Below are 72089 nucleotides of genomic sequence, written 5' to 3' on the forward strand. Positions count from 1 at the left end.
TAGCTATTTGTAAGCTATTGTCAAATTGCACAGCAATAGACGCTTTACAAAAACTGAGAGAAGAAGTAATGTAGATATAGCAACAAATAAAGATCCAGTCTTGTGTAAAAAAAAAAAAATGATAATACTTTTAACTTAAAAACAAAACAAAAATGAATCCTTCAAGTGTTCCATGTTTATTTACTTCATAAATGTATTTATTTTAGATTACCTTAAATAATGAACATGTACATGTGATTAAGTGTTTGGATGTCAAACATTCACCTCTGATTAGGGGTGCACAACTTGAGATGGTACAGGAAAACAATAAAAATGTTATGTTCTGCACAGCAAAAGAAACTACCATCAGAGTGAACAGGCAACCTACAGAATGGGAGAACATTTTTGCAATCTAATCATCTGACAAAGGGCTAATATCCAGAACCTACAAAGAACTCAAACAAATTTACAAGAAAAAAACAAACAACTCCATCAAAAAGTGGGCAAAGGATATGAATAGACATTTCTCAAAAGAAGACATGCATACAGCCAACAGACACATGAAAAAATGCTCATCATCACTGGCCATCAGAGAAATGCAAATCAAAACCACAATGAGATACCATCTCACACCAGTTAGAATGGCAATCATTACAAAGTCAGGAAACAACAGGTGCTGGAGAGGATGTGGAGAAATAGGAACACTTTTACACTGTTGCTGGGATTGTAAACTAGTTCAACCATTATGGAAAACAGTATGGCGATTCCTCAAGGATCTAGAACTAGAAGTACCATATGACCCAGCCATCCCATTACTGGGGATATACCCAAAGGATTCTAAATCATGCTGCTATAAAGACACATGCACACGTATGTTTATTGCGGCACTATTCACAATAGCAAAGACTTGGAATCAACCCAAATGTCCATCAGTGACAGACTGGATTAAGAAAATGTGGCACATATACACCATAGAATACTATGCAGCCATAAAGAAAGATGAGTTTGTGTCCTTTGTAGGGACATGGATGCAGCTGGAAACCATCATTCTTAGCAAACTATCACAAGAACAGAAAACCAAACAGCGCATGTTCTCCCTCATAGGTGGGAACTGAACAATGAGATCACTTGGACTCGGGAAGGGGAACATCCTACACCGGGGCCTATCATGGGGAGGGGAGAGGGGGGAGGGATTGCATTGGGAGTTATACCTAATGTAAATGATGAGTTGATGGGTGCTGACGAGTTGATGGGTGCAGCACACCAACATGGCACAAGTATACACATGTAACAAACCTGCACGTTATGCACATGTACCCTAGAACTTAAAGTATAATAATAATAATAAATAAAAATTTAAAAAATTTTAAAAAAAAGAACAAAAAAAATTGCAAGGTTTTTATAAAGGTCGTTTTGTAGAATCTTGTTTTAAAATTAAATGTTTTCATTCAATTCAAAGATGCATATTGCAATAATATTTCAGAAATATTTACCTATATAAATAAAATTATATTCTTGAAATAAATTTGAAAATATATAACTGAGAGATTTAAACCCATGTTTTTCTCTCTCCCTTTGATTTCATTTTCAAAATTTCAGCAGTCTGCATAGATCTGTGTTAATTCTACCCATTTAGTCTATCTTACAAATATTTATTTTCTCATCACTATGTAATTTTCCTCATGTAGGTAATCTACTCATACTCCAAATGTATTTATCCAGATATTTCTTCCAAGCCCCTTGGATGCCTAAAATCTTACATGTCTCAAACTGAAAACATCGTTTTTATTTTTTTCAAACAATCAAGACCCATCAGTGTGCTGTATTCAGGAGACCCATCTCACATGCCAAGACACACACAAGCTCAAAATAAAGGGAGGAAGGAAGACCTACCAAGCAAATGAAAAACAAAAAAAAAAAGCAAGGGTTGCTATCCTAGTCTCTGATAAAACAGACTTTAAACCATCAAAGATCAAAAGAGACAAAGAAGGCCATTACATAATGGTAAAGGGATCAATTAATTGGGTAAAGGAAGAGCTAACTATCCTAAATATATATGCAGCCAATACAGGAGAACCCAGATTCATAAAACAAGTCCTTAGAGACCTACAAAGAGACTTAGACTCCCACACAATAATACTGGGAGACGTTAACACCCCACTGTCAACATTAGACAGATCAATGAGACAGAAAGTTAACAAGGATATTCAGGAATCGAATTCAGCTCTGAACCTAGCAAACTAATAGACATCTACAGAACTATCCACCCCAAATCAACAGAATATACATCCTTCTCAGCACTACATCACACTTATTCCAAAACTGACCACATAGTTGGAAGGAAAGCACTCCTCAGCAAATATAAAAGAACAGAAATTATAACAAACTGTCTCTCAGACCACAGGGCAATCAAATTAGAACTCTGGATTAAGAAGTTCACTCAAAACTGCTCAACTACATGGAAATTGAACAACCTGCTCCTGAATGACTACTGGGTACATAACAAAATGAAAGCAGAAATAAAGTTGTTCTTTGAAACCAATGACAACAAAGATACAACATACCAGAATCTCTGGGACACATTTAAAGCAGTATGTAGAGGGAAATTTATAGCACTAAATGCCCACAAGAGCAAGCAGGAAAAGATCTAAAATTGACACCCTAACATCGCAATTAAAAGAACTAGAGAAGCAAGAGCAAACACATTCAAAAGCTAGCAGAAGGCAAGAAATAACTAAGATCAGAGTAGAACTGAAGGAGATAGAGACACAAAAAAATCCTTCAAAAAATCAATTAGTCCAGGAACTGGTTTTTTGAAAAGATCAACAAAATTGACAGACCACTAGCAAGACTAATAAAGAGGAAAAGAGAGAAGAATTAAAAATATGCAATAAAAAATGATGAAGGAGATATCACCACCGATCCCACAGAAATACAAACTACCATCAGAGAATACTATAAACACCTCTACACAAATAACTAGAAAATCTAGAAGAAATGGATAAATTCCTGGACACATATACCCTCCGAAGACTAAACCAGGAAGAAGTTGAATCCCTGAATAGACCAATAACAGGTTAGGAAATTGAGGCAATAATTAATAGGCTATCAACCAAAAACGGCCAGGACCATATGGATTCACAGTCAAATTCTACCAGAGGTACAAAGAGGAGCTGGTTATATTCCTTCTGAAACTATTCCAATCAACAGAAAAAGAGGGAATCTTCCCTAACTCATTTTATGAGGCCAGCATCATCCTGATACCAAAGCCTGGCAGAGACACAACAAAAAAAGAGAATTTTAGACCAATATCCCTGATAAACATCGATGCAAAAGTCCTCAATAACATACTGGCAAACCGAATCCAGCAGCACATCAGAAAGCTTATCCACCATGATCAAGTGGGCTTCATCCCTGGGATACAAGGCTGGTTCAACATACACAAATCAATAAATATAATCCAGCATATGAACAGAACCAAAGACAAAAGCCACATGATTATCTCAATAGATGCAGAAAAGGCCTTTGACAAAATTCAGTGGCCCTTCATGCTAAAAACTCTCAATAAATTTGGTAATGATGGAACATATCTCAAAATAATAAGAGCTGTTTATGGCAAACCCACAGCCAATATCATACTTAAAGAGCAAAAACTGGAAGCATTCCCCTTGAAAACTGGCACAAGACAGGGATGCCCTCTCTCACCACTCTTATCTACATAGTGTTGGAAGTTCTGGCCAGGGCAATCAGGCAAAGAAAAAGAAATAACGGGTATTCAATTAGGAAAAGAGGAAGTCAAATTGCCCCTGTTTGCAGATGACATGATTGTATATTTAGAAAATCCCATCCTCTCAGCCCAAAATCCCCTTAAGCTGATAAGCAACTTCAGCAAAGTCTCAGGATACAAAATCAATGTGTAAAAATCACAACCATTCTTATACACCAATAACAGAAAAACAGAGAGTCAAATCATGAGTGAACTCCCATTCACAGTTGCTTCAAAGAGAATAAAACACCTAGGAATCCAACTTACAAGGTGTGTGAAGGACCTTTTCAAGGATAACTACAAACCACTGCTCAATGAAATAAAAGAGGACACAAACAAATGGAAGAACATTCCATGCTCATGGATAAGAAGAATCAATATTGTGAAAATGGTCTTACTGTCTAAGGTAATTTATAGATTCAATGCCATCCCCATTAAGTTACCAATGACTTCCTTCACAGAATTGGAAGAAACTACTTTAAAGTGCATATGGAACCAAAAAAGAGCCTGCATTGCCAAGACAATCCTAAGCCAAAAGAACAAAGCTGGAGGCATCACGCTACCTGACTTCAAACTATACTACAAGGCTACAGTAACCAAAACAGCATGGTACTGGTACCAAAACAGATATAGACCAATGGAACACAACAGAGCCCTCAGAAATAATACCGCACATCTACAGCCATCTGATCTTTGACAAACCTGACAAAAACAAGAAATGGGGAAAGGATTCCCTCTTTAATAAATGGTGCTGGGAAAATTGGCTAGCCATAAGTAGAAAGCTGAAACTGGATCCCTTCCTTGCACCTTATACAAATATTAATTCAAGATGGATTAGAGACTTAAATGTTAGACCTAAAACCATAAAAACCCTAGAAAAAAACCTAGGCAATACCATTCAGGACATAGGCATGGGCAAAGACTTCATGTCTGAAACACCAAAAGCAATGGCAGCAAAAGCCAAAATTGTCAAATGGGATCTAATGAAACCAAAGAGCTTCTGCACAGCAAAAGAAACTACCATCAGAGTGAACAGGCAACCTACAGAATGGGAGAAAATTTGTGCAATCTTCTCATCTGACAAAGGGCTAATATTCAGAACCTACAAAGAACTTAAACAAGTTTACAAGAAAATAATTAAACAACCCCATCAAAAAGTGGGCGAAGGATACACTTCTCAAAAGAAGACATTTATGCAGCCAACAGACACATGAAAATATGCCCATCATCACTGGCCATCAGAGAAATGCAAGTCAAAACCACAATGAGATACCATCTCACACCAGTTAGAATGGCGATCATTAAAAAGTCAGGAAACAACAGGTGCTGGAGAGGATGTGGAGAAATAGGAACACTTTTACACTGTTGGAGGGAGTGTAAACTAGTTTAACCATTGTGGAAGACAGTGTGTGGCAACTTTTCAAGGATCTAGAACTAGAAATACCATTTGACCCATCCATCTCATTACTGGGCATATACCCAAAGGATTATAAATCATGCTGCTATAAAGGCACATGCACATGTATGTTTATTGCGGACTATTCACAATAGCAAAGACTTGGAACCAACCCAAATGTCCATCAATGATAGACTGGATTAAGAAAATGTGGCACATATTCCCCATGGAATACTATGCAGCCATAAAAAAGGATGAGTTCATGTCCTTTGTAGGCACATGGATGAAGCTGGAAACCATTATTCTGAGAAAACTGTCACAAGGACAGAAAACCAAACACCACATGTTCTCGCTCATAGGTGGGAATTGAACGATGAGAACACTTGGACACAGGAAGGGGAACATCACAGACTGTGCCTGTTGGGGGGTCGGGGGAAGGGGGGAGGGATAGCATTTGGAGATATACCTAATGTAAATGACGAGTTAACAGGTGCAGCACAGCAATATGGCACATGTGTACATATGTAACAAACCTGCACGTTGTGCATATGTACCCTAGAGCTTATATAAAATACAAAAAAGAAAAGGACTTGCGTTTAAAAAGCAAACACTTCTATAAGAATAAATAACATTTCCCACTAAACCATGTTTTAGCAATAAAAAGTACATATATTTTTAGGAGGCTTTCTAACAAGAAGTTGTTTTTTGTTTTTGTTTTTGTTTTTTGCCTCCCTTGACTATTTCACTGTGTAGAAATATATCAAAACATCATGTTTTATTTCTTAAATATGTACAATTAAAAAGCTAAAACTAAAAAAGCTATAAATATGTGTGTTTATGAAACCACTTCAAAGATTTTTAAAAATTATCCCTCAAAGATATTTTTAAATTTGTTTGAGTTCTTTGTAGGTTCTGGATATTAGCCCTTTGTCAGATGAGTAGATTGCAAAAATTTTCTCCCATTCTGTAGGTTGCCTGTTCACTCTGATGGTAGTTTCTTTTGCTGTGCAGAAGCTTTTTAGTTTAATTAGATCCCATTTGTCAATTTTGGCTTTTGCTGCCATTGCTTTTGGTGTTTTAGACATGAAGTCTTTGCCCATGCCTATGTCCTGAATGGTACTACCTAGGTTTTCTTCTAGGGTTTTTATGGTATTAGGTCTAACAGTTAAGTCTCTAATCCATCTTGATGGGTGCTGACGAGTTGATGGGTGCAGCACAGCAACATGGCAGAAGTATACATACGTAACAAACCTGCACGTTATGCACATGTACCCTAGAACTTAAAGTATAATAATAATAAAAAATAAATAAAATAAATAAAAAAATAAAAAAATAAAAAAAATCAAAAAATAAAGATATTTTTAAGCATTTGCTTTCACCTTTCTTGTACATTTTCACTCATTATTTGGGATCAATTAAGCATTTGGCACTGAGAAATTCCAACAACTCCTAGGGGAGACAAAGATAGCTGAGTGGGAGATCAAAAAAACTAAAACAGGTTCAAAGACAATTAGCTACTAACATTGTGACCTGTGCCATCTGTCTTCCACACACACCCTCAGGCCAACCAAGGTGCTATTTTTAACCATTTTGTGAATTATACATCCCTTAATCTTGGTAAAATGACAATACTACTGTCTGAATTAAATGCTTCAAAAATACTTTGTTGACAGGCTAGTAGATCAGGTTGACTAGATGTGAATCTGAAGGGCATAAAAAAGCCATATAAAACCAACAAATGAGGAAGAGACATAAATTCTCTTGGACAAACATTTTAAAGGTCATTTCATTTACTAACATCATGTTTCCATAATTATATTAGCTAGTGAACTTTCACTTCCCACTGATGTCGTGAACCTGTCTCACTAAAAATTAAACTTCTGAGCCAAATTAATGAGTTTAATTTATTTTCTGTAATTATATTTTGACTGACTTGTTTAGTTATTTGACAACAATTCTCTAAATTTTAATTCTTCTAAATAGAAGTGTTTATATTTTTTGAATTCTGTTTTATTAAAGTCTTCTACAAGTTTTCATTTTGGAGAGTTCAGATTACAGATCTCTAACTATCAGCTCCATCTTATTTATTGAAACAATATCATGTTCTCTTAAGTGCTATAAATTTTCTTGAGTTTCTGCTTTTGTCTAAACAAATTGAAAGTACAGTAACAATTTAATTGTACATTGAAAATAACTAAGAGTATAATTAATTTTTTTATAATACATAGAAGAAAAGCTTGAGGTGATGAATACCCCATTTACCCTAATGTGATTATTATGCATCTCATGCCTGTATTAAAATATTTCATGTAACCCATATGTGTATATATATACACACACACACACACACACACAACCCTACTGTGTACCCACAAAAATTAAAAAGAAAAAGAAAACAAATTAAAAGCATACATTTTAAAGTAACTATAAGCTGGATAATTATTGTATATTTGTTTCCTTTTAAGTCAGTAATTCAGAAAGCAATTTTAAATATGTGAAAAAGAAGCTGAACCTTGAAATACTTATCAGCAATATTTACTAAATTGATACTGGCTAATATCTTGATGGGAGGATGAGTTCTGGTGTTCTCTGGCACTGTAGGATGAAGACAGTTAACTACAATTTATAGTACGCTTCCAAAAAGCTAGAAGAGAGGATTGGAAATGTTCCCAACAGAAATAAATAATAAATGTTTGAGATGTTGAATATACTAGTTAGCCTGACTTGAGCATTACACATTGTATACATATATAGAGGAGATATCACTGTTACTCTATATGCCATAAACATGTATGTACATGTCAACTAAAAATATTTTTAAAAATCATCTCATTAAAAAAAAATATGGGCCAAACTTAGTGACTTACTGTTAATGAATAGAATCTAGCCTGACCATCCTCTCTCAAAACAGGGGAAGGAGGTACCAAGGGCAAGCAGTTTGAGATAGAGAGCCTTTTCTAAGCTAATGTTGCAAATTTCATGGTGTAACTTTTACCACATTCCATTTATTCAAAGCAAGTTCCATTTATGAATGTCAAGAAACTCCAATGTAGGTGATCTGGCTGCCTGCCACAGCCAACATTCCAGGCAATGGCTAGTATTAACAACAAGACAGATAGCTGAACAAACCTTCAGATGACTGTAGTTTCCCAGTCTTTGAGCTGTCCCCAGAGAAGTTAAGAGAAACAGTGACAAGCTGTCCTGGCCAAGCTTTTCCCAAATGGCAGATTAATAAAACAAACACTGTTGTTTTAACCCATTAAATTGTGGGAGATTTTTAGCAAATGATAAAATGAAAATTTGATTTAAAAAATGACAATAGCAAATGTAACTTACACAGTAGAAATTAGTCACATTTAAAGTATGATATAATAAAGGTTGATATTAATTTATTCATAATAAAGAACGCTAATGAGAAGCAGTAGAAAATTAGAAGAGAGACAGACATAACAGCTACGGAGGAGAAAGATTTCCTAAAATTCCCTTTAATTAAAAATTCTTATTACTGGGCAAGTGTGCTTCTATAGAATTTCCCCTCAAGTTAGGAGATCAGTAAGACTGGGAAGCAAAGAGGCAAGTTTTGAAGTGCAAAAGCTGGAGAATTAACAATATTTGTTTTAACAATCAAAATCAGACATTATCTGATTTCACGGAAGTAAAATCTTAAAAAAGCTAAGCAGCATTGAGTATTTATTAATCAATCTGGCATTCAATATTCATTTTCCTTTCCTCAATGAGAAAATAAAGAGAACATTACAGAATTGTTTTTAATCATCTCAACAATAAAATAAATATAGTTTTGAATGTTAATAAATTAAACACAATTTCTCCTTCACTATACTTCAGGTTTGTCTATGCGAAGAAGTTAAGACCATTTTTATCTTTATGTTGTACCAAAATGCCTCTTCATATCATACAAAAATATTAGCTCTGACATTTTGAAATTCAGACAACTAATTTCACTATTATTTGTCTCTAACAAATTGCCTGAACATAAACTGATATTTTAGTGCTACACTTCTGAAACTTTTTCTTTGAATAGGATAAAGTATTTATTCTAAAAAATATGTATGAAGCTATAAAATATAGCTGTGCATCTTGATCTGTTTAAGCAGAGAGAGGTAATTGCAGAGAATTGTGATTTCTGAGAATGCTGGAACTGTATCAAGAAAAGATCATCCCAGGTGTTATACATAAGAATCAGGTGCCAGGTCAAGAGGATCTTCCTGTGAACTGCAAGATGATGAATTCGCTCAATTTCCAATGAGAAAAGCTTACAGCCTGGACTGACTCTTCTCCTCCCAGGATGGATAACATCTACAGATGATTGTAAAATTACAACGAGTTAATGAGTTAATAAAACATAATGTATGAAATAGTAGACTGTCAGAAGATGATGTGACCCAGATTTGATGGAAATAGGACTCAAGAGAGGGGCATTCAATGACAGTCTAAAGGTTTGAATACAGAAAAAAGGAATGGACTTTTATCTTTGCAAGCTTGACTTGCCATCATGTCATGGAGTCAGCAATGCATAAGCTGGCCATGGGCTCTTTCAAGAAACAAAAAGTAAAGATGTTTCTCTATACTGAACTTTTATTATGTATGATAATATACAACTGGTAATATGCAACATGATTGAAAAAGAGTTCTAAGTGGATTTGGTACTGGCATAAGAATAGAGAGATCAATATTTTCGAATTTAGAATCCAAAAATAGACCTGTGCATGTATGGTCAATTGATTTTTAACAAGGATAACAAAATACATGGGAAAAGAATAGTATTTTCAACAAGTGGTTCTGGGACAAGTGAATCTCCATATGCAAAAGAATAAAGTTGGAGTCCCACCAAATGCTGTATTTAAAAATTATCTCAAAATAAAAGAGCTAAATTTAAGAGCTAAAACTATAAGTTTCTTTAAAGAAAAGACAGGAATAAATGTTTGTGACTACATTTGGCAGTGGCTTCTTAGATATAACAACTCAAAATGTGGATTAACATTAGAATTTAAAACTGCTGTACTTGAAAATATACTATCAATAAAGTAAAAAGACAAGTCACTGACTAGGAGAAAATATTTGAAAACTGTATTTGTGATAGAAAATTTGTATCTAGGATATATAAAGAACACTTACCATTCAGAAAGAAAAAGATGACCCAATTAGAAAATGGGGAAAGAATGGAAATAGACATGTCTCCAAAGCAGACATACACATGGCTAAGATGCACATTAAAACATACTTAAAATTATTAGTCATTAGGGAATGCAAATCAAAACCACAGAGAGGTGCCACTTCCCACCACTAGGATGGAATCTTTCCTGGTAAAAATGTGGAGAAATTAGAACCCTCATACACTGCTAATGAAAAATGATATAGCTGCTTTGGAAAATGTACTGGCATTTCCTCTAAAAGTTAAACATAGACTTACCATATGACTCAGCAATTCCATTCATAAGTATACACCCAAAAGACATGAAAACATATGCAAACACAAAAACTTATACATAAAAGTTCATGGCAGTATTATTAATAATAGCCCCAAATGGAAACAACCTAAAGATTTATCCACTGAGGAGTGGGTAAATAAAATGTTTGATATATCCAGACAATGAAATATACTCAGCAATAAGAAGAAATTAAGTGTCGATACTTGCTACAACAGAGGACCTTGAAAACGTTAAGCTGAGTGAAAGAATCCAGTCATAAGGGGCGGAGCAAGATGGCCGAATAGGAACAGCTCCAGTCTCCAACTCCCAGCGCGAGTGACACAGAAGACCGGTGATTTCTGCATTTTCAACTGAGGTACTGGGTTCATCTCACTGGGGAGTGCCGGACGATCGGTGCTGGTCAGCTGCTGCAGCCCGACCAGCGAGAGCTGAAGCAGGGCGAGGCATTGCCTCACCTGGGAAGCGCAAGGGGGAAGGGAATCCCTTTTCCTAGCCAGGGGAACTGAGACACACAACACCTGGAAAATCGGGTAACTCCCACCCCAACACTGCGCTTTAAGCAAACAGGCACACCAGGAGATCATATCCCACACCTGGCTGGGAGGGTCCCACACCCACGGAGCCTCCCTCATAGCTAGCACAGCAGTCTGTGATCTACCCGCAAGGCAGCAGCGAGGCTGGGGGAGGGGCGCCCGCCATTGCTGAGGCTTAAGTAGGTAAACAAAGCTGCTGGGAAGCTCTAACTGGGTGGAGCTCACAGCAGCTCAAGGAAACGTGCCTGTCTCTGTAGACTCCACCTCTGGGGACAGGGCAATAACAAACGCAGCCCAAACCTCTGCAGATGCAAACGACTGTGTCTGACAGCTTTGAAGAGAGCAGTGGATCTCCCAACACGGAGGTTGAGATCTGAGAAGGGACAGACTCCCTGCTCAAGTGGGTCCCTGACCCCTGAGTAGCCTAACTGGGAGACATCCCCCACTAGGGGCAGTCTGACACCCCACACCTCACAGGGTGGAGTACACCCCTGAGAGGAAGCTTCCAAAGCAAGAATCAGACAGGTACACTCGCTGTTCAGAAATATTCTATCTTCTGCAGCCTCTGCTGCTGATACCCAGGCAAACAGGGTCTGGAGTGGACCTCAAGCAATCTCCAACAGACCTACAGCTGAGGGTCCTGACTGTTAGAAGGAAAACTATCAAACAGGAAGGACACCTACACCAAAACCCCATCAGTACATCACCATCATCAAAGACCAGAGGCAGATAAAACCACAAAGATGGGGAAAAAGCAGGGCAGAAAAGCTGGAAATTCAAAAAATAAGAGCGCATCTCCCCCGGCAAAGGAGCGCAGCTCATCGCCAGCAACGGATCAAAGCTGGACGGAGAATGACTTTGACGAGATGAGAGAAGAAGGCTTCAGTCCATCAAATTTCTCAGAGCTGAAGGAGGAATTACGTACCCAGCGCAAAGAAACTAAAAATCTTGAAAAAAAAGTGGAAGAATTGATGGCAAGAGTAATTAATGCAGAGAAGGTCCTAAACGAAATGAAAGAGATGAAAACCATGACACGAGAAATACGTGACAAATGCACAAGCTTCAGTAACCGACTCGATCAACTGGAAGAAAGAGTATCAGCGATTGAGGATCAAATGAATGAAATGAAGCGAGAAGAGAAACCAAAAGAAAAAAGAAGAAAAAGAAATGAACAAAGCCTGCAAGAAGTATGGGATTATGTAAAAAGACCAAATCTACGTCTGATTGGGGTGCCTGAAAATGAGGGGGAAAATGGAACCAAGTTGGAAAACACTCTGCAGGATATCATCCAGGAAAACTTCCCCAACCTAGTAGGGCAGGCCAACATTCAAATCCAGGAAATATAGAGAACGCCACAAAAATACTCCTCGAGAAGAGCAACTCCAAGACACATAATTGCCAGATTCACCAAAGTTGAAATGAAGGAAAAAATGTTAAGGGCAGCCAGAGAGAAAGGTCGGGTTACCCACAAAGGGAAGCCCATCAGACTAACAGCAGATCTCTCGGCAGAAACTCTCCAAGCCAGAAGAGAGTGGGAGCCAATATTCAACATTCTTAAAGAAAATAATTTTCAACCCAGAATTTCATATCCAGCCAAACTAAGTTTCATAAGTGAAGGAGAAATAAAATCCTTTACAGATAAGCAAATGCTTAGAGATTTTGTCACCACTAGGCCTGCCTTACAAGAGACCCTGAAGGGAAGCACTAAACATGGAAAGGAACAACCGGTACCAGCCACTGCAAAAACATGCCAAAATGTAAAGACCATCGAGGCTAGGAAGAAACTGCATCAACTAACGAGCAAAATAACCAGTTAATATCATAACGGCAGGATCAAGTTCACACATAACAATCTTAACCTTAAATGTAAATGGACTAAATGGTCCAATTAAAAGACACAGACTGGCAAACTGGATAAAGAGTCAAGACCCATCAGTCTGCTGTATTCAGGAGACCCATCTCACACGCAGAGACATACATAGGCTCAAAATAAAGGGATGGAGGAAGATTTACCAAGCAAATGGAGAACAAAAAAAAGTGGGGGTTGCAATACTAGTCTCTGATAAAACAGACTTTAAACCATCAAAGATCAAAAGAGACAAAGAAGGCCATTACATAACGGTAAAGGGATCAATTCAACAGGAAGAGCTAACTATCCTAAATATATATGCACCCAATACAGGAGCACCCAGATTCATAAAGCAAGTCCTTAGAGACTTACAAAGAGACTTAGACTCCCATACAATAATAATGGGAGACTTCAACACTCCACTGTCAACATGAGACAGATCAACGAGACAGAAAGTTAACAAGGATATCCAGGAATTGAACTCATCTCTGCAGCAAGCAGACCTAATAGACATCTATAGAACTCTCCACCCCAAATCAACAGAATATACATTCTTCTCAGCACCACATCGTACTTACTCCAAAATTGACCACGTAATTGGAAGTAAAGCACTCCTCAGCAAATGTACAAGAACAGAAATTATAACAAACTGTCTCTCAGACCACAGTGCAATCAAACTAGAACTCAGAACTAAGAAACTCAATCAAAACCGCTCAACTACATGGAAACTGAACAACCTGCTCCTGAATGAATACTGGGTATATAACGAAATTAAGGCAGAAATAAAGATGTTCTTTGAAACCAATGAGAACAAAGATACAACATACCAGAATCTCTGGGACACATTTAAAGCAGTGTGTAGAGGGAAATTTATAGCACTAAATGCCCACAAGAGAAAGCAGGAAAGATCTAAAATTGACACTCTAACATCACAATTAAAAGAACTAGAGAAGCAAGAGCAAACACATTCAAAAGCTAGCAGAAGGCAAGAAATAAGTAAGATCAGAGCAGAACTTAAGGAGATAGAGACACAAAAAACCCTCCAAAAAATCAATGAATCCAGGAGTTGGTTTTTGGAAAAGATCAACAAAATTGACAGACCACTAGCCAGACTAATAAAGAAGAAAAGAGAGAAGAATCAAATCGATGCAGTTAAAAATGATAAAGGGGATATCACCACCGACCCCACAGAAATACAAACTACCATCAGAGAATACTATAAACACCTCTATGCAAATAAACTAGAAAATCTAGAAGAAATGGATAATTTCCTGGACACTTACACTCTTCCAAGACTAAACCAGGAAGAAGTGGAATCCCTGAATAGACCAATAGCAGGCTCTGAAATTGAGGCAACAATTAATAGCCTACCAACCAAAAAAAGTCCAGGACCAGATGGATTCACAGCTGAATTCTACCAGAGGTACAAGGAGGAGTTGGTACCATTCCTTCTGAAACAATTCCAATCAATAGAAAAAGAGGGAATCCTCCCTAACTCATTTTATGAGGCCAACATCATCCTGATACCAAAGCCTGGCAGAGACACAACAAAAAAAGAGAATTTTAGACCAATATCCCTGATAAACATTGATGCAAAAATCCTCAATAAAATACTGGCAAACCGGATTCAGCAACACATCAAAAAGCTTATCCACCATGATCAAGTGGGCTTCATCCCTGGGATGCAAGGCTGGTTGAACATTCGCAAATCAATAAACATAATCCAGCATATAAACAGAACCAAAGACAAGAACCACATGATTATCTCAATAGATGCAGAAAAGGCTTTTGACAAAATTCAACAGCCCTTCATGCTAAAAAGGCTCAATAAATTCGGTATTGATGGAACGTACCTCAAAATAATAAGAGCTATTTATGACAAACCCACAGCCAATATCATACTGAATGGGCAAAAACTGCAAAAATTCCCTTTGAAAACTGGCACAAGACAGGGATGCCCTCTCTCACCACTCCTATTCAACATAGTGTTGGAAGTTCTGGCTAGGGCAAGTAGGCAAGAGAAAGAAATCAAGGGTATTCAGTTAGGAAAAGAAGAAGTCAAATTGTCCCTGTTTGCAGATGACATGATTGTATATTTAGAAAACCCCATTGTCTCAGCCCAAAATCTCCTTAAGCTGATAAGCAACTTCAGCAAAGTCTCAGGATACAAAATTAATGTGCAAAAATCACAAGCATTCTTATACACCAGTAACAGACAAACAGAGAGCCAAATCAGGAATGAACTTCCATTCACAATTGCTTCAAAGAGAATCAAATACCTAGGAATCCAACTTACAAGGGATGTAAAGGACCTCTTCAAGGAGAACTACAAACCACTGCTCAGTGAAATAAAAGAGGACACAAACAAATGGAAGAACATACCATGCTCATGGATAGGAAGAATCCATATCGTGAAAATGGCCATACTGCCCAAGGTAATTTATAGATTCAATGCCATCCCCATCAAGCTACCAATGAGTTTCTTCACAGAATTGGAAAAAACTGCTTTAAAGTTCATATGGAACCAAAAAAGAGCCTGCATCTCCAAGACAATCCTAAGTCAAAAGAACAAAGCTGGAGGCATCACGCTACCTGACTTCAAACTATACTACAAGGCTACAGTAACCAAAACAGCATGGTACTGGTACCAAAACAGAGATATAGACCAATGGAACAGAACAGAGTCCTCAGAAATAATACCACACATCTACAGCCATCTGATCTTTGACAAACCTGACAAAAACAAGAAATGGGGAAAGGATTCCCTATTTAATAAATGGTGCTGGGAAAATTGGCTAGCCATAAGTAGAAAGCTGAAACTGGATCCTTTCCTTACTCCTTATACGAAAATTAATTCAAGATGGATTAGAGACTTAAATGTTAGACCTAATACCATAAAAATCCTAGAAGAAAACCTAGGTAGTACCATTCAGGACATAGGCATGGGCAAAGACTTCATGTCTAAAACACCAAAAGCAATGGCAGCAAAAGCCAAAATTGACAAATGGGATCTCATTAAACTAAAGAGCGTCTGCACAGCAAAAGAAACTACCATCAGAGTGAACAGGCAACCTACAGAAGGGGAGAACATTTTTGCAATCTACTCATCTGACAAAGGGCTAATATCCAGAACCTACAAAGAACTCAAACAAATTTACAAGAAAAAAACAAACAACCCCATCAAAAAATGGGCAAAGGATATGAATAGACATTTCTCAAAAGAAGACATTCATACAGCCAACAGACACATGAAAAAATGCTCATCATCACTGGCCATCAGAGAAATGCAAATCAAAACCATAATGAGATACCATCTGACACCAGTTAGAATGGCGATCATTAAAAAGTCAGGAAACAACAGGTGCTGGAGAGGATGTGGAGAAATAGGAACACTTTTACACTGTTGGTGGGATTGTAAACTAGTTCAACCATTATGGAAAACAGTATGGCGATTCCTCAAGGATCTAGAACTAGATGTACCATACGACCCAGCCATCCCATTACTGGGTATATACCCAAAGGATTATAAATTATGCTGCTATAAAGACACATGCACACGTATGTTTATTGCAGCACTATTCACAATAGCAAAGATTGGAATCAACCCAAATGTCCATCAGTGACAGATTGGATTAAGAAAATGTGGCACATATACACCATGGAATACTACGCAGCCATCAAAAAGGATGAGTTTGTGTCCTTTGTAGGGACATGGATGCAGCTGGAAAAAACCATCATTCTTAGCAAACTATCACAAGAACAGAAAACCAAACACCGCATGTTCTCACTCATAGGTGGGAACTGAACAATGAGATCACTTGGACTCAGGAAGGGGAACATCACACACAGGGGCCTATCATGGGGAGGGGGGAGGGGGGAGGGATTGCATTGGGAGTTATACCTGATGTAAATGACGAGTTGATGGGTGCAGCACACCAACATGGCACAAGTATACATATGTAACAAACCTGCACGTTATGCACATGTACCCTACAACTTAAAGTATAATAATAATAAATAAATTTTTAAAAAAAAAACTCTAAAATAATTCTTTTGAACAGATTACCACTGAAGAATTTGTAAGTTAAATTCAATTGACTTTTCAGTAAACTTACTGCTTGAAATTCTCACATTTAAAAGTAATTTGCAACATCACTTTCTCTGACTCCTCTCATACTTTTCTTTAGCCACTGCTCAATCTCCTTGACCAAGTCTTTTGACTCTGTGAAATGTTGATACTCCCAAGGTTTTGTCAATGACTTTCTTCTTTTTCTACATCTTCTGCATCATGGATAAGTTCATTGAAATCTATGGCTTTGCCTAATAATTATAATAAAATTATTCTATGCCTACATCTCCAACCAGAGTTCTATCTCCAGCTAGAAATACCTATAATCCAATTACCTACTGAAAGTATCACACATGAGTGTTTCATTAAACTCATCATGTAAAGAAAACTGTTGGTCTGTCCCATGACTGTTTGCACTTCTCTACTGACCTGACAATTTTCTTTCTTTCTCTTTTTTTGAGATGGAGTCTTGCTCTGTTGCCCAGGCTGGAGTGCACTGGTGAGATCTCAGTGCACTGCACTCTCCGTCTCCTGGGTTTATGCCATTCTCCTGCCTCAGCCTCCCAAGTAGCTGGAACTACAGGCGTCCGCCACGACACCCAGCTAATTTTTTGTATTTTTAGTAGAGATGGAGTTTCACTGCGTTAGCCAGGATGGTCTCGATCTCCTGACCTCGTGATCTGCCCACCTTGGCCTCCCAAAGTGCTGGGATTACAGGCCTGAGCCACCGCGCCCAGCCCTGACTTGACAATTTTCTACTCCTTCCCCATGAGCATTGTAAATGCTTATTCACAATCTGTAAACTTATGACCTGAGATTTTCTCTGTCCCATAGCTTTTTAAACTCAATAATAACTAAACTGTATTAACTGTATCTCTTTTCTGCCTTTGCTTTATCTTTCCAGTGCCACTGGAAATGCAAACTTATTATTTTATGTTTATATTTCCTACTTAGACATGGCCCCTTATCTGATGGCTTTCACAGTGAAAAAGAAACCCTACCAATTACTATTGTTATTTTTTAAGTTTAAAAATATTTAGCAAAACAAATCAAAATAAAATAACGGCAAAGAAAGACCTACAGGTTTAAATATGTAAATTGAGCTTTAACCTGGATGGGTCAAACTTTCATCATAGATTGATACTAGGCCACAGATTGGTGACCAAAAAAAAAAAAAAAAAAAAAAGAGACTATAGCATGAACTACTACAAAAGCTTACTTTGTTTTTAAATCCTTTTATGTAATTATCTTCTATATGAAGGACCAGCAAACTATATGCCACCGACCAAATTCAGCTTACCAAATGGTATTTTATACAATGTTTTATTGGAGTACAATCATGCCTATTTGCTCACACATTATGTATGACTGCTTTCACCCTACAATGCAGAGTTCAATAGCTGTAATAGAGACCACCTGGCCTAACATACTTAGTTTCTTTTTTTTTTTTTTCAGATGGAGTGCTGCTCTGTCACCCAGGCTCCAATGCAGCGGTGCGATCTCAGCTCACTGCAGCCTCCGCCTCCTTGGTTCAAGCGATTCTCCTGCCTCAGCCTCCCAAATAGCTGGGATTACAGGCACGTGCCACCACACCTGGATTTTTTTTTTTTTTGTATTTTTAGTAGAGATGGGGTTTCACCATATTGGCCAGGCTGCTCTCAAACTCATAACCTCATGATTCACCTGCCTCAGCCTCCCAAACTGCTGGGATTACAGGCATGAGCCACCACACTTGGTGGTCTAACATATTTCCTATCTGGCACTTTACAGGAAAAGTTTGCCAATCTCTGCATTATACCATGACCAAAATGCCCTGATACTCAGATCTAATCTTGTGACTCCCCTGCTCAAACTTTTCCAATGAATCCCTGCAGAAAACATTGCTGGCTTCCTACGCATAGACATTATTTATTCTTTCTTGCTGTAGAAACACAAGTTTCTTTAGATATTCAGTATTCCATTACCCCATTCCATCTCAAAAAGAGAAACCATTATTCTAAACTAATCACAGTAATTACATTTGCTTTCCTAGTGACTGGCTTAGAAATGGCATATGGTATAATCCAGCCAACAAAAAGGTTACAGGAAGATTACTGCAAGTTTCCAAGTTTTCTCCCTATTTAAAAGAAACATGTGAACAAAAGCAGCCCTTCTAGCCTTTAAATATTGTCTTGAGAGAGCATGATGATTGGAGCTGTTGTTAATTAGCCTACCAAAAGTGGGATCCTGGCTGGGCACGGTAGCTTACACCTGAATTCCCAGCACTTTTGGAGGCCAAGGAGGGGATATCTACGAGGTCAGGAGTTCGAGTTTGGCCAATATAGTGAAACCCTGTCTCTACTAAAAATACAAAAAATTAGCCAGGTATGGTGGTGGGTGCCTGTAATGCCAGCTACTTGAGAGGCTGAGGCAGGAGAATTGCATGAACCCAGGAGACAGAGGTTGCAGTGAGGCGAGATCGCTCGCGCCATTGCACTCCAGCCCAGGCAACAGTGTGAGACTCCATCTCAAATCAATCAATCAATCAATCAATCAATCAATCAATCAATAAAAATGGGAGCCTATGATGTCCCTGAACCACCAAAAGAACTTTAGTTCCTATGGTTTTAGCCATTGTTAGTTAATTCATCTAGTATTTACAATCAGAAGTATTGTGAGAATTTTTCCAGGGCCTACAGAATAAGATCTACTTATTTCTATACTATCAAAAAGTGTTGCCTAAGTTTGCCTTATTTACATATTCAAGTCATTCCCAACAACTCCCATATCACGCTTTTTTCACTAGGGAACCTGAAGTGACAATAAACCCTACAAAGTTCACTAAAGTATCTTACCATTTGTACTCGCTTTTATAGATGTTTCTTTTGTAGGACATGTGATCACCTTAGATGTTCCTTTTTCCAAATCTTCAGTTTTATTAGGTGTTACTCCTGCCACACATTCAGTCTTTACAGATGTTTCTTTTTCCTCCCATGTGATCTTCCTAGGTCTTTCTTTTGCTGGCCATTCAGATTTCTCAGATGTTTCTTTTGTAGGCCTCATAATTTTCCTAGGTGTTTCTTCTGAGGACTGTTCAAACTTTCCAGATGTCGCTTTCCCCAGACATTGAATTTTGTCAGATGTTCCCTCCACCAAGGGTGCAGCCTCATCAGGTGGTCTTTCCACCAAGCTTTCAGCCATGTCAGGAGTTCTTTCCGCCAAGGGTGCAGCCTCATCAGTTGTTCCTGCAGGTGTTCCTTCTGCCAAACATGCAATCTGGTTAAATTTTCTTTCTGCTAAATATCATCCTCCTGACTCTTCACCTGGCAAACTTCTACTCATTCTGTATGCTTTCCTTAAATATTACCAAACTTTTCTTTTCTCTCTCTTTTTTTTTTTTTTTTTTTTTTTTTTTTGATGGAGTCTTGCTCTGTTACCCAGGCTAGAGTGCAGTGGCGCGATCTCAGTTCAATGCAATTCAAACAATTCTCCCACGTCAAGTGACCCTCTTACCTCAGCCTCCCAAGTAGCTGGGATTACAGGCACAGGCCACATCACCCGGCTAATTTTTCATATTTAGTAGAGATGGGTTTCACCATGTTAGTCAGGCTGGTCTCAAACTCCTGAGTTCAAGCAAACCATCTGCCTTGGCCTCCCAAAGTGCTAGGATTACAGGAGTGAGCCACTGTGACTGGACACTACTAAATTTTTTAAAGCTTTAATTCTTCACCTTGGATATAAAATGTCTGACACATGCTGAATATGGTAATGACATGACATAATAAGTAATAATTATAAGCTCTCAAAGGAGTTCTGGCACAGAGTAAGCACTAAATAAAGTAATAAATAATAAAAAAGATGACAATAACAGGAAAAAATGCTTAGTACCTTAATAAAGAAGCAAATAAAAAATGACAATGATAATAACAAGGAAGATGCTTAGTACCTTAAAGATACCTGACAGTTATTTGTTAAGTGGACAAGTGGATAAACGAAAAAAAAAAAAAAGCATTTTTAGGGAAATTCTGTTGGAAAAATACAGAAATTCAGTAGGCACAGCTCTACTGTATTATGAGCACTGTAAAGACCCAAACTATGTGTAGTCCATCTTTGTCTCCTGCAGCTTGCCAAATCTAACTTATAGAGGTCCTTTGATAAATACGTAATAAATTAAAGATGTGCTCATACAGTTCATATTGTAAAATGCATTGTGTCACATTTATATATCACAGTAGCATTTTCATTATTGTGAAAAGTTTTTGTAATTTTTTTATAACTTTTTGAGTTTAGTGTTATTTGAATATTTATAATGATAATATTTTGGCTATTAGAAACAGAGTAACTTCTTGTAACAAAATTGCTATTCACACACTAATTATCCAGCAGATAGAACAACATACCTTGTTCTAATGAAGTAAATATATCTTATTTGGTTTCAACTTAGAGGGAATGAAGTTGATAATAGTGAGACCTTGTTGGTACAAGACTATGTAACATCCTGCACTTCTCAATAAAGAATTGCTTTTCTGACTTCTGCACTCCGTAGGTGTCGTTGAAAGATAATCTCCTATTGGTACTGATGTACCCTGGCTAAGTTTTACAATTCTTGTTGACATTTGTTTATGGTGCCAGAAAAGTATTATTAAATGCCAAATTCTAAAGATAGTTACTTTTTTAGCGACACAAGTCACTATGTCACACAGTTGATCCTCGAATAAGGGTTTTCACTCTAGGAGCCCACTAATAGATTTTTCTTTTCCTTTGCCACTGCAAGATAGCAAGACAAATCTCTCCTCTGCCTTCTCCTTATCAGACTACTCAATGTGAAGGCAATAAGAATGAAGACTTTCATGTATACTAATTCACTTCCACTTAATAAATAGTGAATATATTTTTTCCTCCTTCTAGCAGTTTCTTTCCTCCAGCTCACTTTATTGTAAGAATACAGTATACAGTGCATATAAAATAGAAACTATGTGTTAATTGACTGTTTATGCTTTCAATAAGGCTCCAGGTCAAGAGTGGACTATTAGCAAAGTTTTGGTGGAGTCATAAGAAACAGATTTTCATATGAAGCAGATTTTCAGCTGCATGGAGGATCAGCACCCTAACTCTTATATTGCTCAATATTCAACTGTAATTAATTCTCATTTACTAAATGCAAACCATTTATTGTAAAAATTAAATAGAGCCCAGAAGTTCAATACCAGCCTGAGGGCAACATAAGAAGACCCTGTCTCTACAGTAAATAAATAAATAAATAAAACCATGTTTCTTCATAGGTTATTGTAGGAGTTCATCAGGTTGGTGGGAAACATTTTAAGATGACATTATAGGACATAGACACAAATCTTCTTGGAAGGCCGGAAGGTTTTGTAAAAGTCTCAAGATAGGGTTATAGCTGAAAGCAGTCTAATCTTTACCTTGAGTAAATAGCTTAAAGTGGGTACAAAGGAAAGTAGAGTAGTTTATCTAAATAGCTTGTTTACTCATGCGTTTTTTTGTTTGTTTGTTTTGTTTTTGTTTTTTTGAGACCGAGTCTCACTCTGTCGTCCAGGCTGGAGCGCAGTGGCGCGATCTCAGCTCACTGCAAGCTCCACCTCCCGGGTCCACGCCATTCTCCTGCCTCAGCTCTGGAGTAGCTGGGACTACAGGCGCCCACCACAGAGCGTGACTCATTTTTTGTACTTTTAGTAAAGACGGGGTTTCACCATATTAGCCAGGATGGTCTTGATCATCTGATCTCGTGATCCGCCCGCCTCGGCCTCCCAAGGTGCTGGGATTACAGGCGTGAGCCACCGCGCCCGGCCACTCATGCAGCTTTAAGACTCCCCTTTGATCACCCACCAGCAGGATGGCTCTCCCGGGGTGGGGCCACCAGATTAATTACCCACAGGTATGTTGACTCAAAGCCTTTGTCATTAAAACTTTGCCCACGGGGCCAGCTTGCCAGGGTTGTGGCTGCTGACTCTTTACAGCAACTTCCTTGGTGTCTGTAATTGGCTGAGAACCCTTGCTGCTCTTTCACTGAATATCGGTGTCTGGATATGCGTCTCATTTGTCACGCAGCCGGGGTCTGCAGGATAGACTCCCGCAGGTTATAATATTCAAATGTTACAGTTTTCTGTTATTAATTCCTACTTTTCGTTATTAGATGTTCGATTCTTTGTGGCTTGTAATTCAGGGCATGTAAACTAATTATAATTTGTAATAAAATTTATTTATAAATATATTAATTCATTAAATTGGATAACCTGATCATCCCCTATTACTGAGCTCATCAATCACACAAAGGGTTATACATTTTATAACAAGTTTAAGTTGTTATGACAATTGAGGAATCATGCAATATACAAAATTGTGTTATTTATACAAAAGTATTATATAGGATTTTAGGGACCATAATTAAACATTTTTTCAGATAACATTTTTTGAGATTATAAACTACCTACAACTAAATTCTTAACTAACTCTGAATAATAAACTAAAAAATTAAATCAAAGCTATATATATATATATATATGTACATACCCACATATACCCACATATATGTATATATGTAAACACATGCTATTTACACATTGCTTTTTGAATTGCTTTTTCGTGATCAACACTTCCATAATCTTATGGTAGCACCACCAAGAGTAGCTTACTATCCGAAGTCTTACCTGGATTGGTATTTTGAGGATTTTTAGATAATTTTCGTATATGTTTCAAAAGTTGTTGATGAATGCTATGTATAAAAATGTAATAAATAAAATTACTATTTTAATGCTGATATAAAAAACATTTACTAAATTTATTAAGTTCTTAGAGCATTTCAGACAATATCAGAGCTAACATCAGAACATTACTTATTCCATAGACTTTAAGTTTGTAAGCTCTATGAACTTATTAGGCTTCTAATTAAAGAAGAAATAAAGCAAGATGAAATATTCATGAATTGAGGGCTGTATAACTCAGTAAATTTAACTAGAGTTAGCTTGGCTTAATAGAAAATGTCCCTAACTCAGAAAAAGTCCTAGCGCAGTTACCAACAGGTATTTTTTCTTGAACAAGTTGCTTCTCTTAGGCTCAATGTCTTCTAAAAATGAGGATTTTAGAGCCTTATTTCACTAGGTTATCACAAAGATTTAACAATAAAACACTTTTAAAATGCTCAAAGAAATAATGAAACAATGAAATAATTTATTCTTGAACCTTATTGCTGAAGCTATTTTAAAATTCCCAATAAAACACCATGTGTTGGCCTGGTGCAGTGGCTCATGCCTGTGATGCAATCACTTTGGGATGCTGAGACAGGAGGATTGCTTGAGCCCAGAAGTTCAAGACCAGCCTGGGCAACCCAGGGAGACTCTGTCTCTACAAAAAATAAATTTAATTTTTTTTTAAAAAGTGTTTATTCATAGGTTATAATGTTCAAATGTTGCAGTTTTCTGTTATTAATTCCTGCTTTTGGTTATTAGATGTTCTATTCCTTGTGGCTTGTAATTTAGGCATCTAAGCTATTTTATAATTTGTAATGAAATTTATTTATAAATATATTAATTCATTAAATTGGATAACCTGATTATCCTCTATTACTGAGCTCATCAGTCACACCAAAGGCAGAAAACTAACAGATGTCAGCATCTGGCTTGGACTACTACTACTCTTTATCTACCTCCTTTAACCTGAATGAACAAATCTTTGTTAGAATGATGCTTAGTCACTATGTTCATTTCCAGCTGCTGTAGAAGACAAAACCCTACCTTTATTTTTTATAAGTTCCACAAAGAAGATACAAGTTGGTATTTTCTCATTTCTGAGATGCCTACTAACAACATATTGCACAGAAGATCCTATGTGTTACCATACCTCATTTCATATATCACCTTACATAAATATTTTTTGTATGAAAATCACAATTGCAATACTGGGTGCCACCCATTTTGCTTTGACTCACACCGTTTCCTTGGAGCTAGTTAGAAAGTAGTTACATGTCCTTTTGGGGACTGCAAGAAATACGCAACACTTCACAGATTTGTATGTCATCCTTGTGCAGGGACCATGCTGACCTTCTTGACATTGTTTCAATTTTAGCATATGTACCCCTGAAGTCAGCACAAATCCCTACTTTTATATGTGAAGACTATCAGTGATGGATGAGGCTTGCTCTGTTAAATCTAAACAACTTACTTGAGATAGAGTGAAGTCTATTGAATGGCTTCATGGTAATGCAGAATTTGAAAATATTTTAAAAACTCAAGGTAGAGATGCAAGTAACAAGGAAGATTTTTACTTTTAGGAAAAAAGAATCACTTGAGGGGACAACCACAAGTTAGAACCCACTACAACTTTGGAAAGATGACATGGGATTTTACAGAATAAGATGAGACCTTCCACTACCTACAAAATGGTGCTACACAGGATATAAAGGGCCAGGGATATAGATCTGGTAATAGAATAAAAATGGATCTCTAATTTCTTCCTGTAACATTATTTCAACCTGACTTACAGTTTTAAACTATCACAACTAATATTTGCTAGAGAAAATAGAAAAAAGTCACTCAAAGGATAACTTACCATGAAGGTCTAGGCCAAGTCCAGGTTAAGATGTGGGTTTCACATGAGGTTTTGAGTGGGAGGAGAAGGGTCAACTTGCTCACTATGTGTGTGGCTAAAGATAAAAGTTCTAGCTGCCAGAGCGGAGTGCTGGTACTTTGGAAACAATGGCTGAGAATATGTATGTGTATTAACTTTGTAATTAATAAAAAAAAATAATAACTTTTTTTAAAAAAAGTAAAAAAAAAAACTGTAATAACTTTGAAGTCTACATACGGATCACTATGAAAACTGAGGGATCTGTGTTAGTAAGGGCATCCTGGTCACAAAGGTCGATCATTGCCAGACTGCAGGCGCAATTTCAATGGCAACGATGCAGCAACAGAATCAATGGAAATAACAAAATGAAGAGAATGGCCATGTCCCCCCAAGTCCTTCTGACTTATACAAAATGAATATCTTCCTTGGACTTAAGGAACCCCTTAGATTCTTTTTAAAAATTCAAGTATTGAGATATGGAAGACAGCCCCCAGGGGACACTATCAGGTTTTCTGCCAAAGTGGACATTTCAAGACCCAAATAACTAATTAGAAAAATTAAAATTGTGACACTGTATTTATCCCGCGCATAGGGATTATACTTCAAATCAAGCAGTCAACATTAGGATCCCTAGGGATAAAGTTGTTGAAAGTCCTAAAATAAAGAATTCTGGACCCAATACTCCTTCTAACTAGTCTGGCTTTTTGCCTAGTTTCTGGCTGATAAAGTGAATTAAGTCACTGTCATTCAAAAACTACCTGGAACAAACTATAAAATCTCACCTAGCCTTTAAATGTAAACACTTACACAATAACTCCACAAGCAGCAGCATAATGTTCTGCAGTCATTCCACACATATCTTCAGCAAAGATGTCAACATTTTGCTGAAGAAGCATGCCAACTATCTCTGATGATCCATCACATATGGCAAGCATAAGGGCTGTGCTAAAATAACAAAGAAATAACTTATTATGAGCAGAACCAATTTAATATGTGCCTGTCAGTGTAGAATTAACCATTTACATGTACTAACAAACATAAGTATCTGGAGTGCTCAAGTGTTTATCCTTGCAAATTACCACCAAATCTAAAAGGAAGGGGCAAAAAGACTCATGTCCCATTGGGATATGGCATACTAGAATTGGCTAACATAAAGTCCTTTGAGGGGCAAGGAATTATGCTTTGTTCACTAATCTCAAAGAGGCAAATATTTAAGTGAAAAATTATCTATTTCTTCCTTAGTCTGATGTAATATTTTGTACTTCAAAATCAGCTAGAAGTTAGACAAGTGAGAGCAATCTGAAAGCTTAAAACAATATTAGGAATAATGATAGTAGTAGCAGTCATAGAAAGTTTAGTGAACAATGCTGATAACAATGTATGAAACACTGAATTAAATGCTGTTGATATTTATAATGTTACTTCAATATAATCATTCTTAAAGGACATATTACTATTCTCCTTTTCATATAGAAAATCATACTTGGTATTAAGTAATGTTTGCAAAGTCACACCTATCAAGTGTGGAAGCTATAAATTAAACTCAGTCTTGTGTGAATCAAAAGCATCTTTTCTCTTTATCACTCACCTATGGCTTATCTTAATTAACTAAAATATTAATCCAACTAAAGATGTCTTTCTTCCCTCTACCCATTCAAATTAAAAATAAAAATACCCTATGAATAAAAAAGGAAAAAATAATAATAAATTCACAGTATCTGGTGGCAGCAATTAACAGTCACATAGGGATAACCTAAAATTAATATGCTTCAAAGAAAACAACTTTATTAAAGCAAACAGTCATCCTAAAGACAAAATGATTTTATACTCCTATTTCTATTTAATATTGGTTTTTTTTCTTTGAGATAGAATCTCACTCTATTACCCAGGCTGGAGTGTGGTGGCATGATCTCAGCTCACTGCAACCTCTGCCTCCTGGGTCAAGCGATTCTCGTGTCTCAGCCCCCTGAGTAGCTGGGACTACAGGCATGTGCCACCATGCCCAGCTAATTTTTGTGTTTTTATTAGAGATGGGGTTTCACCATATTGGCTAAGCTGGTCTCAAACTCCTGGCCTCATGTGATCCAACCACCTTGGCCTCCCAAAGTGCTGGGATAACAGGCAACAGCTACCATGCCCAGCAAATATTGCATGTTTTAAAAAGTGTATAAAAAAGAGAAGTTAGAAAAATACTATAAAACTGTTAATAATTCAATATTGAATTATAAAATAAACTGAAAAGGTTCACACTTCTTAAAACTAATACAGAACCACTTTCATTAATAGAAGATGATGCAACCAAAAACATCAGATTACACATAAGAATCAGTCGATATAATAAGAGAAGATAAGTCCTACTATATACTGTTCTTTATGTTGACCAGTCCAAATAATCACTTTTCTTCTGATAATTTGTGTTTATATGTTTCACTATAATCTAATAATTTTAACTAAATGTTATTAATTTAATATTTCTGACTTGAGTGTTATTAATCTAGAACACTAGTCAAGTGTTTTTAAAAAAAAAAAAAAAGAAGTACCATACCATTTAAACTCATTAACTACATTTGCATTTGCATTTTTGGTCAGCAAAAATTCCACAATTCGCTCACTTCTTTTCATTATGGCCAGTAAAAGGGGTGTGAGGCTAGCCTGCAAAATATCAAAACAATTTACAATCATGAAATTACATATTTCTCAACTGAACTGAATACCTTACATAATATCCTATTAACTTAAACACATAAAATAGAAAGTAAATCAATAGCAGTCCCTTCTTTCTCCCTTTTCTGTGCTTTCCCATGCACTGCACCTTCCCTTGTAAACATTCAACCTCTGCATCACCACATTAACTCTGGTTATCTCCAAAAATCATTATATTGTAATGATTTTATGGTTTCCCATCTAAACCAAGAGCTTCTTGAGGGCAAGGGCTGTATCTTTTATCTCTATATCCTTAAACCCTAAGACATAGTAGTAAATAATTTGTTTTTGACTAAATGAGTAATCTAAATAATTACCTCTAGGGCAGGGTTTCTTAAACTATATTCCAGAGAATAATTACCTTACCAGAAGCAATGTACCCCAACAGATTCCACCATTATATATGTTCAAGAAATATTATAAAACTGTGAATTAAATGTCCATTATTCAATAAATGACTTGAACTTTGCCTAATACTTATTTGACAATGTATTTTTGTGGCAGAGATTAACATTTGACAAATTAGAATTTCAGGGATGCAGTTTTGTAAGCTTTCCAAGAAAAATGGAGGTTTCCTCTGGGTGATACAAACTCTTTTGATTCTCTTCTATCAATAATCCCAAGATCCCAGATGCCAATGTCAGGCACTCCTGCTCTAAATGAGTCACTAAGGAAGTGGCTCTAAATTAAAAGAGATTGGCTTCAAATGAACTTTGACTGCTTATTATTAAATGGTCCATGGGGTTTCTCCTGTTACGAGACAATAAAATTTTATCTCAGCTATTAGAAATTCAGTATAAAAGTTTATTATCAATTATAATGACAATCCTAGGATCCTAATGCATATCTATTTCTTAAAATGCAACAATCCATTTGTATTCTGGTTTCTATTGAAATTGCTACTTAATTTTTGGCAAAACATCAAAAATATGAATAAAATGGCTTATTCATGAAAGTTCTAACTCACCTATGTGGATTAGCATAATAGAAGCCCCTAAATCACTTGAATTTTAAGGGACAATTCTGAGAAGAAGGATATAATATTTTCTGCAATGCACATAACTTATTCAAATACAACCATGATTAATCTGAAAAGGCTTAAAAGCATTCTAATAAAAGATTATTATTTATGGTTTACATATAGAAAAATCATTGTTTAAAAAAATCTTCTAAATTCTAGAAGTCAACTCCAATATTAATGAATTAATGTAAGATATAAACCATATATTATAAACACCAATAAACTGCCTTGAATACCTTGAAATCTTTACCAACATATACTATGAGAGAGGAATTGATGACTGAAATATTTACAAAGGCAAAAGAGGTAAGTTGAGTAAGTGATGTAACTAGGTGGGCACAGTAGCAAACTGGAAGCATATGCTTTGTGTAAAGCTGGAACGTCTTCTTAGCACGCAAAACAGTCATATGGGCTCAAGAGACACCAGATTCAGTCCTTTAAGAAGAAATCCAGATTTCTGCATGTCTCCTAAATTTTACATGTTGACTCAATTTATGAAGGCAAATTTTGCTTTCCTGTAGTTTTACAATAATTGGAAAGAAAAAAAAACTTGGGTAGGAAAGAATATTTGAAAAAGTTTTACCTTTAACAAACTCAAATATTTATCATAAATGCACAGAAAAGCCATAGTCTCTAATAGTTCTTGTAAAAATATTAATATTTAAAGTAAAATCTTAGGTAATTAAGTTCTTTCAACTTATTTTCATTCAAGGAATGTTTGAGCTTCCAAATATAACACTTTTACATATGTTAATGTTAAAACAAATGGATTTCAAATATTTTGAAAATAACATTGGTTAACGTCTACCTTGTTTTGCACTTCGATGACTGCACCATGGGACAGCAGTTTTGCCACCATTGACAAATTCTCACTATAAACAGCATAATGGAGAGCTGTGTTGCCATACATATCTACAACATTTAGATCAGCACCAGAATCTATCAGAATATTTGCACAAGCCTCCCTCTGGCATTGTAGAGCCTGTCGGTATTTAAGCAAGAAGTAAATTATAAATTATAAGAAATCAAAATAAGTATTCCACAGGTTTCACAGACTAGTTGTGTTTCAACTAAATTCATTTTTATTCTGTGTATTGGAACCAAATCCATCTTCTACTGAAAAAAATTGACTACTATTTACCTTCATCAGAGGTGTCCTGTTTTCGCCATCAAGGACATCAAGTCGGCACTTTCTGTCTACCAGAAATGTTACTACTTCCGCATGGCCGTTGACACAGGCCCAGTGTAGAGCAGTCCTATGAGAGTGAGAGGACTTGTTGGCAAAGTTTAGTCCACTGTCTCAAAACATACAATGATTTATGTAATTGTCAACATTAAATACCAGGCTCTTTCTCTGCCTTCAAAACAAATATTTAATATTCTCCTGAAGAAAGTACAATGTTCATTCACTCTTTTTGCTCACTACATTAACGAAAGAGTGCCTGTTTGAATACAAAGAATTTGACCTTTGGATTCAGTTCAACTTGAGCTTGAATATTACTTTAAGATCTTTCACTTTCTAGCTGTCACTTAAACTTTCTGCACCTCAATTTTCTCATCAATCAAATGAAGATGAATACAGTAGTTATCTCAGGACATCACTGTGATGCCTCAATGAGAATCTACGCAAAGTATTTGGGAGAGTTCCTAGTACGTGTAACAGCTCAGTAATTGTTAGATATTATAATTATTACTACTACTTAACAAAGAAAACATTTTAAGTAAAATGGTGCAATTATGCCTACTTTGTGGTGTGTTTTAAAAGTTAGAGGTAACACAGTATTTTAAAGATTCTAAGATGCTCAATTTCTCATATTTTAACATCTCTGGCATGGAAATGCCACTTATAATTCATTATTTATTACAACTATATTTGGCAGAAATTTAAACAATCTTTTATTGGTGCATAAAATAAGGAGGCATCACACAATTCACAGTGCCTTCCAAGAAGTGGAATATGGTATATACATATATATGTATGGCAGTCCTACTCACAGGATTAACAATGAAAGAAATTTTACCTTTTAAGAGTACTACACAAAAGAAGAGTTGAAATAAAAACAACAAATTGTTAAAACAAGCTACTTCTTTAATATTTTAAAAACTTCAAGCCAAAGAAAACTTTGGATTCAAATAAATAGGCATGGCTCATTTTATTCCCTATTTAGATTTACAGAATGTATGGAAATTCATATTTAGATTTATAGAATGCATGCAAATTAGATGTTTTTGAAGATTAATATTACTATTTAGAGCTGTTATAAATTTCCAATATCATGGTTGGTAGTTATCTTTTACTAGTTTCTCACTTCAGAAGTGTTTTTGTTTGAAAGATGAGAGGAAAAGCTTCAATTGAGATTCAGCCCTAATACTCCAATTTTAAATCCCTCACTTTGCTCAGGCTGAGCAGGTAAATGTGAAATTTTTAAGGATGAAAAGGTCTTGAGAGTTAATAGAATGTATCTTCTACATAATAGGCATTCAGCTTACATGTGATGAATGGATTAAAAGAATGGATAAATACAGTTAGGATGTTCAATATCTTAAAAAATTGCTATAAATAAAGCACTTATATTTGCTATTTTATTTTTCTAATAATAAAACTACACTAAAATGATTATAGTTATTGACATATAAGTAATAAATCTATGTATAATAAAAATGTGTTTAATAAAATGTATATGTAAATCAATAAGCACAGATAAAAAGATTCTCTTCTGAAGATGCTAAAAGTTCACAGAATATACTAATGCACATAAAAAATACATAAAGTGAGAAATTATCTTTATCTGTGCAAAATACATATTGCTGCTCTTCCCAAATTTATTTCATTAATAATAAACTTTCACTAATAGCATTGTACATGTTCAATGCAGAAATCAAAAATAATAAAAAGGAAAAACATTTTATATTAAAACAAACATCCTCAAATAACAAATTTTATCATATTTTGGACATAATGTCAGATAACACAAGACCATAGTCTGTATGTATAATCAAACTGAATTTTACCCTCACTTGGTACACCAAAATCCATTTTCAAATGTTAACATACTTCTGTATATGTTTCTGCCTTGAGTGGTCACATATTATCCCATGCTGTAAACTCACTGAAATGTATTTATAAAAACCATTAAATGGAATCTTTTTAATACATTGATATTTTAAGCAGTGCTCAGAAAAGAAATTGTGATATGTTTCATTATTTTCTAAAAATATTTTAGTATAATAGAATTGATCACTAATGGGCATATACAATTTTTAAATATGGTACTTACCATGAAATTGTCTATTTGAAAAGTCATCTGAAACTTACACTTTAAAGAGTACTATGAATGTCACTGCCTTTTATCCTCACAAACTTTGTAGGTAGAAAACAGTATTTGATTCCTCTTTTAACTTAAATGTCTTCTCTAACCAGGAACACTAAATATTGTTTCCTATGTGCATAGGTCACTCACAGATCTTAAAACAGGACTTTGCCCAGTTTTAAATTAGAGGCCCAGTACTTTTTTTAGATCTACAATTTAGATAACTAATTTAAATTACCCAATTTTAAATTAGAGGATTTTCTGTTGATTTGAATGAATTCTCTATAAAACAAAGATTTTTAAATCTAATATGTATACACACATACACATACATGAGTAGTAAATATTTACAAGTATGCTGCCCTTTATTTTTTCACATATGCAGGGTAATTTAATTTTTGTTTTACTAAATTACCCTTCAGAATGCTTGCTTCTGAGCTTCTTAGAAAGGTTTTGTCAACATAAAAATGTATCTGTGTAAATAGGCATGTTTTTTCTGGTATTTTTATCTTTTTGTATATTAAAAATTTTTAATCTATATTCCATCAGGAACTTATTTTGTGCCATAAAAATCTAGTTTTCTCCAAAAAGCAGGCATTTCACTTACGAAACTAATTCTTTTCCTACTAGTATAAAGTGTGATCATTATCAAGTTCTAAATTCTTACATATATTTGGGTGTTTCTGGATTTTCTATTCTGTTGTATTCAATTACCTGTCTTTTCAGCTGTTAGCAAATAATTTGTGATTTTTTTGTTTGTTTGTTTTTTTAGACAGAGCCTCATTCTGTCGCCTAGGCTGGATTGCAATGGCAGGATCTCGGCTCACTGCAAACTCCACCTATCGGGTTCAAGTGATTCTCCCGCCTCAGCCTCCCGAGTAGCTGGAATTACAGGCAGCCAACATCAGGCCCGGCTAATTTTTGTATTTTTGTAGAGACGGTGTTTCACCGTATTGGCCAGGCTGGTCTTGAACTCCTGACCTCAGATGATCCACCCGCCTCAGCCACCCGAAGTGCTGGAATTACAGGCGTGAGCCACTGCTCCCGGCCCATCTTGTGCAAATTAATAGCACATTTTGATGTCTAGAAGGGCAGGACTTTTCTACTCCGTTACAAAATATTTAAAATGTCATCACAATAGTAAAAGCCTGTGTAATTTTAAAAATGTTAAAACGTTGATAACTTTACTTGGTTTATGTAAAACTGTTAAAGAAGTTGCATCTTGAGAAAAATGAGTCTTCTTAAATTCAAGAACATAAGCCATCTTCCCACCTCGAAGTTTCCTTCTAGGGTCCCTCAGCAAAGAACATATTTACATAGACATTCATTGATATCAAAATGGACATTGGACTTTATCCAAAGAATTTTTAGCCAAGAAGTTCATATATTATAGGAATTATTTCATTATGCACCATTTCATAGTGTGTCTAACATTATCTTTTAAAACCTGTACATTAAAAGTAAAACCCTGTATGTACTTAATTTTGTAAGTTAAATCACTCTAAAATCTTCTACACAGTGCTCTGTGAGAGGAAGTGGGAGTGAAGAAGAAAGCAACTAAAGTTTGGAGTTGATTTTAAGGTGGCCTGGGCCCTCTGCCCTGCAGGGCGCCCCCATCCCAGGCCTGGGGGTCCTGCCCAGGATGGCCGCCCCACAGCCCGCCACTCCTCCACCCACCACTCCTCCACCTGCTCCCCTCGTCCCCAGGCCCCCCAGCCCCTCATTCTGAAGGGGCGATCCTCCCACAGCCACCACCTCCTCCTGCAGCCCCGGCTCAGGCAGGGCCTGGTACCTCTTCTTCACATCTCTTTTGTTCAGGTCGATGGTTTTCTTCGTTACTGTCATACTCTCCAGCTTCTGGACTTGGCCCAGGGAGGCAGCTTTATGGATCTTCCCGAGATCCCCGAAGTGGATGATGTACGAGTCGTTCTTGGTGTAGACCAGCTCGCTGAAGGCGCTCGGGCGCTCCGGGCCCGGCACGCCCTTGCCAGCGGCAGCTGAGAGCCTCTTCATGGCGGCAGCCCCCTGCTAGAGAGAACCCGCGCCCCCCGCTCGCCCTTCCCCAGACCCTACCGCTCGCCCTCGCTTCCTGCTGGCCCTTCCCCAGCACCCACCCAGCTCCCACTTGCCCTTCTTTAGTTCCCGCACCCGTTCCAACACCAGTAAAAATTTCTGTATCGCCAAGCTCTTGGACACTCCGGCCTCCCTCGGGAGAAATTCTGAGCAGAGCCGTTAGGCAGCAGCTCATGCGCAACTCAACAGGCTGAGGAGACACGCGCCCTGGCCGCGCTCCACCGGGCACCGCGTGCAGGTGGCACCTGCCGCTGAGGCACTGCCGGGCTGGCGGGCCTCCTTGGAGCGGAAGGTGGCGGGCGCCCTGCAACACGGCCTGCTTGACGTAGCCGCCCCTGGCCCCTCCTCGACCCGCGATCCAGGAGCTAGACCCTGGTGCTGGGCACCGTGCAGCCTCCAGGGTGGCGCTGAGCGTCGATTCCCGCCTTCCTGCAACTGGGAACCGACCCCCTGACTTAGGCGCCCTGGAGGCTTCTGGCCCAAGTATCTGCCCTGCTGGTGGCGCTGACAGGGTCAGGGTTGGAGTCCCTGCTGCCGCGTGCCATGTTCAGGTGGGAGCTGCACCTGAGTCCACAGTGGAGGCTGCAGGGCTGGGCCCAGACCGCTGAGGGTCGCCGAGTGCACCCCCTTCCACCCTGGGCTCTGCTCTTCCTTGGCCGGCGCTGGAAGCTCAAGCTCGCGACCTCTGGGCCCTGTATAGCTGACACGATGAGGCTTTGCGACAGGTTCCCGCCCTCCCACAGCTGAGGTCCCACCGCCTGACTTAGGCGCAGTGGCGGTGTCCGACCCTGGGGTTCGCCGCTGCTGGTGGCACGGACAGGTACTGGGTTGCCACCGCTGCTGCCACGTTCAAATGCCAGCCGCAGCTCAGCCTAGGGCTGATCCTGATCTAGTGATCTGCCTGCCTGGGCCTTCCAAAGTGCTGGGCCTACAGGCATAAGCCACCGTGCCAGGCTGTAATGTTTATTTCTTGAGACGGAGTCTGGCTCTTGTCGCCCAGGCTACAGTGCAATGGTGCGATCTCGGCTCACTGCAACAACCTCTGCCTCCCAGGTTGAAGCGATTCTCCTGCCTCAGCCTCCTGAATAGCAGGGAATACAGGCATGTGCCACCATGCCGGCTAATTTCGTATTTTTATTTTTTAGTAGAGACGAGGTTTCTCCATGTTGGTCAGGCTGGTCTCAGGAACTTGCGACCTCAGGTGATTCGCCTGCCTCGGCCTCTGAAAATGCTGGGATTACAGGCGTGAGCAGCCGCACCTGACCGGTTACTTTGTAATTTAAGTAACATCAATGCCGGCTGGGCGCGGGGTCTCTGGCCTGTAAACCCAGCACTTTGGGAGGCCGAGCCCGGTGGATCACTTGAGGTCTAGTTCGAGACCTGTCTGGCCAACATGAAGTGAAGGCCGGTCTCTACTAAACACACAAAAATTAGCTTGTTGCTTGGTGCGGTGGCTCAAGCCTGTAATCCCAGCACTTTGGGAGGTCAAAGCGAGCAGATGGCCTGAGGTCAGGAGTTGGAGACCTGCCTGGTCAACATGGCAAAACCCTGTCTCTACTAAAAATAGCCGGGCATGGTGGTGTGCGCCTGTAATCCCAGCTACTAGGGAGGCTGAGGCAGGGAGAATCACTTGAACCTGGGAAGCAAAGTTTGCAGTGAGCTGAGATCAAGCCATTGCACTCCAGACTGGGTGACAGAGCGAGATTCTGTCTCAAAAACAAAGTCCAACTAAAAATAACAAATAAAAAATAAAAAGTCTAACAAGTTGTAGAGACTACATTTCATTAACTTACACTGTTTCCTTTGTTAGTTTACAATAAATAAAATTTAATTATTATTTATTCCAGAATAGGCTAGAAAGGTATAATGGGCTCTTTTTTCCATTGAAGATGAAAAATAGGAATGATTATCCTTGGCTGTTCAGAGGTCCTTGAAGGTCCTTGAATCTTCACAAAGCAACTCACAATATCTGTTCTTCTGACTTTTATCCCTAGTGAAATTGATTCTTACCAATTAAGCATCAGTAACATGACCAAAATAACTATAACATGATGAAGAGCTAATAACTAAAAACATATTCAAATATACATGACCACCACTAAGACCTTGATCAACAAAAGGACAAAGAAAATGAATGTGCAGTTAACACACACGTGTATATATGAGACTGTATTCTTTTCACTAGTAGTAATTAAAGAAATGCTAATATAAAAAAGAGTAAATGAACCATCCTACACTATTAAAGGGGCATAAGAAAGGAATACCGATGGTCCAGTTAATAATACTACCGAAAAAGCATACTAATATTTTTCTGGGGACATTGTAAATTAGCATAGTTCTTTCTGGAAGAAATCTGCCAATATGTTTTTTTAAATAAAAGGATTTAATTCTCTTTGATCTAGTGGCTTATGCTTTGGAATTTATTCTAAGGAAATTGTTTAAATGAACAAAAATATACATAAATGAAATTATTTGAAGCAGCATTCTTTCTAATAGGGAGAAATTAGAAATTACTTGAGTTCATCATAGAAACGTGGATAAACGATAGACTATCAACTTAGAAACATATTCTATTCTTGACCGGGTGCGGTGACTCACACCTGTAATGCCAGCACTCTGGGAAGCTGAAGCAGGTAAATCACTTGAGGTCAGGAGTTCTAGACCAGCCTGGCCAACATGATGAAATCCCATGTTTACTAAAAATATGAAAATTAGCTGGGCATGGTGGCATACACCTGTAGTCCCAGCTACTTAGTAGGCTGAGGCAGGAGAATTGCTTGAACCTGGGAGCTGGTGGTTGCACTGAGTAGAGATCGTGCCACTGCACTCTAGCCTGGGGGACAGAGCAAGACTCCTTCTCAAAAAAAAAAGAAAAAGAAAAAGGAAAGAAAAAAGAAAAGAAACGTATTGTATTGTCTTTCGGAAAGGGTAGAGGAATGGAAAAGTATTAATAATGAAAATAACCAAAAATTGGACTTATAAATTATAAACTACGTAATTCTAACTATTAATACTTGAAAATATATGCAGATCTACAATTCTTCATGGGGAATTACAAAATCCAACAGTTATGAATACCTAAACGTAAGTTTGGTAAAAATCTGATCTATGCTGATGTAGGGATATTTATAGTCTTTTTTTTTGAAACGGAGCTTGGAGCTTTTGCTCTGTTGCCTGGGCTGGAGTGCAATGGCGCGATCTTGGCTCACTGCAACCTCCAGCTCTTGGGTTCAAGTAATTCTCTTGCCTCAGCCTCCCGTGTAGCAGGGATGACAGGCACCTGCCCACATCCAGATAATTTTTTTTTTTTTTTTTTTTGAGACGTAGTCCCCCTCTGTCGCCCAGGCTAGAGTGCAGTGGCGGATCTCCGCTCACTGCAAGCTGCACCTCCTGGGTTCAGGCCATTCTCCTGCCTCAGCCTCCCGAGGAGCTGGGACTACATGCGCCTGTCATCACGCCCCGCTAATTTTTTGTATTTTTAGTAGAGACAGAGTTTCACCGTGTTAGCCAGGATGGTCTCGATCTCCTGACCTCGTGATCTGCCAGCCTCAACCTCCCCAAGTGCTAGGATTATAGGTGTGAACCACCACACTCGACCAAGGGTATTTATAGTCTTATTGATCCCAGTTCATGTGATTATTCATATGATTTTCCACTAGGGATATTCTATAATAGGCAGTATATTTACCACATTATCTTTCTAAAATCTAAATATTTTTGAATTGTAATTTCGAAGAAACTTGACTTTGAAACCTTATTTTGAAATCTGATTCTAAGGAATTCAGATAAGCTATTGGAAAATATCACAAATGACAAAAATTTTGCATTAAGATAAAATTGATAGATTTAAATCTCTTTGCAGCCGAGCGCGGTGGTTCACAACTGTAACACCAGCACTTTGGGAGGCCGAGGCAGGTGGATCACGAGGTCAAGAGATTGAGACCATCCTGGCCAACATGGTGAAACCCCGTCTCTACTAAAAATACAAAAAATTAGCCGGGCGTGGTGGCGCATGTCTGTAGTCCCTGCTCGGGAGGCTGAGGCAGGAGAATTGCTTGAACCCAAGAGGTGGAGATTGCAGCAAGCTAAGATCGCACCACTGCACTCCAGCCTGGTGACAGAGCGAGACTTCGTCTCAAAAGAAAAGAAAAAATTTAAATTCCTTTGTATATCATAAGGGTCTAATTTTTAAAAAATTGTAAAAATCTTATATGTGTATTAGTATTACTTATCTGTTCTTATCACTTCATCAATGCAAGGCATAAATAAAATTTGTTAAGTTAAAACTTTCGGTATACTTTCATTCATTTATTTACTTATTTTGAGACAGAGATTCGCTCTATCATCCAGGGCAACCTCCGACTCCCAGGCTCAAGAGATTCTCCTGCCTCAGCCTTCCAAGCAGCTGGGGCTACAGGCATGCGCCACCATGCCTGGCTAATTTTTTAAAGTCCTATATCATATAAGATCATTAGAGTTCTGGGATTACTTTTTGTTTGTTTGTTTAAGAGACAGGGTCTCACTGTATCACCCAGGCTGGGGTGCAGTGATGTGATCATAGCTCATTGTAGACTGGAACTCCTGGGAAAAGCAATTCTCCCACCTCAGCCTCCCCAGTAGCTGGGACTACAGGTGCTCGCAGCAACGCCCAGCTAGTTTTTAAATTTTCTGTAGAGAGGTCTCACTATATTGTCCAGTCTGGTTTCAAACTCCTGGCATCAAGGATCCCCCCCGCCCTTGGTTTCCCAAAGTCCTAGGATTACAGGTGTGAGCCACCATGCCAGGATAAGAACATGAGACTTCTTTTATCATATTTTTTATATCTAAGTGGAATACTATAGTATTATGTGTCAGTGTTGAATTATTTTAAAATATTATTCACTGAAACATGCTAATAATCTGGGTCAGCTTCTATCTTGACTTAGGCTTAAACATATTAGCTAACATGAAGGGCCCAAAATTAATAATGATTCCATACCATCTCTTTATTTATTTATTTATTCATTGAGACAGAGTTTTGATCTCTTGCCAAGTTTGGAGTGCAGTAGCACGATCTCGGCTCACTGCAACCTCCACCTCCTGTGTTCAAGCAATTTCTCCTGCTTTAACCTCCTCAGTAGTTAGAATTACACCCACCACCACAACCAGCTAACTTTTGTATTTTTAGTAGAGATGGAGTTTCACCATGTTGGCCAGGATGGTCTTGAACTCCTGAACTCAAGTGATCTGCCCGCCTTGGTCTCCCAAAGCGTTGTCATTATAGGCGTGAGCCACTACGCCCAGCCACCATCTCCTTTCATTAAAAATTTGAGAGCTGAAAATAATTTGAGGGCAGTTATTTTCATATAGAGTCATTTTATCAAATAGGGATTAATATTAATGACTTATTAATATTTACTTTATCTAAAATTATGTCTAACTGATTATTCTAAATTCTCTGACTTACTAATAATGTTAAACAGTAGGTTTAATACATATAATTAGGTCTGTGTGGAGGCACTATGTAAATAAAATTGTTTTTAACATTTTGTAAGGTCTGCTGCTTTACAAGTCTTATTATCTTTGCTCCATCTTTGATACCAAAATTTTAACTGTGATAATTAGGCTGGAGACATGAAATCAAGGGTATGTTTATATAATCACTCTCAAGGATCTCAAGGGTCATTTTCTGGTTACATTATGGTTATATTATGAAAATTGTAAAAGGAATCAAGTATAAATTCCAGATAAGAGCTCTTGATAAATCATATAAATCTATATAATATGGATATACTTTAAGATTTAGATCTAGATATATTCAGTAACTCTGTAATTTATCAAAAGGTTTTGGTTAAAATGTAAGACATTCCTCAATATAGAATTAGTTCTAAAAAATTTGTTGCAACGAAGAATCTTAACAACTTACCTTCTTGTTTTCTCTGAATACAGAGCAATTCAAGATAGACATAGAAGTAAAGCATAATGAAATAAACAGGTGAGCTTTGTAGCTCAGGGTGTTGTTGGCGTGGTGCTTAGCAACAGGGATTTTCCTACACTACACTCCAGTACAGGGCACTCTTACCTAGTCGGTGACATACAGAGCAGAAAGTTTATTGCTAAATTTACCGCATAGCAGAGGCAGAACAGAATTCATTTTCACTGCAGACTGGGACATCCTAAAAAGAAAAAACATGGAATGGGTGATATGAGCTACCCTAGTTTATTCCTTTCTTCCAATACCTCCAATCACCTCCTCTATTGATCTAGTGAACACAGGCACAGGAACAGTGCTCTAAACGACATTAGATGTCCTTCGATATCTTTGTCAGTCTAAATTCAAAGGAAATATTTTAACTCAAGTGAAAAGAAGACTACAAAAGAAAGATAACCCATATGGGGATAGCAGAATTTTTTGTTTTTGTTGTTGTTTTAAAATCTCTTGTTTTTGGCCACAGACACTCTGAGCTAGAAGAAAATATTTAGGAGAAAGATGAGAAATCCTTTTGTATTGAATAAGGGAATTACTTCCAGATGGCAGTGGTGTAAATCTACTATGATAACAACTATTTATATATATATATACACACCCATATGTTTATAGAAAATGTCTGGAATCTTTTTAGAGTCTAGAGTCCTTCTCAATGGCCTTAATTTGCAAACATAGCCTCAAATTATTTTATTTAATTAAAAACTGCAAGAGATTAACATTTTCTCCTCATAAGGTCCAATCTAGTATTTTTCTTTTGAATGAAGAAAAAAGTAATGCATTGTCTGTAAAAAAGTAATTCTTTGATTTAGTAGTTAGCAGTGAACAGTTGACATGGTTTGGATGTTTTATCCCCTCCAAATCTCATATTAAAATGTGACCTGTATTGTTGAATGTGGGGCCTAGTGGGAGGTATTAGGTCATGGGGGCAAATCCCTCATGAATGGTTTGGTTCCCTACCCTGGATAATGAGTGGTAAAGAGTTTACAGGAGATCTAGTTGTTTAAAAGAGTGTGGCACCTTCCCTCTCTCTCTTGCTCCCTCTCTTGCCCTATTACATGCTGGCTCCCCTTCAAATTTTGCCATGATTGTAATCTTCCTGAGGCTCTCACCACAAGCAGCTGCTGACACTGCATTGTGTGTAGAACCAAGGGCCAAATAAATCAATTTTCTTTATAAACGAGCCAGTCTTAAGTATTTGTTTTACAACATCACAAACACACTAACACACTGGTGAAAATCAACTTAAATACTTAAATACAGGTACTAATATAAATTTAAAATGCAAACTAAGAGTTGTAAAATTTTTATTTCCTCTTCAAAAATTAGCATTCTAAATTCTCTCCTTATAATTTCTTTTGCTTTATACACTTCCAACTTCCTATGCTCAAGTTTTCAGAAGACATTGAAGAACATCACATCATTAGAGAGAAGAAAAGGAAAAAATGGCTACAAAAATTAACTATACAATGTATTGAATTAATAGAGTTTTGCTGAACAATTTTTGTTAATGGAGTTTATATTTTTAGATATAAATATTTTTCCGCATGATATATTTAGACAAAATTTTTTAATATAGGATATTTGCAGCAAATGGTCCCAAGGATCCCAATTATTAAACAAAACACAAATGTAAATTGATTTCAGTATATCAAATATGCCTTAATAATTATTTTAGGTAGTATAAAAAGTACAGTTACAAGATTGAGAGGCATTTTGTCTTCTGGGAAGGCTTTAAAAACATGAAGCAACACTTCCCACCATCAAAGATTTACGTGTAAGAGATTTGTCTTCATTTTTTTTTTTTTAATTGGAGCAAACAATTTGCCCATGGGGCATCTAAACTTAGAATGAGTTTGACATCACGACACGGTTTGTATTCTCTGAGGAAAAATTAAAGGGAACTAAACAATTTTATTTTTCAAACATCAAATCACGAAACAAAATGGTCCAATTTTCTTTCGGTTCTCAGTGGTACATTTAGGTCTTCAGGGTTTAAAAAAAAAACCACACCATTTTGCATGCTTAAAAATAAAAGATTTGGTTCAAGAGTTCACCTTTGTAACATCTTTGCAATTTTTCTTTAAATCTGTAGGTTTAAAACTTTGCTAAAATAAAAAATGTTTAGTGAGAAACAAGTTCACTTGTGTTGCTTGCTGAAAGAAATTGCTAAAGGGAAGGCATTAAGATATGGAACACAATTATACAAAGTAAATACTCAATCGAACATGCCAGATGTTTCCTAAATTTAAATTGTTAAATGGCCATCATGGAAGAATCATTTTAGTTTTAAACTCTATAACAAGTAAAGTAACTTTCTTATATAGAAACATTTGTTCCTTTGTGTATGAACCAAATCAAATATCATATATAAGTTATATATAAGATATGAATCATATATAAAGTAACTTATCCAAACATATTTAAGATGAGCCTGTCAGTATTTTTTATATTATCAACATAGAACTGTTTTAAGATAAATAAATCATTTCTTCATTTTTCATCTCAATCAATATTTATAAGAGATGACATAAGTTAGATGATTCAGCTAATCTACACTGAAAGCATTGGATAAGTGAATTACAATTTTTGCTCAAATATGGAAAACATCTGACTGATTATAATCAAAATCATTAACTGTCATTTACTTTTCCTGAAAGCTCTTTCCTTAATATAAAATCTAGACATAAAGATACTAATTTATTCTCTTAAGGGCTATAAACATTTTCTCTCATTTCATTATTTTTTTAGTTGTCAATTTTGATAGTGTTCAACTAGAAGTTGAGAATAGGAAATCCACTAACATAGGTTCACAGTACTCATATATTTTTGAAACACTGAAATCAACCTGTACCCAACTCCACTCTAAAGGCTAATGTTGAAATACCTGGCTGAAAGTAATGCCAAACCAATATCTCTGAAATATAGAGAAAGTTGGCTATTATAAGTACCTTTATGATTATATTCATATTTTTATGTATATATGAGAGATAGAGCAAATATTACACAAGAAAAATAATATTTTTTTAAAAAAAAACATGCTAAGGTCGGCCGGGCATGGCTCACGCCTGTAACCCCAGCACTTTGGGAGGCCGAGGCAGGCAGATCATGAGGTCAGGAGATCGAGGCCATCCTAGCTAACACGATGAAACTCTGTCTCTACTAAAAACACAAAAAAATTATCCGGGAGTGGTGGCAGACACCTATAGTCCCAGCTACTCGGGAGACTGAGGCAGGAGAACGGCGTGAACCCAGGAGGCAGAGCTTGCAGTGAGCTGAGATCATGCCACTGCACTCCAGCCTGGGCAACAGTGCAAGACACCATCTCAAAACAAACAAACAAAACACGTTAAGGTCTATAAGGTCTACAACTTTGTCATTTCTTAACTATATGATGACCTTGGGTGGGTCACTTACTTAGTTTCTCAATAGTTTGGTTTTCTATCTTGAAAAGTAAAGAATTGTTTTCTTCATAATTATCTCATAATTGTTTTCTGAAAACGTGAAACACTGGAAACATTGCCTGGCATTGAATAAATTATTAGTTTTTACTATTAGTATAGATTCACATTTTTCCTACTTAAAATTAGATAATGACTCCTCATTTTCTGCATGATTTTATAGGATATAAATTTAGACACAAATCAAGACATATTTGAAATAACATTCTATATATTTAACCTCACCTTTATTGGATGAAACCCCACATTTCTCTATATTTGATAGTGTAGGTGACATTCACATCCTATTTTGCCTCATTATTGAACAGTGTCTTACCTACATTTTCTAGATGTCATAATTTATTTACTCTTGCCTCATTTTCATGATGGTGTACACTGCATATTTTGAGACATAGTACATTTAATTGAGTTATTTTCTTGCTCAAAAAGTAAACTAGTTCCACATCCATTGAATCTTCAGTTTAAACTTAAAATTTAAAATAAAATCTGTTCTATGGCAATGATTATAAACTGGCAAACTGATATCTCATGGGTTGAATTAAGGTTGACCTTGAAGGGCCATGTGTGTGCATGTTTACTCACCTTAAAATAAAAGAATTTTCTGTATGGATTTATTTTACTAAGATTAGTGAGCCTTTTAAATGAGTCAGGTGATTCTGATTCATCATATATGTCCCTGCTGAGTCTCTCTGTACTCACAAATTAGAGTCTGAGTGATGTAATATCATTTGAAGGTAGACTGTGATAAGTTAAAGCTGCATATTATGAACTATGAAGTAACTACCAAAATAACAAGAGTTACACATAAAACCAAATAAAGAAAAAATAGGATCATAAAAATAAACATAAAGCAGAAAAATATGCACCAGAAAAGCATATGATAAAATAGAAAAGAAATAAGATGTTATATTTAAAAACAATAATTATTTTGGAAGAGTAGATGAAATATAAATTCGAGGCTACCAATTTATTATGTGGATTTTGAGGACAGTCACTATATTCTTAAAGAAGTTCTATTAACTTTGCAAATACTTTGAGGGGTATAAAAATAGGGATATAATAAATTGTATACTAAAGACAATAAGTGATGATTAAGTACTTTAATTTATCACAGATGCTACATATTTCCCAAATCCAGTAGAAATGTAATCAATTTGTTTGACAGAATTTCAGTCTTTCTATTAACAGTCTTTCAGATCAAAATTAAAGAAAATCATATTGAACGATGTCCTTTATACAGTCTTCATGCTCATAGGCTCAATTACATGTATCTGATAAGAATTATAAATAATATGACAAAGTTATTTCAGTTAATATGTTCTGTTGATCTATTTCAATTGAGAAAAAAACACTAACCTATTTAGTTTTAGGATCTAATATATGTGAACAAATTTGGGAGGATTTCTTTAAGAAACTATATGCATTCTTTGTTTTACATTCTTTTAAGCAAACATATGACATGGACAAATATGTGCAAACACAAAATCACTGCAGTATATTAGAGTGGAAATGTAATGGCAGCATTATTTTTCAGTAAGTTATTGGGTAAAATATTTGAGTCATGCTGAGTACAAAATCTTTTGTTAAGGCTAATTAGGTTGCAGATTATAAAATGCCCTAATAGTACCAATAAATTAGACTAACCTTTCTCAAAAGGAAGTGACTAATAATATTTTGTTGCTGAGTTAAACAAAATAAATGTCTAAGAACTTAGCCAGAATGTTGAGATTTTAATTAGTTACTAGGGTGTTCAGGTTACTGTAAATCAGATTTGCCTTTCTAGATAAAGAATCCAGATTGACAGTGGCATTAACATTGTCATTAAATCTTGAATAAACACTAATTTCCCTGTGCTTGCAAGAATCTGAACTGGAAAAAGATGAAAAAAAGAAATACTATAGAGTTTTTAGTTAATTATCAAGCTTTTCCTTTGTGTTTTGTTTATCTGATATATAACCTTTCAAATTGAAGGTGATAATCGAATGAAATAGTTTTTAAAAACTGCTTGTAGGAGTCAAATGACTACTCTTGGCTTTTCTTTCTTTCTTTTTTTTCCATTTCCATTTATAATAGCCAAAAAAATTTCTTGTCACTGTTTCTAAATAACACCATGAACTCCTGCTCGCAAATTAAAATGTATTGCAATTCTCTAAATAAGAACAATCTACCCTTTCTAAAATTTCTAATTTAATGTGCTTTATTTTTAGTATACTGACCTGCCCTGCATGTATAAATTAAATGCAAGAAACATTTTATGTTTAGTAGGCTTGAAAATAAGACTATTTTTCCCTTATTTTTTCTCCTTAAAACTTATTAATTCCTTTTTATATTCTAGATCTATAAATACTAAAATATACTATCTATTAACTACTCTAATCTTCATGTCACAGTGTAGGTTCTACCCATGTAACAGATGAGGAAACCAAGGAGTACAGTTATTTACTAACCTGCACAAGGCAAGTTTCAAAATTGTCTTCGAAAATAATGATCACTTTAAAGTTTATTCTATAATGGTTTAAGATCATGGGTTAGAGAAGTAGAACAACTGTGTCTGATTACCAGTTCTAATAATATTTGTGGGTATTTGTTGAGATTTTATACACATATATGTTTGTTTTTGTGTATAAATATATATATATATAAATGTATTACACATATGGATTAACTGTTTAATATGTGTGAATTATTATATTCACTACTTGGCATTAGTGTTTAGGTTGTTTCAATTATACCCTCAAAATGTAATGACTTTTTGAGAGCCTATATCAAATTATTGGAAATACACATGTATTTTTAAAGGGATTAGGGATTCTTTGTATTTGAATATGAATTGTGAAGATTAGTATTGAAAAAGTCCTTGGTAACTTAGCAGGAGTAGCTGCAAAGGTGTTCCTTCTTTTCCTAAATCAATTATAAAGTATAAGAGTATTAAAGTCCACTTGTTTTTTATTGCTAAAGTAATATATATATTATATATTAAAATATATATGCTAAAGTAATATACATTATATTAATATTTATAAAGTTATATATATATATATATGTAGAAACTGAAGCTTTAGTTCATCTAACTATGATTCATCTGTCAGAGCCTTTCCTGTTGCGGGAAGTCAGGGACCCCAAAAGGAGGAACTGGCTGAAGCCATGGCAGAAGAACATAATTTGTGAAGATTTCATGGACATTTATTAGTTCTCCTAATTAATACTTTTATAATTTCTTACACCTGTCTTTACTGCAATCTCTGAATATAAATTGTGAAGATTTCATGAACACTTATCACTTCCCCAATCAATACTCTTGTGATTTCCTATGCCTGTCTTTACTTTAATCTCTTAATCCCATTATCTTCATAAGCAGAGGATGAATGTCGCCTCAGGACCCTGTGATGATTGTGTTAACTGCACAAATTGTTTAAACAACATGAAATCTGGGCACCTTGAAAAAAGAACAGGATAACAGTGATGTTTAGGGAACAAAGGAGATAACCTTAAAGTCTGGCTGCCTGTGAGCTGGGTGGAACAGAGCCATATTTCTCTTCTTTAAAAGGCAAATAAGAGAAATATCACTGAGTTCTTTTTCTTAGCAAGGAACATCCCTGAGAAAGAGAATGTGTTCCTAAGGGGAGGCCTCTGAAATGGCCACTTTGGGAAAGTCTGTCTTTTATGGTTGCAAATAAGGGATGAAATAAGTGCCCGTCCATCTTCTCTAGTGCTCCCAGGCCTATGAGGACGAGGAAATTCTCACCTAATAAATTTTGTTCAGACCAGTTGTCTGCTCTCAAACCCTGTCTCCTGATAAGATGTTATTAATGACAGTGCGTGCCCGAAACTTCATTAGCAATTTTAATTTCACCCTGTCCTGTGATATCACCCTGCCTCCATTTGCCTTGTGATATTTTATTACCTTGTGAAGCATGTGATGTCTGTGACCCACACCCTATTCCTACACTCCCTCCCCTTTTGAAAATCACTAATACAAACTTTCTGGTTTTGCGACTTGGGGGACATCATGGAACTTGCCAACATGTGATGTCTCTCCCGGACACCCAGCTTTAAAATTTCTCTTTTTTGTACTGTTTCCCTTTATTTCTCAGACTGGCTGACACTTAGGGAAATAGAAAAGAACCTATGTGAAATATCAGGGACTAGTGTCCCCCAATACTTTCCTGAGGAAATTTTTTTTGGTAGAGAGAGTGAGAAGACTAGGTGCACAGTGACCAGCTAAAGTGACCAGCAAAATGAATTATAAAGTATGAGTATTAAAGCCTACTTGTTTTTTATTGCTAACGTTGTATACATACACACACACACACACACACACACACACACACACACACATGAAAATGTAGAATTTGAAGCTTTGGTTCATCTAACTATGACTCCTCTATCAGAGCCTTTCCTGAGGAAATTTTTTTTTCTTTTGGTGGAGAGAGTGAAAAGACTAGGTGAACAGTGATGAGCTAAAAGGAGAATGAGGGAGTTCCAATACTGTGAGAATGGGCTTCCAGGTGGATTTCCTGAAAATAGCAAGATTCATCAGAAGCCTTTCCTTATTTTGGAATGTCATTTATTTATTATAATATTCAGTTTGTTTCTTATTCTGCTGAAGAGTCTCTAGTAATCTGTGGTTTCTACTGACCAGAAATATATATTTCAAGGAAATTGTTGATGAAATACATATAAAGTAAAATATAAACCTTTACTTTTAAAGATTGTGCTGTTTGGTGCACAAAGAATGGTGCATGTGTTTTCTGAGTGAGATGAGAAACCAGAGAACAGAAGAATCATACATTCTGACTTCATTTTGAAAAACTGACAATGGCTCCTGGATTGATCTTAGAGCTGACAAATCAGAAGCAAGAAAATCTAAAGGTCGTTGTGAAAAATATATAGTAGAGAAATGGTGGTGGTGGCAAGAACCAGTTATTGTGGCTATATTACATAAATAGTGCTAATTGAATTTCCTGTTAGATTAAATACATGGTGTAAGATAAATAGAGGAGTCGATGAAAATTCAAATATTTTGGACTATGCTAATAGGATAAAGGCTATTTGCAAATATTTTTACATGTTCATTTTTATAAAATATGGAACCCTTGAATAAAAGCAAATCTGAAGGGAGTGATCGGAGTATGAAAAGGTTAGATTGAGTTCAGATTGTGGCATATTAATTTGAGATTGTCTACCATACTGTATGTTCAAGAAAAAATGTCAAATTGTTAATTAAACGTGACTCTGGATTTTAAAATAGAGGCCATAACTGGAGATGCATTTTGTTTTTAATTTTCAGCAACTAAATGATATTTAAAGCCATGAGACAGGATTTAGGAACCAGGAGAGTGAATCTTGATAATAAATGAAGTGGCCTCAAATTCAGCTGTGGAACATTTCAAAGTTATATGGTTGGAGATTGGATGATGAGTTTCTGAATAAAGTAAGAAGGACCTGCAAGCAAGACATGAGAGAGAAAAGAAGATATGTTGTCTCTGAAATAAAGGAACAGTTTCTAGGTAAATGGTTGTGGGAAGATTCTAAGATCAGGCAGGAAGTAAATTAAAAGTTTACATTAGATTTTCAAAACGGATTTTATTTGTAACGCTGGAAGTAATAGTTTCATTTTGGTTTTTTGAAGTGTTGGAATGGAATTGGTTCAAGTGAGAATGGAATGTAATAAATCAGAGCCTGATGTCCTCATCTGTAAAATTGAACCATACTAATAACTATTTCAAGGAGTTTGTAATAATTAAGTTAGATAATCTCATAAATTTTAAAGCACATTACCAATAATAAATAATTGAAAATATTTAATCTATTAATAAATATTAATATATCAATATTTTAATTAATTAATTAATTATTAAAATATTAAATATTAATATATTAATAAATAATTGAAAATTGTGTTTAAATCTTTTTTATAATTAATAATTTTTAAAGACTTTTACCCAAATAAAAGAATTTTAAAAGAACAGTATAAAAGGATGGAAATATTACAACATCTGAGTTTTTTAAAAGTCTAGAGAATTTTTATTATTGAAATTGCCAAATAGTTTGATAGCTTATTGGAATTTTAAATGGTGTGCATAAATAATTTAAGGAAAAGAGCAAAGATTGAAGTTCATTCCTAGGCTTTTGCATAATTTCACATACTTTCAAGTTATATTATATACACAAAGTAGACTTTAGATAACTGTACTTTTATATTTAGAGTGAGACAGAATTGGAAACATTTTGTAATATATGTGTAATTGGTATAAACCTGCTTACCTGAATCAGGGTTGTCTCTGAGAGTTGTCAGAATCACAGGATTGGCAGAGGCTGTATGGCAAATGGGTATTTTTATTTGTATTTATATCAATCTTGTATTAGTCTGTTTACACACTGCTATAAAGAACTGCCAGAGACTGGTAATTTTACAACAGAAAGAAGTTTAATTGACTCACAGTTCCATAAGCATGGATGGGGAGGCCTCAGGAAATTTACAATCGTGGCAGAAGAAGCAGTCATGTCTTCCATGGCAGCAGGCAAGAGAGCGAGAATGAGAGAGAGAGAGAAAAAGAGAGAGAGCATGGGAGGAACTGTCAAACACTTATGAAACCATCAGATCTCATGAGAACTCACTCACTATCATGAGAACAGCATGCAGGAAACTGTTCCCATGATCCAATCACCTCCCACCAGGTCCTGTCCACAACAGGTAAGGATTATGGAGATTACAATTCAAGATGAAATTTGATGGGGACACAGCCAAACCATATCAAATCCCCAAAAGCTAAAGCTGCATGTGACAGTGATGTGCTATCTTTGGCCTAAAGCATTATACTAATGTTTTCCTACATATCTGAGTTTTCTTCCTGTATCGCAGATGAGAGTTATTCTTTACCTCTGTTTCTAGCTTCCATCTCAACAAGTCCATGAATGTAATAAAAAATAAGAGAAACACTTGAATTGATGTTTAGCATCTTTGACTGAAAATGAAAAACAGTTCTTGACGTAAAGAACTTTAATTGTCAGAAGTGGCTGCACCTTGGCAATGATAAGACTTTTTGTATTCACAAGAGAAACATGTTTCTCAATTTGATTTCAATCATGCAATGTATGTAATTATAAAGTAATTGAAAATAAATAGCTTCAAGGGCTCCTGTTGTTAAATAATAGATATGAGATAAGCATTTTGGACTAGACCCTTTGTAATTTCTATGACAATTTAGAAAAGTAAGAATTATTCTGAAGCAAAAATATAAAACTGGAAAAGAAGTGTCACAGTCATAATTTTCACTATGATTCTTCTAATTTCCTTCATGCATTCATTTGCATTTTTATGAAGTAGATCTCATATCAATGCATTTATTCAACAAACTATTGTTGTCATTCACTCTGTAAAATGACAAAGCCATAATGAAGAAAAATGTCATGGCCTCTTTCCAGAATAACCTCACAAGCATCATGAAAGAGAGATGTTTATATCAGACTTTACAATGAAATAATTAAGTATACCTAGTATATAGTAGATTAATGAATTAACAGTCTCAGCAAAACAGGGAGGAATCTTTAGGTCTATTTATTAATAGTAATAAAATGTATTCAATACCTGCACACATACACACATGCACACACACACACACACAAATGGAGATTTTTATAATCAGTATTTGTCTACCAGTTGATCATTCATGGTTAGTCAAATAGAAAAGTTAGTAACAACTCCTAGTATTCTAAATTGGACACCTTACTACACCAACAGAAAATGCAAGAATACAATGGACACTTGAACAACTCTAGAGTTAGGAGCACCATCCCTGGAGCAGTTGAAAAATCCCCATAAATCTTTTGATTCCCCCAAAACTTAACTACTAATAGCCTGCTGTTGACCAGAAGCTTACCAATAACATATGAAGTCAATTAGCACATATTTTGTATGACATATATATATATATTTAAAAAACTGTATTTTTAACAGTAAAGTAAGCTAAAGAAAAGAAAACATTAAAATAGTAAGGAAGAGAAAATATATGTATTTTTCATAAAGTAGAAATGGATTATCATAAAGGCCTCAATCCACGTTGTCTTCACATTGAACAGGCTAAGAGGAGAAGTTGGCCTTGCTGTCTTAGGGATAACAGAGGCTGAAGAAAATCTACTATAGTGGAGTGGTGTAGTTGAAACCCATGTTATTTAAAGATCAACTGTAATTCAACTGTAATGTACTCAGATGAAAAGCTACTTATTTCTCTTCCCCCTCTAACTTTAAGTATTTATTTAGATGGCTTTGCAGGTAAAATTTAAAGTGATGGAGTTTAAGCAACAAGTAGTTTAGTGTACTTTAGACTAAGATATTTTAAAATATACTGCTTTTTAAATTATTTCCCTCTTTGATCCAAACAAAACGTTAGCGAATAGTGAAGCAGTTTAGTCATTTATTTGTCTCTTAATAAGTAGATAATATTTAAGTTATAATATTTATGTTAGAAATATTTTTAATCCTGCTCATTGGAATAATTTGCCCTTGACATAACTTTATATACTTTTTGAGTAGCTAAACCATTAAACAGATACCTAAATATATATGGTTATTCAGTGAAAATCATCCTCAGTCCGCTCAGTACAACCATTACTCAAAATATAATCACATTATTAGTTTCTTGTCAATCTTTCCAATGGTTTTAGGCATACGGAAGCAAAGGTTTTTACAAATATTTTGCTTAAGTTACAAAACTAATATCATACTATATATATCTCAGCACCATTCTTTATTCACATTAAATATATATTGATGATTCTTCTATAAAAAGGACTTGCTCCTTTTTTTGCTAAATATTATTCCATTGTACAGGTGTGCTCTAATTTATTTGGGCGGTCTTGATCTGACACTTAAGTTATGTACAACATTTCACTATGAACAGCTCTGTGCCAACGCGTAATAACTTTAATATACAGTTGACCCTTGAACAACACAAGTTTGAACTCAACGGGCCCACTTATATGTGATTTTTTAAAATTAAAGTTACAAGTGTGACTGCCTTTCCTACCTTCCCTTCCATTTTCTCTACCTCTTCTGTCTCTGCCACTCTTGAGACAGCCAAGACTAACCCTTTTTCTTCTTCCTCCTCCTAAGTCTACTCAGCATGAAGATGACGAAGATGAAGATCACTATGGTGATCCACTTCCACTTTACCAATAGTAAGTATATTTTATGTATTTTCTCCTCCCAGGTTCATGCCATTCTCCTGCCTCAGCCTCTCAAGTAGCTGGGACTACAGGCGGCTGCCACCACGCCTGCCTAATTTTTTTGTATTTTTGTTAGAGATGGAGTTTCACCACGTTAGCCAGGATGGTCTCAATCTCCTGACCTAGAGACCCACCCACCTCGGCCTCCCAAAGTGCTGCGATTAAAGGCATGAGCCACTGCACCCGGCCTGATTTTCTTAATAACATTCTGTTCTTTAGCTTAATTTTTTTTGTTAAGAATACAGTGTATAATACAAATTACATACAAAATATATTTCAATTTACTGTTTATGTTGTTAGTAAACCTTCTGGTCAGTAGTAGGCTCTTAGTGATTGAGTGGTTTTGCTTAAGTAAACCTTATTTTACTTAACAATAACCCCAAAGCTCAAGATTAATAATACTGGCATACTATCTTAATTTTTTATTGTATTATTAGTTATTGTTATCTCTACTGTTCCTAATTTATAAATTAAGCTGTATGATAGATATGTATACATAGGAAGAAACTTAGTATACATAGGATACGTTACTACCTGCAATTCCATGCAAGAATCCCTCCTTGGGGGGATCTTGTAATAGATCCACTGAGGATAAGGGGGAACTATCATATTAATTAATAAGGCCATTCTTCTTTGCATACCTTAGATTCCAAATGCATATATTCTTTCCACTAGAGCTACAGAGCCATCAAAGTTCTTCTATTCAATCTATCTGCTGCATCCTAGATGACGAAATACAATTCTCAGAAAGTATTGGCTCCAAACTGGCGTTTTAGCTACGCAGGCCTTTTCAACAGTCCCTCAAGCTGACAGCTTCTGGATGGGTAATTATGTCATCTCATGGTCATGGGCCCACTTGCTCTTCTCCTTTGCTATAAACTAGGTCTTGGTCTAATGGAATAATAATGTGTTTTCATGCCAGTGGAACCACAACTCTGCAAGTTCACAGATAGTAATGTTTGCTGTTGCCCTACAGGTAAGAATGGTAACCCCATACTAAGAATGTATATATAGGAGGTAAACATTGAGCACACATGGATATAAACATAGAAATAATAGACACTGTAGATTACTAGGGAAAGGGGAAACGGTGGAAAGAGGGGTACATGGGTGAAAAAACTACCCCTTGGGTGCTATGCTCATTACGTGGGTCTAGTATATCATGTAACATTCCTACACATATACCTCCGTATTTAAAATAAAAGCTGAATTTGTAAAAGAAAAATTGCTGTAAATAATGCAGAGAAAATGACAGGGCTAATATTTCTGGAATCTTAGAAAAGAATTATATTAAAATTATATAAGAATAAAAATAGGAGTTATTATGTTAGTCTGTATTGTGCTTCTACAAAAAAAAAAAAAAATACCTGAAAATGGGTAACTGATAAATAAGAGAATGTTGTTTTTTTTTTCTCACAGTTCTGGGGGCTGAGAAGTTTAAGATCAAGGCATCAGCAAGTTTGGTGTCTGAAAGGGACCCCATCTCTGCTTCCAAGATGTAACCTCCAGAGGGAGGGAACACTGTTTCCCACATGGCAGAACAGAGGAGCTGAAACTCATTTCTGAATGTCCTTTTCGAAAGTTGTTTAACTCACCCATGTGGGCAGATCCCTCCTGGCCTAATCACCTCATAAAGGCCCCATTTCCCAATATCATTACACTGATGATTAAATATCAACGTTAAGTTTTGAGATAAATATTCAAACCATGGCAGTTGTCTATTTGAATTTTACCTTCAAAAACTCTGTGCACTTACATTATCATGTGGAACACCATACTTCTTTGAGTTTTGCTTCTTTCTTTCTCTCTCTCTCCCTCTCTGGATATGCCTTCTCAGTTCATCTTCATTCAGTTTATTCTGTCTGTTCTTTACAGTGTGTCTATTATTTAGAGATCAATGACAGTTCAAGTTGCTTCTTATTTGTAATGCTTTTGTATCTCATTTTCATGCCTTTAATTATTATAGATGGACTGATAATTCCCAGGTCTCTTCTGCCAGCTCAGCTATCACTAATCATAGCTGAATTTATATATACACTGCTTATGAGATATCATTCAAATCATGCTTCTCAAAAGATGACCCAAGTTCTTTTATTCTTAGTTGTTGGGGTGTGTGTGTGTGTGTCTGTGTGTGTGTGTGTGTGTGTGTGTGTACATCTTTCTATACATGGCTCTACTACAATTCACCCACACCCCAAGTCAGACACAAGTTCATTGGCATTGTCACAGGCCACAGCCAATGATGTCACAGAAACTCTTAGTGAAATTGTATACTTTTAAGGGTGTGAGCCCAGAATCTGAAGCCAGAATCATGCTTTTTTTTAAAGTAACTGCATGATCTTGGGCAATTAATGCAATCATTCTGTGCCTTAATTCCCACATCTGCCAAATTGGAATTAAAGTAGAACTCAACACAAAGGTTTTTGTGTGGGTTAAATACATTGAAATATACACAGCACCTTACACACTCTATGTGGCAGCTACTGCAGTGTTAAGAGTATTACAATTGATAACATCTACTAAAATGTTGCCTTACTGCTATTTCGCTAATTCAGAATTCTATTATTTTGAAAGTATCACCGAAAAAGCTAACTTCTCTCCTCAGTGTTGTTGTTTCATAATGCTTTCTATATATCACAGTGATTTTTCTAAAATGGGAATAGGATCAAGTTGATTCTTTAAATAAAATTATTTAATAAGTTTATACAATATTTTCTTATATGTTCATTCTTGTTCCTCCCAACTATCCGCCTTATTAGGAATTTTCTGGTTGTTTTATCTTTCTACATAAAATTTGGGCTTGACTTGACAGTGATTGTAGAAAACATATTTCTATTTTACTGTTCTTTTAAATTTACATATTAATATTGACAGAATTGTCATCATTATGATGCTGTGTCTTTATTCCAAGACATTAAATGTCTATTATTTGTTAACAACTTACTTTAAATCCTCCAATAGTATATAATTTTTCTCTTTAAAAATCATGCACATTGATTGTGAGGTCTGCTTCAAGTTTTTTGCTTTGCAAAATAGAATGTTTTCTAATTATATAGTGTATACATTACAAACGATGTATTTTTATTTTTTGTTCTCCTGTCATACTAATTTATCATCATGTTTAAAGTCATTTTCTTCAGTCTTGGCTCCTGTATGCTGAAAGTGTTGAATCGTATCATCTGTAAATGATGACAATTTTGCCTCTTTATTTCTCATGCCTTGTCAAATCTTAATAGCTAACACAAGGATATTTGCTTCTAGCTATAGTAGATGAACTTGAATATGGCAATCCCTCTTTCTAGACTAGTTAGTAAGGCTGGGTAAAATATGAAAGATAATGTGTTAGAGGGCACCTGAGAGCTACCAAGCAGCAGAGACTTGAGGATGCAAGACTCCCGAAAGAAGAGAAGCACACGAACATAAATTAGATGTTCTGTTTAGATTTTTGCTATGACGCATTTGCCAATTGAAAGGGGCAGAAGGAGGCATCTAAAAATCTTGAAAGTCAGACTATCTATTCAACAACATTTTGGGCCTGCAGTGCTAAAAAACAAATTCACATTAGACTGAAGAAAAGCATAGGGAGATGTGAATGATATAAGCTGCTGAACAAGCTGTCTCTTCAACATAATCTCCTATTAGGGCAACATTCAAATAAAATGAATATATTGAGATTATATAGAATTTTGATGCTGACTGGCCATGAATTCCAGAGGATACAATAAAAAGATTCGCTGAGTCAGAGGAATTGGAAGATAAGTCTATCTGGGTAGCCATATAAGGACAGACATGGCTGAGAACAAATCATTGTCTGTAATAGAACATGCAAATTCTTCCTTAGAATGTAGTAAAGGGACTCCTTTATTCATATGCAGTTCCTGCCACAATTCTGAATGCATAGATTCTTCTGACTTGACATAAATGCCACAGATTTGTTTTTATTTTTTTCTTTGTTTTTCTTTTTTTTTTTTTATTTATACTTTAAGTTCTAGGGTACATGTGCATAACGTGCAGGTTTGTTACATATGTATACTTGTGCCATGTTGCTGTGCTGCACCCATCAACTCGTCAGCACCCATCAACTCGTCATTTACATCAGTTATAACTCCCAATGCAATCCCTCCCCCTTCCCCCTCCCCAAAATAGGCCCCGGTGTGTGATGTTCCCCTTCCCAAGTCCAAGTGATCTCATTGTTCAATTCCCACCTATGAGTGAGAACATGCGGTGTTGGGTTTTCTGTTCTTGCGATAGTTTGCTGAGAATAATGGTTTCCAGCTGCACTCATGTCCCTACAAAGGACACAAACTCATCCTTTTTTATGGCTGCATAGTATTCCATGGTGTATATGTGCCACATTTTCTTAATCCAGTCTGTCACTGATGGACATTTGGGTTGATTCTAAGTCTTTGCTATTGTGAATAGTGCCACAATAAACATATGTGTGCATGTGTCTTTACAGCAGCATAATTTATAATCCTTTGGGTATATACCCAGTAATGGGATGGCTGGGTCATATGGTATTTCTAGTTCTAGATCCTTGAGGAATCGCCATACTGTTTTCCACAATGATTGAACTGGTTTACAATCCCACCAACAGTGTAAAAGTGTTCCTATTTCTCCACATCGTCTCCAGCACCTGTTGTTTCCTGACTTTTTAATGATTGCCATTCTAACTGCTGTGAGATGGTATCTCATTGTGGTTTTGATTTGCATTTATCTGATGGCGAGTGATGATGAGCATTTTTTCATGTGTCTGTTGGCTGTATGAATGTCTTCTTTTGAGAAATGTCTATTCATATCCTTTGACCACTTTTTGATGGAGTTTTTTTTTTTTTTTTTACTTGTAAATTTGTTTGAGTTCTTTGTAGGTTCTGGATATTAGCCCTTTGTCAGATGAGAAGATTGCAAAAATTTTCTCCCATTCTGTAGGTTGTCTGTTCACTCTGATGGTAGTTTCTTTTGCTGTGCAGAAGCTTTTTAGTTTAATTAGATCCCATTTGTCAATTTTGACTTTTATTGCCATTGCTTTTGCTGTTTTGGACATGAAGTCCTTACCCATGCCTATGTCCTGAATGGCATTACTTAGGTTTTCTTCTAGGGTTTTTATGGTATTAGGTCTAACATTTAAGTCTCTAATCCATCTTGAATTAATTTTCATATAAGGAGTAAGGAAAGGATCCAGTTTCAGCTTTCTGCTTATGGCTAGCCAGTTTTCCCAGCACCATTTATTAAATAGCGAATCCTTTCCCTGTTTCTTGTTTTTGTCAGGTTTGTCAAAGATCAGATGGCTGTAGATGTGTGGTATTATTTCTGAGGGCTCTGTTCTGTTCCATTGGTCTGTATCTCTGTTTTGGTACCGGTACCATGCTGTTTTGGTTACTGTAGCCTTGTAGTATAGTTTGAAGTCAGGTAGCGTGATGCCTCCAGCTTTGTCCTTTTGACTTAGGATTGTCTTGGCAATGTGGGCTCTTTTTTGGTTCCATATGAACTTTAAAGCAGTTTTTTTCCAATTCTGTGAAGAAAGTCATTGGTAGCTTGATGGGAATGGCATTGAATCTATTAATTACCTTGGGCAGTATGGCCATTTTCACAATATTGATTCTTCTTATCCATGAGCCTGGTAGGTTCTTCCATTTGTTTGTGTCCTCTTTTATTTCACTGAGCAGTGGTTTGTAGTTCTCCTTGAAGAGGTCCTTTACATCCCTTGTAAGTTGGATTCCTAGGTATTTTATTCTCTTTGAAGCAATTGTGAATGGAAGTTCATTCATGATTTGGCTCTCTGTCTGTTACTGGTGTATAAGAATGCTTGTGATTTTTGCAGATTAATTTTGCATTCTGAGACTTTGCTGAAGTTGCTTATCAGCTTAAGGAGATTTTGGGCTCAGATGATGGGGTTTTCTAAATATACAATCATGTCATCTGCAAACAGGGACAATTTGACTTCTTCTTTTCCTAACTCAATACCCCTGATTTCTTTCTCTTGCCTGATTGCCCTAGCCAGAACTTCCAACACTATGTTGACTAGGAGTGGTGAGAGAGGGCATCCCTGTCTTGTGCCAGTTTTCAAAGAGAATTTTTCCAGTTTTTGCCCATTCAGTATTATATTGGCTGTGGGTTTGTCATAAATAGCTCTTACTATTTTGAGATACTTTGATGAAGCCCAGTGACAGGAGATCCACCAATAAACTGGAGGTAGCAAGTAGCTATTGAAAGTTAAGAAGTTTATGAAATTATTAGAAAATACCTTATTGAAACTTTCTGTTACCCATCTCCTAGCATTCAATATCCACCCTCATCAAATTATATTAGTAAATTTAGTTATCATCTTTTGCACAATCAAATTTTTATTATGTTGGGACATACACCATGGTTCCAAATTTTCTATACTTTAAAATTAGTTTTCTTCATTTATACTTCATACCATTCTACTAATTTTCCTAATTGGTTGAATTCATTGCTTCAATTTCTGATTAATTTCTCATATTATATAATTCTTGAGAGAAAATATGTCCTTCAAACTCAAATTGCTGGTTTCCAGTGCCATATAGTTAAACATTTCTTTTACTTGTCGTGTATTTCAACTTTCCTTTTCTCTCCATAAATCACTATCCTTTCTTCCCTTTACAATTGGTAAATATTTTATTCTGCAAAGAGGATGGTCTAATTAATTTACCAAATATAATAGTTTTATATAGGAAAATACACTGAAATTCTAAATATCTATTCAAAATGGCACATAACAAACCCATTTTTTTCTTATCAATGTCATAATCAAACAATTTTGAACAAAATGATGTTACTCAAAGACTTTTCATATGCAATGTTACTTAAAGTCACAGTTGCCAAGAATTTAGCAACATCGTCAAGCAAGGACTTTCTGTACTTAGTATACAAACAGTTTTTTAAAAAACCAAAATGTGTCTTTCCTCTGCTGAATGCTGATTGCATGCATTAAATCTCCAGTTGCTTGATGAATGCATTTTCTTTTAAAAAACAAGCTGTCATAACCTATTATGAGTATAGCAATATTAGCAATATACTTTTATCTCCTTTGTGATAGATAAGCAAAACAAGTTTTGTAATGAAGTTAATACTTTTGAATTTAAATCTGCAATTTAACTTTTTAAAAATGCTGAAATTTTATGTAATACTTTTCAAAGGTCTTTAGCATAACAAGTTGGTGAGATGAAATGGTAAAATGTGCCAATTAGGTTCCTACCATAGTTCATTTATATATCACTTGCATTTTAATAAGTATCCTTATAGATTTCTGAAAAGATCATTATCCTTAACAAACTAACACAAGAACAGAAAACCAAATACCACATGTTCTCATTTATAAGTGGATGCTAAATGATGAGAACATATAGACACATAGAGGAGAACAACACACACAGAGACATGGTAGGGTGGGAGGAAAGAGAGTATCAGGGAAAAATAACTAATGGGTACCAGGCTTAATACCTGGGTGATGAAATAATCTGTACAATAAACCTCTGTGACACAAGCTTACCTATGTAACAAATCTGCACTTGTATCCCTGAATTTAAAATAAAATTTTTAAAAAACAAGAAAATAAATTTTAAAAGAATATTATATGACTCTGAACACTTATTTCTGTGAATCAAATTTTCTCTCTTATCACATAATAATGATTTAGTACCACCAACTTGTACATCTATTGCATACATCAGTGTTTATAATCATTTTTAACAATTAAACATTTTAAATTAAACATTACGTAGAATTTTATATGTATGATTATAATTTAATATATTGCATCATATATAAATACATAAGATGCAATATATGAAATTGATAGAAGCAGAGCTTATCTGCCTGAATTAATTGTGGAGATCATGGTATCCTAGATACTCAACTTGCAATTATATCTGTTTACCCCTCATTAGCCACCACTGTAAAAGAAACAAGATTTATGAACCACTTCATGACTTACTATTCTAGAGCATAGTGACTGCATTATCAAAATGCACATGCCATGTCATTTGGGAGAAGAACCTGATACAAAAGACAATGTCCAGCACTCAGATAAAAAGAAATGAATTTGCTTCCTGACTGTGTCAAAAATCAGTGACGATCTGTTAAAAATTCACTTAAACTCTTTTAAGACATAATGTAGTCATACAACTATGAATGCATTATCAAGCAGAGTTTACATCATTTTCAGAATTGTCACTATTTTATGAACCTCTATGTTTTGAATATATAGAGCTAGCTGCCTCACTAAATCATGAGAAAGAAAACAATACCTAACATCCTGGACGGGTCTAAAGTTCACAGATAGGGTTATGTGTTATTACAAGCTGGCTTGATGCTCACAGCTAGAGAACACTGTTCTCCTGGTGAACATAAACAATCTCACAGAGCATAACAACGTCAGATCACTTTAAGGGGATGATAAAGTGAGATAAAACAAAGTCACCATGCACCCCATGAAGTACCCAAACATCTCCTTCTCTCTACTAAAATGAATTATAACTGCTTCTTTGTGTAGTCTGCCCTTCTTGAGATAAGATTGGTTGAGGTTCTCAATTATAGACTTGTCTGGCTTCCTGAGAGCATCCAATCATGATCAAAACCTAACTTCCTTGGACCCTCCCCTGAATTACCCAACCAAAGCTCAAATCCTAATAGGTCTTTCTCTTACTGAGACAGGCACTATGGCTTTCTTTGCTGTGTTTGCCTTTCATGCAAAGAGTCATAAGTTCAACTTGTTCAACTATAGGTGTGTTCTTGGTGGCCTTTGTCTGGAGATCTTTGACAAGTGAAATTTGTTCCGTTTAAACAACCCCGATGCTTTGCAATGAATGCTATTTGAAATCTGTATTAGCAGTTATATAACTGCTGCTCTAGCATTCTATGTATTTATTTCTAAAATTAATGACATTCTGAAATGTTTATAATATTATATACTCACATGTGTTTCTCCTTAAAGATTTTAATTTGTTATGTTTTATAATATTTGTCTTAGTAATGTATTTATATGATAGTTATTATATGTTTTAAATAATATCTCAATTGAGGTTTTTATCCATAGGCCACATTAATCATTTTAATAAGCCATGTAAATTATATCAATTCACAATTAATAAATAATGTGATTTAATAGTTTGTTTACTTATAAGTATGAATCTAATTCTATCGATCTTGAAATGTTTAAAACATTATTTGTTTTTGTCTTTTTCTTAAAGTTATTATAAATAAATCATATTGTATTAATTCTGAAATAAGTATTTGGAAACTCAATTTCGAGAGTGAAATATGTTATGCTGTGGTTGCATAATTTTATTAATACAGAATTAGCTGACCATATAGGATAATTTCTGTCTAAAATATTCCAGTATGTCTTTTATGCTAAGTATTTAAAGTGATAGAAAATATGTTTTGCTCACATTGACATCACTGAATTTGAGCAATTTTCTCTTCGCTTGTGTTTAACTGAAGATAATTGGTGCATCTCCAATAGAGGTCATTGCTGTAGCCTTAAAATTTCATCAAGAATCCTTATGAAAAGATTGTAATTTTTTGCTTTCCTTAAGTATTCAGTTTTGCAATACTTTAATCACACCAATAATAAGCATTTTGTAGGAAGGATGGAATTACAAAATTATTAGTCTTATAAGCAAACATATGTGAGAGGTAAATACAATATTAGGTCATATTTATTTCCTTTTGACCTGAAAACTTATTGACTCTCCCCGAAGTTCTTATTTTAGGTAAAAATGGGACAAAACAAAACAATGACAAGCAAATGCCATTCTAAAAAGCTTTAAAAATGATACAAAAATTACTCACCTAGTAACTTGCATGTTTGAGAGTACAACATTATACAACCATGTTAATAGCAGCATTTTTGTATTTTTCTTTCTTTTCTTTTTTTTTTTTTTTAAGTCGGAGTCTCACTCTGTCACCCAGGCTGAAGTACAGTGGCTAGATCTCAGCTCCCTGCAACCTCCGCCTCCCGGGATCGCGTGAATTCTCCTGCCTCAGCCTCCCGAGCAGCTGGGATTACAGGCGTGTGCCACCACGCCCAGCTAATTTTTCGTGTTTTTAGTAGAGATAGGGTTTCACCATGTTAGCCAGGATGGTCTCTATCTCCTGATCTCGTGATCCGCCCACCTTGGCCTCCAAAAGTGTTAGGATTACAAGCGTGAGCCTCCGTGCCCGGCCCATAGCAGCATTTTTCATAATGCAAGATGGTGGAGGTAGGCATGTGTCCATCCGTGGACAAATGGAAAACCAAATGTGTTATAAATATAAAGCAGAATCTTTTTCAGACCTAAAAAGGTAGGAAATTCTGATACATGCTACGACATAGATGAGGTTTATGTGGATTATAGTTAAGTAAACTGAGACAGTCACAAAAAGACACATATTGTATAACTTTACTGATAAGGGGCACCTAGAGTTGTCCAGTTCGTAGACACATAAAGTAAAATGGTGATCAGGTGCTGAGGGAAAGGAAGATTGGGGAGTTCTTACCTAATGAGTGTAGAGCGTCAGTATTTCAAGAGGAAAAGTTAGGAAGATGATGTTGATTGTTGTACAACAAAGTGAATGTATTTAATACTACTTGACTGTATACCTAATGGCACATGTATACATATGTAACAAACCTGCACATTGTGCACATGTACCCTAGAACTTAAACTATAATAAAAATAAATAAATAAATAAAAGGATCAAATGAAAAAAAAAAAAAAAAAAGAAGTGGCAAATTTTATATGTATTTTACCAAAATTTAAAACAAACTAAAAACTTCTCGCATATGTTCATAAAAACAAAGGCATAACTCAGCCAATCTATTGAATAAGTTTGATAAATCTACACAATTCTACACAGAACTACTATCTTTAGAGATCTGAAGAAAAGAAAAATGTCTCTCATAGTTCGCAATCCACCTTTAATCATAGCCAAAAGCAAACTTCTTAAAGGGAAAACAGTCTTTATAAAATAATTAAGGGTTCATTTCAGTCAAGAAGAAGACAGATCCACGCTTGTAACCTTATGTGCTTTTCGTATTATTTCAGCACATTTTGTAAAATGTAAAATGCTGTAAGGTAATATTTGAACTAAAAAATCAAAGGAAGTCTTTTATAACATTGCACACCTTAGAGAGTTCATAAATATTGTAATTTTCTTTATTTTATGTAATGGTGACTTTTCATATGGTTATGAATTTTCACTAGAAAATTTAGCATAAGACATTGTTGCAAACATTTTCAAAATATATTTTAGAAACTTGAAGGTATGATAAATATTTAAGATATTAAGGTGAAAGAGAATTTTGGTATTATCTTATTCAAACATGCTGTACTTGTAGGAATGTTGTTGACCATAGATGAAATATTGTAACTTGATGGAAAGGTTTAACTTCCCTTGGTAGTCGTCCATTCTATCTTTGGTCAGGTTCATTTCCTAGCACTATTTTATTGTCCTAAAATTTACCAGCTAGTCATTGGCTACATATCTAAATTAACCAAATGAGATATCAAAAAGGAGTGAGAATACATTTTATGTCCCTTGTTTGCATATATGTGTTTTATAATTTCCCCCGTATCCCTTTTGTTTAGTCAATCCCATCTGTGTTTTAGACATTCCAAGATAATTATTGTGATTCATTTTGGCTATGCTTTTTCACTTTTCAGTGACTTTACATATGTCACATCCTTGGTCTGAAAGATGCACCCTCTCTTAGTATTCCAGCTAACAGTCTCTAAACTCTCTTCCACAACTGATTATTTGCTTTATTTTTATCTTTACCTTTTCATAAATTAATGTGTTACACCATAATCATTCTTTATGGACACTTGTCTTGACCATTTAATTGAAGATACCTTAGTTCATGGACTTGATATATTCACCTTTGCAGTCTCACTTCTAAGCAAAGTCAGCTACCTATTAGGTAATCAAAGACCCCACTGAATAAATAAATAAGGCTAGTTCAACACTCTGGAACTTCCAACTATTACATGTACTGTCTCTGAAATATCACAGGTATTATTTTCACCTTCATTCTTTATCTAGTCAGCATTTAACAAATGCCTATTGGGTGTCTGCTACATATTGAACAGGTGTACAGCAAAGACCCAGAAAAAATATGATGCCTGTCACATGCAAATTTTTTGCACTCTGTTAAGCATATCATGTTCTCTTTATTTTAAAGCACTGTTATGAAATTTGATGCATTTAATAAACTTAATAAACAATCACTTATATGTACAGGCATATCTCATTTCATTGTGCTTTGCTTTAGTGCACTTTGTAGATAGTACATTTTTTACAACTTGAAGGTTTGTGGCAAGCCTGGTTCCAGCAAGGTACCAGCACCATTTATCCAACAGCATGAACTCACTTTATGTGTTTGTGGCATATTTTGCTAATTCTCACAACACTTCCAACATTTTAATTATTATTATATATGTTACATTTATTTGGATTAATGATCTTTGATGTTACTATTGCAATTGTTTTTGTTTGTTTTTGGGGTACCACAAACCACAGCCATATAAAATGACAAACTTAATTGATAAATGTTGTGTGTGTTCTGACTGCTCTACCAATTGGCCATTCTTCTGGCTCTCTCCCTCTCCTTAGGCCTCCCTATTCCCTGAGATACAACAATAACAATTAATAATCCTTTAAGTGTTCAAGTAAAAAGAAGAGTCACACATCTCTCACTTTAAATCAAAAGCTAGAAATGATTGAAGATGAAGGTATATTGAAAGCCAAGATAGGCTGAAAGCTAGGCTTTTCACATGAGTGAACCAAGTGGGAAATACAAAGGAAAAGTTATTGGAGGAAATTAAAATTGATACTCCAGTGAAAATACAAATGATAATAAATTAAATAAGTCTTAATGCTGATATAGAGAATTTTTTTGTGTGCTCTGGACAGAATATCAAACCAGCCACAACAATTCCTGAAGCCAAAGCCTAATATAGAACAAAGCCCTAAATTTTCTCAATTCTTTGAAGGCTGACAGAGGTGAGGAAGCTGCAGAAGAAAAGTTTGAAGCTAGCAGAGGTTGGTTCACGAGGTTTAAGGAAAGAAGCCATCTTAATGACATAAAAATGAAACATAAAGCAGCTGGAAGTTATCCAGCTAAGATAATTTATGAAGGCAGCTACACTAAACACTGGATTTTTGTGATGAAACAGCTTTCTTTTGAAAGAAAATACCATCTTGAATATTCATACTGTATTAATCCATTCTGTGCTGCTATGAAGAAATACCCAAGACTGGATAATTTATAAAGAAAGAGATTTAATTGACTTACAGTTGTGCATGGTTGGGGAAGCCTCAGGAAACTTACAATCATGGAAGAAGACAAAGGGGAAGTAAGGCTCCCTAATAAAACCATCAGCTCTCGGCCTGGCACGGTGGCTCACATCTGCAATCCCAGCACTTTGGGGGTCCAAGGCATGTGGATCATAAGGTCACAAGTTTGAGACAAGCCTGGCCAAGACGGTGAAACTCTGTCTCTACTAAAAATACAATAATCAGCCAGGCGTGGTAGTGCATGCCTGTAATCCTAACTGCGTGGGAGTCTGAGGTAGGAGAATCGCTTGAACCCAGGAAGCAGAGATTGCAGTGAGCCGTAATCATCCCATTGCACTCCAGCCTGGGCAATAAGAGCGAAACTCCATCTAAAAAAACAAACAAAAAACAAACCATCAGCTCTTATGAGAACTCACTCACTCACTATCATGAGAATAGCATGGGGAACCACGCACATGATCTAATCACCTCCCACGAGGTCCTTCCCCCAACACATGGGGATTACAATTTAGATTAAAATTCAAGACGAGATTTGGGTGGGGACACAGAGCCAGACCATATCACATACCTAGAGAGGAAAAGTCATGCCTGGCTTTAAAGCTTCAAAGACAGTCTGACTCTGTTGTTAAAGACTAATGCAGCTGGTTGGTGACTTTAAGTTGAAGCCAATGCTTATTTACCATTCCAAGAATCCTAGAGTCCTTAAGAATTTTGCTAAATCTACTTTGCCTGTGCTCTTGTAAATAGATATCATATGACACCATATCATTATTTTTCTCCTCCTGAAAATATCAAGGAATCCTTAGAGCTAATGTTGAGGCTTGGATGAGTCCAAAACACTAGAAGTTCATGTGGTTGAGCTGGGAGAAGCCAAAAGATTGCTAAAAGCTACATTAAACAAGTTTCGTCAGTCTCCACATGAAGGTGCCCACTTACTCTGCACTACTAAATTTTTCCTTCATCTATACTCAACTTGAGCAACTTTAAATATTAAACTACATAAGATTGGAGATTTGGAGGGGGGAACTCAAAATTTTATAGTTCTCTTGGATACAGGTATCTCATTCACCATTCTGTGTAGATATATGACATATCTGTTTATAGCATGAGTTACTGAATATTTTAGGCCCACTATTGAGACATACTGCTCAGAAAAAAATATTCTTTTCAAAATATTACTGCTCATTAACAATGCACCTGTCATCCAAGAGCTCTGGTGGAAACGTACAAGATTAATGTTTTCATGCCTGCTAAAACAATATCCATTCTGCAGCCCCTGGATCAAGGATTAATTTTGACTTTCAAGTCTTATGATTTTCAGAAATATATTTTGTAAGGCTATATCTTACATGGACAGTGATTCTTCTGGTGTATCTGGGCAAAATAAATTGAAAAATCTCTGTAATACAGTCACCATTCTAGATACCATTCAAAATATTTGTGATTCATGGGAGGAGGTTAAAATATCAACATTAATGGGAGTTTATAAGAAGTTGATTTCAAACCCCATAGATGATTTTGAGGAGTTCAAAACTTCAGTAGAGGAACTAACAGCAGATATGATAGAAATAGCAAGAGAAGCAGAATTAGAAGGGGAGCTTGAAGATGGAACTAAATTGTTGCAATCTTATGATAAAACTTTAATGGATGAAAAGTTGCCTTACACATGAGTCAAAAAAAGAGAGCAATGTCTTAAGCAGTGTATTGAGTTGGAACTTAATCCTGGTGAAGATACTGTGAATGTTGTTGAAACGACAACAAAGGACTTAGAATACTATATATTAGTTGATTAAGCAGCAGCAGGGTTTGAGAGGATTGACTATAATTTTGAAAGAAGTTCTACTATGGGTAAAGTACTATCAAACAGCATTGAATGCAATAGAAATTTTTCTTAAAAGGAAGAGTCAAAGAGGCAAACCTCATCATCTTGTTTTAAGAAATTGCCACTGCCATCTCAATCTTCAACAACCACTGCCCTCATCAGTCAGCAGACATCAATATGAAGAGCCTCCACCAGCAAACAATGTATGACTCGCTGAAGGCTCAGATGATAGTTATTTTTAATTAAGATATGTATATTGCTTTTTTAGACATGAAGTTATTGCATACTGCTGATGGTAAGGTTAACTAAATGGCATTATAACTTAAAGAGAACTTAAGGTTAATTTTATTCTGAGTGAAGTTTGAGGACTAACAGTCTTGGAAACATAAACCCAGTGCAAACCAAGAGAGTGTCCACAGTGGGCTACATAAGACACAGTATTTATACGTTGTGTAATATAGAAGATGGGAGAAGGGGGTAGTGAAACAAAGATGACATTCTTACAGTTTTGATTGGTGCTCAGTGATGCAAGTACATAAGATAAACAGATATATGGTGAAATGTATATAGGGTAAACAAGCATGAAGGTGTTTTAGGGTCTGGAGAAGGACGACTGATTCTATCCTGACTGTACTTTGTCTGATAGGCAAGGTTGTAATCAGTACAAGTCAGTGAAATATTTGACAGATTCCAGCTATATTGGTAAGAGTTCAGCTTTAGTTCATAGGCCTCATTTCTATTACCCATATGTCCAAACTGCGACCATCTCAGGTCACCTTAAACACTTTTCTTTCAGATTTTCTGTTTTCTGACAACACTATATAGCCTCTAGTATAGTGTAAACACAGCTTTTATATAAACTGGGAAATGAAAAAAATTCATGTTACTTGCTTTATTGCAATATTTGCTTATTGTGGTTTTCTGGAACCAAACTTGCAATATCTTTGAGGTATGTCTGTAAATTGTTTTCAAAATACACCGGTTTGTTTGTTTGTTTGTTTGTTTGTTTGTTTTTTGAGACGGAGTCTTGCTGTGTCACCCAGGCTGGAGTGCTGTGGCGCGATCCCAGCTCACTGCAAGCTCCGCCTCTCGGGTTCAGGCCATTCTCCTGCCTCAGCTTCCCCAGTAGCTGGGACTACAGGCGCCCGCCACCGCGCCCAGCTAATTTTTTGTATTTTTAGTAGAGATGGGGTTTCGCCGTGTTAGCCAGGATGGTCTCGATCTCCTGACCTCGTGATCTGCCCACCTTGGCCTCCCAGAGTGCTAGGATTACAGGCCTGAGCCACCGCGCCTGGTCCAAAATAAATCTTTTTTCCAAAAACTAAAGTGAAAAAATATAACTTTCTTTTATATTTCAGGAAGTGCATATTTATATATATCATAGTAAAAATAATCTCAATATGATTGATAAAAGAAAACTATGTGAACAAGGTCATAAAATTAATTTACATGTAAATTGAAAGAGAAATGGTTAATAAAGATAAATCCCATGTCATTTAACTTCTATGTATCAAATTACCCAACTAAAAATTCATATTTACATTAAATATATCACTAAGTATGCATAAAAATGAAAGTATACAAGAAAGTGTCCTCACTACTTTCTCATCTGTTGGTATAGGTCAGCTAATACTAGAATGATAAATATATATGACAATCTGGAGTCTAAACATGGAGATGTCAAACAGAAGACGCTATTATTATGCTAGTCTATAATTAGCATAGTAATTGTTTTTGCTAGAAGCGTTTTTTTTTTTCTCATCATGATGATGTTTTTGACAAAGCACCAGTAACAATGCTTTAATAAGCCATACAAAGTGTGAAAATGCATTTATGTGAGGAAATGTGATATATAAATTACATAGATTGCTCAGGAAGATATTAACTGAATTTTGAGATGTAATCATCTGGTGCTCAAAGTGTTCAGTAAAGTTGTCTTACATGCTCTGGAGCAGAGCCATCATAGAACACTCCAACTATTACTTTCAATTTAGACCACCAGCTTCAGTCCATTTACTGAGTGGTTAAATCAGAGTGATTGATTCTTCTGAGTCTCTGCCATTTATACCCCATATAGTTCATCCAGACCATGTGCATTCAGCTGAGTGTTATTTAAGGACTTCCATAAGAATAATTCTACCATCAACTGAACAGACATAGCTTCAGAAAGAGGTTCATAATGTGAAGAGCTGAGATTGCACATCCAGGTCACAAGTGACCTTTCATTAAATTGCAGACAGAATCCTATTCTTAAGAAGGCCACTGAGGTATGTGACACTTCATAACAAGGTTCTTTTCCATTCTTGTATAACATTCCAAAGAAGCATTATTTGTGAATGAAAATTATGTATTTTCAGTAATAAACATTTCACAAATCCCTATCCATTTATAACTCATCTATTTAATAATTACCTCATTTTCTCCATATTGCACAAGGGCACCAAAAAGTTAATTATAATCTTTGTATCTTGTTTAATTATTATGATAACCCATGGTATGTTTTATGAAAAGATTAAAGGGGGCTTACATATATAAAATATGATCTCTAAGAAAACTTAGATTGTATGCATCATAGTAATTATTTTTCTGTTTTGAGCTAGATAGCATTGGCTATAAAAATAATCATTCTCCAAAAAGCTCAAATGAGTTATTTTTAAAATTTTCATTCTAATGACAGTTTAGTCAGTTGCACACACACATATATATAAAACATATATATGCATTTACTATATAATACATATTTTAAAGAGAAGATGAAAAGAACAGTAAAGACTAAAGAAACTTATTTATTGCCTACCAACTGTTGGTCATTGGACTCAATATTTTATTTATTTTAAAAAATATTTTAATGCTTTAATAGTAAAGTTTTGCACATATTCAAGAGTGTAGAAAACATATATATAACATCTTAATAATTTAGTGAATGCCTATATAAAACTCTTAACTACTTAGATTTTGAGTCCCTGCCTTGTACTGCAGTACTTCTATTGAGAGACAATGCTCCATAAATATGTTCATGCTTCTGAACTGTTAGGGCTTTATGAACAAAGATTATATTAACCTGGTAGAGCAAAAATACAATACCTGCACCATAACTACAGTGGGGCCACTTATTGGTAATTTTTAAATAGTCTTCTGTTAATCATGCTGTTTTTTAGAAATTTGACTAGTAAATTAAGTGGGATCATGAACCACTATTGCACCTTTTAGATCTTTAATACTGATGTGATTATTGACCATAACCCTGGGATTAGAGAATTAAAGATGCTGCTACCCTTCTCAGCAGCTCATCACACATCTTTTGGTAAACAGAAAGTTTTCTGGGCCGTACCATGAAATAAAGTTCACTGGCAGGATTTCTGGCCTGACTTAGTATTTCTATGCCATCATTCCCCTTTTTATTTTTTAGAATTTTGCTGACCAGTTGACAAAAGAAGAGATAGTATGAATTTAAAAGGGGGCTTTATCATAAATCCTGCAAATAATAATAGAATTAATATAATAGTAATAATATTTATGTACTTTATTTCAATTATTTTTAAAACCTCCATGAATGGAAACACTTGTTGAGACACAATTTGTCAATCCTGACAAAGGAC

General features: G+C 35.9%; 1 protein-coding gene and 1 non-coding gene across 2 annotated transcripts; both read right to left on the reverse strand.

Annotated features, from left to right (window-relative positions):
* Window positions 1-19604: 19604 nt before the first annotated feature.
* LOC126963115 (ankyrin repeat domain-containing protein 30B-like) lies at window positions 19605-30876 on the reverse strand. Its single transcript, XM_050805108.1, has 6 exons — window positions 30470-30876; window positions 30137-30310; window positions 28150-28256; window positions 26412-26549; window positions 23690-23754; window positions 19605-20281 (listed from the first exon to the last, which is right to left on the reverse strand). The coding sequence occupies exons 1-6, from the start codon at window positions 30473-30475 to the stop codon at window positions 19863-19865; spliced, it is 909 nt and encodes a 302-aa protein (XP_050661065.1). The 5' UTR covers window positions 30476-30876; the 3' UTR covers window positions 19605-19862.
* Window positions 25021-25127, reverse strand: LOC126963432 (U6 spliceosomal RNA). The gene has a single exon (XR_007729071.1). It is a non-coding gene; the product is annotated as a U6 spliceosomal RNA (small nuclear RNA).
* Window positions 30877-72089: the final 41213 nt, after the last annotated feature.

This window comes from Macaca thibetana, chromosome 9 (assembly GCF_024542745.1).
Source record: "Macaca thibetana thibetana isolate TM-01 chromosome 9, ASM2454274v1, whole genome shotgun sequence".
NCBI lineage: Eukaryota > Metazoa > Chordata > Mammalia > Primates > Cercopithecidae > Macaca > Macaca thibetana.

Coding starts and splice junctions, on each gene's coding strand:
- LOC126963115 (XM_050805108.1), bottom strand. Junction 28,257..30,136: donor TCATCGAAGTGCAAAACAAG/GTAGACGTTAAC, acceptor GATATTTTGCAG/GCTAGCCTCACACCCCTTTT. Junction 20,282..23,689: donor TCCTCAAAATACCAATCCAG/GTAAGACTTCGG, acceptor CATGTTTGGCAG/AAGGAACACCTGCAGGAACA.